Here is a 72089-nt window from a genome sequence, read left to right as displayed (position 1 = left end):
GATTGCTTTGAGAAATTGGAGCAGATTGGTGAAGGCACATACGGGTAAGTCTTAGAAGCTTCAAAGGCTGCCCCTTTCCTTCTTTATTCCTGACAAATTGATGTGTTATCAGAGAACAAATTGTCCTAAATTTTGGTTGAGAGGTGCTTCTTTTTGTTAGTTCATTGTTATAATCTTAAGGTCTTTTCTGTAAAGAAGCTTGAAGTTTGCTGACTTATTGGTTAATTACTAGCAATAATTATGATGTGAAACTAATATTTTGATATTATTTTGGTGTGTCATAAAGAAAATTAATTGTTTGATTTATGGAGTGCAGGCAAGTGTACATGGCTAGAGAAACAAGAACTGGAGAAATAGTGGCTTTAAAGAAGATTAGGATGGACAATGAAAGAGAAGGGGTTTGTCCTTGTGCTTTTCCCATACTGGTATGCCATTTTGAAATTCCTGAAAGTGAAGCTTTAAGTGTTCACTTATTTGCAGTTCCCAATAACAGCAATACGTGAGATCAAAATTCTGAAGAAGCTGCATCATCAGAATGTTATTCAACTAAAGGAGATAGTCACTTCACCAGGTATCGTAATTTGTAGTTCCTTTTTTTTACTGTTTTTCTATTAAGCGAGCTGATTGTTTGAATAATTGCAGGTCCAGAAAAGGATGAGCAAGGAAAGACAGGTTTCTTCAGATTGGACTTTCTCTACTTCATTGTGAATTAGCATATGATGTCTTACCAATTTCAAATGTTACAAATGTTATTTTCCAACAAAGTTCCTTGTTTTTATTAAAAAAATGTGATATATGGAATTTTTAAAGCAGCTGATGGCAACAAGTACAAGGGAAGCATATACATGGTTTTTGAATACATGGATCATGATTTGACTGGGTTATCAGATAGGCCTGGAATGCGGTTCGAAGTACCTCAGATTAAGGTCACCTAGACATCCTTAATCAATTTTTCTTTCATCACTCATTGCATCTCTGTCAGCTGTTTCTTCCGCTGCACAGTGCTACATGAGGCAACTGCTAACAGGACTGCACTATTGCCATGTCAACCAAGTGCTGCATCGGGATATTAAAGGTATTACGCTCCATTGTTAGAAGGTCTATCCTATCCTTCCCTTTTAGTTGGAGTGGTGGGACAGTCAAGCTTATTTTCTCTAGTTGCTAATTTGATTTTGAAAGTCCTTTTTTCAGGGTCTAATCTTTTGATCGATAATGAGGGAAATCTGAAACTTGCTGATTTTGGCCTTGCACGCTCATTCTCTAGTGATCACAATGGGAACCTTACAAACCGGGTGATTACCTTGTGGTATAGGTAAATCCTTCATTTCTTTGCCGGATAAAGATGATATGGGTTTCTCTATTTAGATGATTTTATTTAGTTCTCAGGTTTAGGTGTGTAAATGAGCTGAATTTGAGTGAGCCGTCTTCTACTTAGGCTTGACTCAAAATGAATTCCGAGCCTAAAATGTAGTTTAGGATGAGCCAATCCTATTTGAAGCTCAGGTCTATTTCAAGCTTGAGCTGTAAATCAGCTCATTGATAAGGTTTGAAAACATGGTATCAAGATTTGGATTGGCCATCCAAAAAAATAACATGTATCAGTTGATACGATTTGGACTTCACCGATGTCGTCTCGAGCATGGATACACCCTACATTTTCTTATTGTGTTAGTGTTTTATTCAGAGAAAAATAAGATTTCTGTAGGTTGCGTTCGAATACGGGTGGATGCGTTCGAACACGCTTGCGAACGCATGCAGGCGTTTACAAATATAGAGAACGGGAATTGTGCGTTCGAACGCGCTCGATCTCGTTCGAACGCTTGCATACGTTCGCATCGACAGAGAACGCAATTTGTGTGTTCGAATACATTCGATCACATTTGAATGTAGTCGGTGAAAATTTATTATTTCTAGGGTTAATAATTATTATTTTTGACTTGTTTGGTTAGCGTCTTAAGATGTGGATGGCAACCAAAAAGGGGATGATCAATGAATTGAGTTTTTACCATAATCTTCTTCCTCTCCTCTCTCGTTTCCTCATCCCATGGCTCCGTCGCCTCTAGTCTTCCTCGACCGGCCACTCACCCTAGTCCTTTAGGGGCGGTCCACTCCTCCTCCTTCAAATCTCTCTATCTTTGCTCTAACCCTTTCCACTATCCATAATCCTTGCCCATCACCTTCCTTACTGGTGCCACCCATTACCATCGGCCTACCACCTCTATAATCCACCTAGGATCCCATGCCCTCATCCACGAATCCAAAGAATAGATGCTCTGACGTTCGTCCACTTATTCGAAGATATCTTCGAATCTCGCCGTCCGATTCACCTGAAATTAGTTTCATTGGAAAGCTCTTTTCTAGGGCTACTACTATCAAAATTTCACGTTGATCCGACGGTTATATTTCTAGGAATCCTCTTCTAAAGTTTCGTGCAAAATCCTGCCTAGATTTGAAAACAGAATAGATCAAACCTAATCCAGAGAAGATCGTATCATCAGTCATATCAGATTGGACTATTTTTAATTACGTAAATTATAAATATCTTTTAAAAATGCAAGAAATAATTTAGAAATTTAGAAAAATGATAAAAAAATATGATGCGAACATCACTGATAGGACTCGATGGCGTGTGTACTAGCGCAAGAGTTGCCGACAGTGGATGATTCTTCCTATAAAGATTTGGTTATGATTTTTATTTATTTGGGGTGCTTTTCTTATTTTCTATGTAGGGTGTCTTTTACTTAATTCCATTATAGGTTTATATATAGACCCGTTATATTTTCTTTGGAGGTTAATAAAAATTTATATAATTTTGCTCTCTAGAGAATTATGGTGTGAAACCATTTTTTTTTAGGATGGAGGTGTGAAACTCCATTTCTTTCTTTCTTACTTTCCTCATCCATCTCTCTCTCCACCACGTTTTGCATCAAAATAATAATTACTCACATATGTTTGCTCGTAAGGCAAATTCTTTTTTTGATTTTTTTTATTTCTTTTCTCCCTTCTCTTTCCCACTTTCTCTTCTCATTCTTTCTCTCTCTATCGCAATGCACTTTTTTTCTGATTTTTTTTATATCTTCTCTCCTATCTCTTTCCCTTTCTCTCTCCCTCCCTCTTTGTGTTACTCCCTCTCTCACTTTGCACTCTCTCTCGTCTCTCTATCTCACTCTCTATTACTGTAGCTGACTTTTTATCATAGTAACAGAAATAGAAACGACAAATGGTAAAAGAGAGCAAGAGAGAGGGAGGAAGATAGCGGAGAAAAAAAAAGAGAGAGAGGGGGCTCAGCAGAGTCAAAGGGAGATAGAGGGAGAGAAAGAGATGGGGCATCAAGGAGAGAGACAAAAGGAAAAAAAAGTAACTTGAAGTCGTCGGAGGTCGAGCTCATCGAATCTAATCGAAGGATGTTGTTGGACATCGAGGTCATCGGGATTTGTGTCGGGTGCTACTAGTTGGAAGGAAGAGAGAGAAGTGGAGAACCCGTATCAATATGAAAAGACACGTATTGGGCGGACTAGGTATTGATTGGGCCTAATTAGTTTCGGTTGATCCGACCTGGGATCAACCGAAACTTAGATCCATGCAATTTGAGCTTTAAATAAGCTCATTCAGGCCTTAAACAAGCTAGACTTAATTCAAGCTGAGCTTAGTTCGAGCCTTAAACAAGCTGTGAGCCTATTGTGGGGATATATGAGCTATTGGATCAAAATCTATTAGTTATGAATTATAAACAATATATACATTAATAAATAATAAACTTGAGCTTATTGAATCGAGCCTGAGTGAGTCACTTTTGTGTCCAAGCTTGATTCAAAATTCATTTCGAGCTTGAAATTTGGCCCAAGCTTGGCTCATTATTTTCAAGCCAAGCTTGAGCCAAGCCCTAGCTCAAGTTGCTCATTTATTTTGATAGCCTTGCTTGGGTTTAACCGAACAAATAACTTCTTGTGTTTACCCTTTATGATTCAATTGTTTGATTGGCAGACCTCCAGAGCTACTGCTAGGAAGCACAAAATATGGTCCAGCAGTTGACATGTGGTCTGTTGGATGTATCTTTGCGGAACTTTTGCATGGGAAACCAATCTTGCCAGGAAAAAATGAGGTATTGCTTTCTGCATCTAACTTTTGTTTTCCTATTGTACTTGATTATATTTTTATTTAGTTTTTTGTTCCTTTTCCAAGATCATGATGTTTTTTCTGAAACTATCTTATAAATAGTGGAAATCTTAATATTTGCTATATTTCAAAGTAGTTTGTTTAGATTTTGCCCTTGCAATCACTGTGGGACCCTGTTGATCTCAAGTAACACAAATGGGAATAATTGTAATTTTGGAGAAGTAGAAAAGGAAGAGCAGCAGATGAGATTGATAGTAGAGTGCAAATGATGGGGAGAATAAGAGAATTAGAAAAGGAATATATAGGGGAAACTACTAGGAATAGTTGAATACATTGAGGAGAATGCTGAAACTATGCATAAGTGTACTTTAACTCTACTAAATTTTTCATGTTCATATTTATTATTTGTCAGCAGAGAATCAGAACAGCCTACTGAAAATAAGAAGTCAGAATGTTTTTTTGTTGGGAAAGAGAAAGTAGGAGAATTAGAAGGGAAGGAAAATAAAATGAGTAAGAAGGAAATACATCTGAATTGCACCCTAGGAAACAGCTCTATGATGATTTATCTGTGAAATGAATATCTTTGTAGCTACTCCACCAAAGCACTTCATTACTTTGACAAAATAGGCAGTACCTTATACTGTGGATTAAAGAGGGACAGACAATTACCATTCTAATCCCTTTTCAAGCTGGAAGCTTTATTTTGTCAAGTAATATATCTGTACTATTAATATTGTTAGCACTGAAACCTTCTACTGCTCCAAACATTTTCAGGCAATCCAGTGGTTCATATTTTGCTGAACCATCAAGGAAATTTAAATGTTTTTCTTTTCTTCTCTTTTTCTATCTTTGCTTCAAATAGAGCTTGATATATTCCTTACTGATCTTCTGGTTGCAAGCATAATCAACTCACAGAATGCTGCTCCCATACCTTTTTGATTTACATTACAGCTTAATATTCAGATGAATCTATTGATATTGTAGAATTATATTCAGATGAATCTATTGATGTTCTAGAGCTTTTTGCACTCAAAATTCTAAGAGAGAAGGTTATTACCTATGTCTCTTCTTTTGTCCTGCAGCCAGAGCAATTGACTAAAATATTTGAGCTTTGTGGGACTCCGGATGAGGTGAACTGGCCAGGTGTGACTAAAATTCCCTGGTATAACAATTTCAAGCCTGCACGACCATTGAAAAGGCGTGTCAGAGAGGTTTTTAAGCAGTAAGTGATCTATCTGAATTGCACCTTATAGATTAATTACTGCTCTACTAGCACTGTTTCTGAATGAGTTACTATGGGTTCTGTGGATAATTAACTGAGTTCTTTTTTGCAAATTTCTTATTTCATCTGATGTAATTTTCTCTGTGATTTGACAGTTTTGATCGTCATGCGCTGGATCTTTTGGAAAGGATGTTAACATTAGACCCTTCACAGGTATTGTTATTAAAATTTGCCTGTAATATTTTACAGATTTGTCATCTACTCATTCACTATGCATGAACATATCCTCACCAGCTGGAAACTATTGACCATTAGTAGTGACAAAGGATTAGCTATCTAATGAATCATGCTTTAAGTGTTGCTTCTTTTTGTACTTGGGTTCTCAGGCTCTACTAGTATTTTCTCCTTATAAAAATTAAAAATTCCATTGAGTTGGAATGTTTGTCCTTGTTTTTTATACAATATGGACAGAGTATCAGCTTCCTGCCAAAGCAGCTTGATGTTAATTCATCACTTGAAAGGCCACACTTCTGATGAAACATCAAACAGTTCATACTGTCATGATAAATGAGCTTGTTAAAAGAGAAGCTGAATAGTAGTTTGCCAAATGGGAGGATAGATTGATGAGAGGAACTTGTAGTGATGATATAAAATTGGGTTCAATTTGAATCTTATATGCAACCTCATTTTCTTGTACTTGTATCATTTATGTGTATGTTAACTGTTTGTGTCATTTTGAAAATGTCAGAGGATCTTTGCAAAAGATGCACTTGATGCAGAGTATTTATGGACTGATCCTTTACCTTGTGAACCTAAAAGGTATTGGTTGAAGGCTTTACTACTACCCTCTTGAGAGCTTGAAATTCCATATTGTGTGTCAGTCCAATCGACGTTCTAAAGTTGTCTAGTTTTCTCACCTTAAATTCATTTGACTTATGTTTCACCATTCTGATGCAGCCTACCGAAGTATGAGTCGTCACATGAATTCCAGACAAAGAAGAAGCGTCAGCAGCAACGGCAGCAAGAAGAAGCAGCAAAACGTCAAAAATTGCAGCATCCACAACCACATGCTCGGTTGCCTCCCATCCAGCAGACTGGCCAACAGCACCCTCAGATCAGACCTGGTCCAAGCCAGCCAGTTCACAATGCGCATCCTCCCATGGCTGCTGGCTCAGGCCATCACTATGGGACGCCTCATGGGCCCTCTGGAGGGCCTAGCAGGTACCCACAGGGTGCGAATCCAGGTGGTGGATATAACCCTAATCATGGCGGACCAGGTGGTGGTTACGGTACTGGTCCATATCCTCCTCAAGGCCGTGGCGTACCTCCTTATGTTGGTGGCAATGGCATGCCTGGGACTGGTGGGCCTAGAGGTGGGAGTGGAAGTGGCTATGGAGCTGGGGCACCAAATTACCCCCAAGGAGGCCCATATGGACCTTCAGGTCCAGGCCGAGGTCCCAACGTGATGGGTGGGAACCGCAACCAACAGCAGTATGGTAGCTGGCAGTAGTGGAGTTTTAGGTTCTTAATGCAAGTTGCTCAGATGATACTCACTCATCAAATTAATGCAGTATGAGTGCTATAATATCTAGCAAGCTTGGATTAGGACCTAACTATATTGTTCTCACTTCTGCTTCTTTTTATGGAGAAGAGATCTATTCAAAGTCAGAACTTGGTAATGTGCTTTATACCATTTTCACATTGATTTAAACTACTGTTTTTGTGCGTCCAAACTTTATATCTCACAATTGCAGTACTATTGTGGTAAACTTAAAACTTTCAGGATCTGAAATATGTAGTTCTACATTTATTTAGACCACAGGCAGGTAATTTCGGTATGGTGTAACTTGTCACCATACCGTCCAGGGCTGTCTCGTGAAGGCAAACAATGATAAAGAGCAACTACTGCACAACCTCAATAACAAAAAATTGATTCTATCAAAGGCATTTTGGAAGTTCCCAAGTTTTTATGGGGTGATTTTCTAACAAACTATTCTTTTCTATATAAGAAAGTGATTAATAATCCTCTTCCATAAAGAGACTGCACAACAGTGGTTTTCTATAGGAAAAGCAATTTATAATTTCTTATGTAGAAATTTGAAATTGAAATTTTGAGTAGCTATAGTCCGTTTTCTTTTTGGTGATTCAGAGCCAACCTTTTTGTTGGGAATGGTTTTGTAATTCAATCTATGTTTTTTGTAAAGCCCTAGCTCGGGCACGGCATGTGCTTGCTCATGCGCACACACAACACGCATGGCACACATGATAGAACAAGTGAGGTTGTCACAAAAATATGTCGTACTTACATAATCCATCACAAGATAAATCATACTAGTATCTGTTACGAACCGGCCTGATATGATCCGTAATGGTTTTGGACTCGTTGAAACTCGTAATTTTCGAAAGGATTTGCGATCAATCTAACCGACGAATCCTCCTGAATTTTGGATATGTTTTCACTCTTGGAGAGAGATTTTCAACGAATCTAAGATAACAAGATTTGGACGGTTAGATATCAAGATATTGACCAAAGTGGCTGGAGGTCAATCAAATCATAGCTTGATAGCACTCCAATGGCTAGATAGATGCTAGGTTTAGTTCTTGGTGTGAAAGGGGAGAAGTTGTTGTAGAAGAGGGGGTTTAGAAGCTGGAAGAGGGCGAGCAAAGACTTGGGCGGTGGAAGAAGGGAGGTGAGAGAGGGTGCCAATGGCTAGAGACAAGGAGAGAAGGAGATAAAAGCCAAAGCTAATTTCAAATATCAGATTTTTTTTCCTTTTTTCCAATTAGGGTTTCTTCCACATATTTATAGATGCTAGGGACCCAAACAACTAAGTTAAAAACACTAACAAATCAACTAAACTAGTCTTCCTTATCTTCTCGGATTAACCCTTCGTTTCGCTGCAGATATATTCTGAATCTGGAGAAGTCGTGAATACCAAAGTTATAGATCTAGAGATTAACGATCTTATCCAATTAGTTTGATATTATTCGAATATCTATAGAATATTCTAAGAGTATTTTCCTGAAACTGCGCAGAGCTAGTCTTACAACACCGCCCACCAAAGCAGTATTGGCATGACTCTGTTCGAGGTGGTGTATGGGCGCACGGCTCCGACATTGCACGCCTATGACCTTGTGGCATTTGCGGATCGGATGGAGATGGACTTGGTGTTAATGGATAGAGATGTCACATTGATGAGTTCGACATTCGCAGTTGAGTGTTCATGAGGGTGCAATCGTACCGACAAGTGATCCTACGTCCGATACGAAACAAGAAGTTAGCACATCGTTACTTTGGTCCATTTCGGGTGTTAGAGCATATCAGTCCGGTTGCATATTGCTTGGAACTGCCCGAGGAGTCAAGAGTACACCCGGTCTTCATGTTTCATCGCTAAGGGAGTAGATTGGAGATCACCAGGTCGTAGGATCGGTTCTACTCGAGCCATTGGAGGAGACAGCGGTTGTGGAGCCGCTTGATGTACTTGCGAGGCGCCGACGACGTCATGGTACCAACTTGGAGATGAAGATCCTAGTCGAGTGGCTTGGCAAGCCATCCGACGAGGTGACATGGTAGTTGGAGACGGACATCTTGGAGCATTTCCTCGACTTTGCATCTTGAGGACAAGGTAGGGGAAGCGAGGTGGGCTGATACACCTTACGTGAGTGTTTTCTTATTGTGCTAGTTATTTAATTCAGAAAAAAATTCTGTATGTTGCATTCGAATGCGGGAGGGGGTGCGTTTGAACGCTTGCAGGCATTCACATCGACAAAGAACGCAATTTGTGCATTCGAATGTGCTCGACCCCATTCGAACGCCCATGTGTGAATACCTACATACATTCACATCGATAGAGAACACAATCTGTGCGTTCGAACGCGCTCTACCCCATTCAAACACGATCGCGGGAATTCACTGTTTCTAGGATTAATAATTGTCATTTTTGTCTTGTTTGGTTAGCCTCTTAAGGTGTGGATGGCAACTAAAAACATTATGATGAATGAATATTGAGTTCTATTTCTTTTCGATCCTCTCTACCCTAATCTCCCTTCCCCTTCCTTCAAGCCCTAGCCGTGCGTCATCTCGACGTCAGTGATCTTCTAACCTCCCTCGTCTATCGAGTCCTCCCTCCTTCTTGGGATTTCTCCCCCTTCATCCTTATCCCCTAAACTCCACAACCCATCCACCCTCATCTCCATTATCATCTCTAACCTTATCATCACCATCACCCATCACCACCACCATTACCCCCGTATTTGCGCATTTTCATCTCAATTTCAGTCTGAAAAAGATGAAGAAAACTTTGTAGCTTTTACCTCTTCTCTACTTAATACTGGCTCTGTTGTTGATACTGATAGTACAGATGATTTTGATATGTTACTAGCTGAGGAAGATGAATTTGAAATTCAAAAGGCATATAATGACTTGTACCTGGAGTCGTTTAAACTCAAGAAAAGCAATCTTAGACTACTTCAACGACTCAAGATAATCGAATCAGAAAGAAAATCAATTTGAGGAGAAGTACAAATTGGAACTTGAACGTGTTAAAGATCTTTCTGAACAACTTGACAATGCGAAAAATAAGATGAAGGCTGATGAAATTGAACTAGAGCGATTGCAAAAGGAAGTGACATTTCTTAAAGGGGAGAACAAACTTGACGAGATATTAAAAGCTCAGATTTTTGGAAAAGACAGGTATGGTATTGGATACACTAGTAATTCAAATAATAATAAAACTGTCTTTGTTTCTGCAGGTATACAAAAGGAAAAAAACATGAGGTTATCAACCGCATTTATAAAGCAATCCTGGATGAATGCTTCTAAACTGAAGTTGAATCTACAAACTGGTGAATCTTCAACGGTACCAAAGGTAAACTCTAGTCACACTCCTCGACAAAAGGTGAGTAGAAAAAGGTTTGTTCCGACATGCTATCATTGCGGCATTCTAGGGCATATTCGACCTCATTGCAAACTTTTGCAAAAACGTAGAAGTGCTTTCATTTATGGGATGAAAACAAAGGCCATATGGAACAAGAAATCTGATTTGAAATGTTATGTTGTGCATATTGCCTTGAAAGCCTTAAATTCTAATTTGTAGTATTTAGATAGTGGCTGTTCAAGACATATGTCGGGTGACCAGTCTTTTATTTTCTAATCTCGAAAAACATGAAGGGGGAGTTGTGACATTCGGAGATGGTAATTCATCCAAAGTAATAAGTAAAGGAAAGGTAAGTACTTCAGGGATTCCTAGTCTCGAAAATGTTCTTTATGTTAATGGCTTGAAAGCAAATTTATTAAGCATCATTCAATTTTGTGATGAACGTTACGAGGTAAAATTCTCTAAAAATGATTGTACTATTCTAGATCATGATGGTAATGTTATATGTTTTGGATCTAGAATATCTGGTAATTGCTATGTTGTTAGAACTTCACATAATCTGAAATGTAACAAGACAAAACAATAGCACTAGAACATGTTGAGACAGAGAAATAGTTGGGTGATTTGTTTACAAAATCGTTGGATTTACAGAGATTTCAGTATCTTCGTACTTCTTTAAGAATTTGTGATTTGGATTGATTTTTTTTTGTTTTGGTTTGCGTGTTTTGGTTTGCATGTTTAATTTTTATTATTTCTTTTCGTTTCTTTTTAGGTTTTCTGTACTCTAAAATTTTCTTTGGTTTTAGTTTCAGATTTGTCGAGAGTTTTTGTCATATAAAAAAAAAATTTGATGCACTCCTAGATTCAATAATATACTCTTGACATATAAATATGATTTTTCTCTTGATTATGAGTTATTATAGTCAATTTTGTCATCTTGTAGTATATTGTATCATTTCTGATTTATTCACTCTCTCGACTTCTATGATAATTATACTGAAATTAATGCACTCATAACGTGTGTATATTCTTGAGTGAGCATGACATCATAATTTTTTTTTAAATAGCTCACTATTGACGTTGATTTGCACAGTTTGACCTCATGCTTAGTCATCATAAATGTGTTCATAAAAGATCAATGAAAAGGGCTACAATGAGTTTGTGTGAAAGCCATCTTGTTTAGAGTCCAGTTTGACTCAGTACATTGCTTGCAAATTAAATAAATTTTTTTGATGTTTGTGAATATCTTCTTGCACATTGTTTGATATGTACTACAAGAAAAAGGCTACCTACTCATGTGTGAAAGCCATCATTGCACCTATATAGTTTATATATAAAAAAAATAATATAGGAAAAATTCCTGTTCGGTTATGGAGAATAAGTCAAAAAGTGCAAATTTAAATACTAAGTCGGTTTGACTACTGTGTTGCATCATTGTTTATATAAGAAAGTTTGTTTAAGAAAATTAGTTCATGTTATCTATGGTCATCTTGCATATGTGTATCGTTATGATCAATCAAGATTAATTTAATCTTGAGTGATGCATTAGAATTGATTATAATATTCTATTAATGATTTGATTGATCTGTGTATGACTTATTTCATTTGATAGTCATATTCTGTCTTGAATCTATTTTGAATTTTTTAGAAGTGCATCTCCAAAAAGAATTTTTTGTGTTTTTTAGTGATTTAAATAAAAAGGGGGAGTCATTTCTGATGACAATTCATGATCAGTCGTCTCCTCTCAAGCCGTCCTCTTCCGCCGCTGGACGTTCATCACACCTCGACATTTCTGATGACAGTTCGGACGATGACTCATCTCACACTGAGGGGGAGTTACCACAGTTCTCTGATCGTTTCGATCAGCTTAGCACTCAGGTGCAGGACCTCCATTCGGTCGTGAATGATTTATGAGCTGAGCAAGCTCGTCAAGGGACCGTACTCGACTCCGTGTTGTTGATTCTTCATCGTCAGTTTCCTCCGAGTTCCTAGTATTTGGCATTTGTGTCAAAAAGGGGGAGAGTGAGTGTGAGTCTAGACGTGTGTTTAGAGTTAGGAGTTTACTGGTGTAGCGGGAGTACTAGCGTAGGGGGAGTTTACTAGTTTATGTTTATTGCATAATAACTTTGCGTGAATACTTGTGAAATGCTTGCTTGATAACTTGTGTTTGGATTGTTATTCATTTCAAGTTATTTTCACTTGATCTTGGATTGGTATATTTTTATTATTTGCAGGGATTGAAGTACGAAATCTTCTAGACTTGTTGAATGCTCATTTTGAAATCTGTGTAATATCTTGTAATCTAGTTGTTTTGTCACAAATTGCCAAAGGGAGAGATTGTTAGGTTTTTAATTGTTGGCAATTGTGTACAAAATATTCTAAGTGTATTTTTTACATGTATATGAGCTTTACACAAGTCTAGAAAATATCTGGTTTGAAGAATTGCAAAATTATTGGAGCAAAGTTGATGAGATCAAGTCATGCCGAACGCACCCGGGCCGCGTTCGAATGCACCAACAAAGTTTGACAATCTTGGGCTTTCGTGAGTACGGATAAGATTAGGATTTGGCTCTATCTTGTACTTTCGTGAGTAAGGATAAGATTTGGATTTGGCACTATCTTGTACTTTCGTGAGTATGGATAAGACTTAGATTTGACTCTATCTTGGAGATCATATATAAGGATTGTGATGCCCTATCTCTAGGGTGGTTGAAGAAGTATCATTGAAGGAGATTTCTTGAGGCTACATCGGCTCTTCAACGAACAAGGTTCCACTCATCTACAAGAATTTAATCTTTCGTCTTAAGGGCGATCTAGACGAAAGATAAATCTCGAGGGCTATTGACTTCAATCACAAGAAGCAGTGAATCATGGGTTCTAGCGATCAAGACTGAGAGGAACAAAGTCATTTGGATCGACAGGTTGTTTTATGAGTCAGTCTTGTAACTGCTACTATCATAGTGATTTGTTTTGATCCGAGTTTGGATCTGTGGTTTTTTCCCATTTTGGGTTTTTCCACGTTAAAATCTTGGCGTTCATCTCTGCTTTCGTTTTTAATATTTCTTCTGACTTTTACTTAAACGAACGAGCGAGATCATTGCCTAGTGTTTAGATACATACGTATGTCTAGGGGTTTTTTTCACCACCAATGGCTAGGATTTGGCCTAAGCCACGATGGCAGACTATAGCTTGAACAAGCGGGCCCTAGATTAGAACCCATCTTGGGGCCCTTTTCCACGTGGCAAACAAGACCCACACGAAGATTGAGGACATGCAGTTTAAGAGTTATGAAAATTATGGAAACCACCATTGACACTTTGAGGACAAGGTGATTATATCATGAGGACATTGGGCTCGATGAATTGAGTCTATTTATCTTTTAATTAAATCATGATGTGAACCCTTAAAGCAAATCTAGTTAAGTTATATGAGCTCTTAAGGTAAGTCTAATTAAGTCAAGTCCAATTAAATCATGTATACTTTTAAGGTAAATTCTAATTCGAGTTGTATAAGCCTTTAGGGTTAGTTCTGGTAAACTCATTGTACTCGATATCTATATATATGTGGAGTTGGACTCTATTATTTAATCATCTATTTAAGAATTGAGAATTATATTTTAGGCTTAGTCCATCTTAAGAGTAAGAGTACGATAGCACAGGACTAGCCATAAAGTAAACTAGGAGTTGAAGTAAATTAATCTTCTATCATCACGTCCATTACTGCTTATCTTCTCTTTCCAAATCCTAGTCACCATTTTCCTCCACAAGCCACCCCACTTCATGGTCATTGCCTATCACCCTTGCCATCTACCACCCTCCAATATCCGCCGCAACATCAGATATATACAATTCAGTTTTAACCTTCCTTCACTTTTTTATTTTTATCTTTTTACCTCGAACTCAAAATCACATGAAACCAAATTCGAAAGAACCCTAACTAGCATGAACAGATCTATTTAGATCTAGTATGTAACACAAGATTTGAACTTCATATAATCAATTGTCGTATGACCTTTCCTCTTGCAAAAGAACCCGTGATTTCTTTTCAAATGGCAGCATTAGGACCTCCCACATTTTGAGTCTGTTCGGTACCATACTTCTGGAAGCCTCTAGTATTTAGGCTATGACACTAAAAGAGCAATCTCCTTTCTTTTTTCTTCCCCTGAAATACATTTGGATATAAGTTCATTCGCACTCCATGATTCATTTTGGGTATTGTAGGTTGTCTTAATTTGGCTAAATTCGTAAGGCAAACAATTAAAAAGTTATGATGTAATATGAAGTTATCATGTATGTCAACAACAAAGTTTTATGTTTGGTTTGAACATGAACCATCTTAAGAATATACTCCCTGACCCCATTAGCATCTACATATTTCATACTCGTCAAATTATTCATGTAGTTCCCAGCTTCAGCTTTACCAGATTTAAGGTATCTATTTCCTATAGTAGTAAATAATTCTTTAGCTCTATTAGTCACAAGCAAACCATTCATAAGATGTTCAGAGATGAATCTTTTCTTTGCAATCATGCTTAACCTATTTGGTTTATTTCATTTTGCATAAGGTTCAATTTATTTAGAACTATCAGCAGTAGGCGTATCGGTAACTAAACCCACGATCTCGTGACGAATTCTTCCCTACCAGACGCCGAGCAGAAGGAAAAAAAACTTGTTTAGAAGGTTCCCTTTCACGAAAAGCCAAATTAATGTCTGCGATTCCCAAAGCAAACTCAATATCCTATTTCCATCTTTTATAATTGGAACTAGTTAGAATCTCAGTAGTAGTAGTGTTGCTATTAACAGCGAAAGAAACTGTATGAAAATTAACAAAAGATGCATCATATTAGCATACTTGGCAAAAAATATGTTTTAGACAAAATAATACATTTATTTAGAGAGCCCAATACATCACTGTAAATTCTCCTTTGCGTAGAAAATGCAACATTGAGTACGTTCTCTCTTCATGAGATTGGTTTATGAGAATATAATTAATTTTGAAGAGTCTTTCTCCTTTGGGCAGATAGACTCTTCTAGAGTAGCACATCTCTAAACCCAATTTTCATAATCACTCATAATAATAAATAACAATAATCCCCTTTGAGTAGGTGACTGTATGCAATAACCTGGAGATCCCATAACAAAAGCATTAGAAATACCTTTAAAATTTAATGAGTGGGCCATTTTGGTGGCAACCGTTTATCTCAATTCATAGGATTTCAAGTTTTTTGCCCGCAAACAAGTACACATATAAAAATAATATATATGTACACGACCAATCAAAATAAGGTACTAAGCAATATGCACCTTTTCGATCACTTATACGTGATATTTATAATTTAACAACAACCAAATATTTTCAATAATGACATAATCCAGATATTGTATGAAAAAACAATCATTTATAATAACCAACAAAAGTCAGTCATTAGTATTGATTAATAACCAACAGAAAATTTAACCAATTGTTCAAGATCATATATGATGTGACGTGTGGAAAAACTGTGTAAGATCACGCTATGATGTTGCCGCCAAAATAATAAATAAAAAAATTATGGTTTGAAGGCTTGAAGCCAACAATATAAATTTACGGTTACGATCACGTTAAAAGGTCACGTTTGTATAATTCATCAACAAACAGTAAAATAACAAAAACAAAAACATAAAATAAATCATAGCAGAGATTAGATCGAGTACGGCTCCCATCGTCCTTATCAAATATCGAGTCGTACCAATTTTGTTTTAAAATCAAGTCATAAGCCAAACAATCATATGGTTCATGAACAAATAATAATAATAATAGTAATAAAATGAATTATAAAATTAATGGATGTCAAATCAGCGAAATTCATATTTATATTTTATGGTCTGAACAATTTGTTTAGATTTAATCAAAAACAAAATATAAGAACAAAAACTGATCTAGATCTATACACATCCAAGCTCTCAAACTACATCTCTGTTATTTCTTAGATCTTCAAATAAGATAGATGACTAGGTAGGTCTTCATTTCCTCCTTAAGTTAAACTGGAGGCTTCAATAGACCAAGTAAATTAGTGTTATGGAGTGGAGAGAAGACCAAGGATTTATATATATAATAAACAATTGGGCTCACCCACTCATTATAGATTTGCCCCGGATCCAATAAAGCCTATACTAGGCTGCCCAACTATATTAGAGAAGAATAAGTGCTCATAAATCCAATTAGAGATCACTTAACAATATGGCATAATTGTATGTCTCAAATCAATTAATAAAAAAGCCAAATTTAAGAAATCTAACATTTAAAGCATCATGAACAAATGATGCACATAGGGGTGAAAACTAATCGGATACGGATTGGATAGTGCTCAATTCACATCTGAATCTATATTTTTAGTCCCGATACGAATTCGGATATGATATTGGATCAATAGCAAAATTTAAAACCATATCCTAACAAATGGATACGGATAATTTTCGAATAGAGGATCGTGATGTGATCTTGATGTCAAAAATATTTAGGTATACAGGAGAGGAGAAGAAGTGGAAGAAGGGGGCCTTTCCTATGGATCTAGGGGGGTAGGCTAGACGAGGAGATTTAGAGACGGCGTAGCTGTGGTGGGAGAGAACGAGAGAGAAGGGGAGGAGAAGATTTGGGGGAAGGAACTCAGTTCATTCAATAATCATCATAACATTGCCTTCCACATATTTAGAGGCTAGCCTAACAAGCAAAACAATCAAAAGAAAGCCCTAGAAAGAGTGCAAGTTCGCCGATCGCATTCGAACGTGGTCGAGCGCGTTCGAACGCGCTATATGGATTCACTGTGTTTGTGAACATATGTAGGCGTTCAAATACTATTCTTTGTGTTCGAACGCGACCTACAAAAATAATTTATTTTAGAAAGAAACAAAAGAAACTCAGCCCGAGATAACTAGGTCCCATCCCAGTCATATCAATCCACCATGCTTCTGCGACCTTGTCCTCAAGGTGTGAAATGAGGGAATCGATCAATGATGTCTAATTCCAGCACCTAGGTAGACTCGTCAGATGGCTTGCCAAGCCACTCCACTAGGATCTCCATCTCTAGCTGTCCTGCTCGACGTCTCCTACGTTTAGCCAGTACACAAACTGGCTATAGAGTTCTCATCTCTTCAATCAGCTCTAATATATCGACCCCACCATCTAGTCGATGCCTACTCGAGCTCACAACAATCATATGCTACTAGGCCAACTTGTTCCAATACAAAAAAGGGCCCAAAGTAGCGGTGCACCAGCTTTTGATTGCGCGTTGGTCTCTCAACGCCACTTGCCAATAATGTTCAACGCACACAAACACAGGATCTCCGACCGTGAACTCCAACTCACTATGATAGTGATAAACTTAGTTAGGATCTTTTCATATTGCATTAGGTGTTTATTTTCATTAAAATAAAATTTATGTAGGTCGCGTTCGAATGCATGAAGGGTCGCGTTTGAACGCCTTTGCGAATGTCTGCATTAGGTTCGCAAATACAAAGAACGCATATTGTGGGTTCGAACGCGGTTGGGTGAGTCTGAACGCCCGTGTTCGAACGCTTGCATCGCGTTCGCACATACAAAGAACGTGTTTTGGTGCTTTCGAACGCGATCGGGTGAGTTTGAACGCGATCGACGGGAAAGTTCTAGAATTAGAGTTTCATATTGTTGTATGACTTATTGCCAGCCTCTATATATATGTGGATGGCAGCCAAATTTATTATACTATTAGAATATTAATTTTTTGCCTCTCTATCATCTATTTACCCTAATCTCCCTCCTCTCTCTTCACCATCCTTCCACCTCTCCCGTTAGCAAGGTTTCTCCTAACTTCTAATCTCCCTCGACTATCGAGCCCCCCTATTCTTTGGGATCTCAACCACTTCGTTCCCTTCGTCTATATCCCTAAATCACATCTACAACCCACCTTCATCTCCATATCCATCCATAACCCAAACATCCACTCCACTCGTCACCTCCACCATTATGCACGTTCTTTCCTGTTTTCATCCCAGTGTTATTTCGAATATGCAAAAGGCGTAAATACAAAAGTTGTAGATTAGAAAGTTACGAATCTAACCCAGTTAGTTTCATAAATTTCTAACTATAGACGAATATTTTATCATGGTTGCGCGGACTGATTCCTATAATACATTCAGATCTTGAAGGAATAGTTGCATAGTTTATTTTTGGTTCCAGATCTTATCAAATTGGTATTAGAGTAGGTGAATCTCAGACCTCCATTAATGATTGAAATAAGGAAGATGACATCAATAAGGAGACCTATGGAGAGCACCCCGACAAGGGAGGACTCAATCCACGATGACCCTAACCGTGAGGCCGATTGCTTTGGAGAGACCACGGCAAGACGGAGTCAACCAACATCCATGAGTGCGAACATCGATGAGCTTAGGAGCATGTTCCATACATTGATGCATAGAGTTGACTCAGTTTTTAAAAGGATCATAATGATTTTAAGGAATATGTTAAGAACCGATTTGATTCGTTATCTCCTCGACGACGATCAGTGTTTCAAGAAGGACCAGCAGTGGGACTATATCAAACTGATACCCCACAGGTCCAGGTACGTCATACAAGTTCTAATGATTCCCTCTTACCTATGGCCACACATTATTCCCCCCCTCCGTTGCAAAATCCAAGACCGGCGGTGGTGGAACTAGAGAGGCGTGCGACACCAGTGCGCTTCATCGATGAGGAGGATTGGCACTTTGAGGATGAGGTTGATCACTTTGGAGATGGTGATGGACATGCTCGAGGATTTAGAGAAAGTGATCAACTTGCACAAATGTTTAGACATGAACCAAGGATCTTTCGTGAACCTGACAATGCTATTCAGGGGAGAACCGCATGCTTGGATTTCTCAAAATTCCAAGTCGGTGATACAACGAATTGGGTGTTTCAAGTTGAACAATATTTTGATTATCAAGGTACAGTGGAAGATGCAAAGGTCTAGATGGCAAGCTTTCATCTCCAAAGAACGACATTGCATTGGTATAGATCGATTCTTCGTGGTGGTGGATTTACCGGATGGGCTAATTTTTGTAGGAGGATTATACGCAAATTTGAGATTGCGGCATATAAAGATTTTGCTACCACATTAAGCAATGGTTCACAGGACGACCGTAGTGGAGGACAAAGTTGAGTTTAAAAGAGTTAGTAGTTGTTGTGAGCAACCTTGGCCCGAACCGACATTAATGAGCACATTTATTTCAGGGCTGCGAGATGAGATTCAAGTAGATGTTCGTGCTCTTTGTCCTACTATTCTTGAGGAGGCCTTTGAGAAGGCCGTGAGGATGGAGCAAAAATATAAGGCTCTAAAGATGACAGCGAAAACCAATTGGGGCAACCAAGATAGGTGGTTTTCACCTAGAATGCCGGCTAGAAATTCTGCAGTTTCAAAAATAACAACTGCGAGTACTAGACCACAACCACCTTTGAGACCTTCTTCTGATGTTAGAGGAGGCACAAGACCCCTTGCTCGAACTCTCACACCTGCCCAGGTGGAGGAGCGCAAAGCGAAGGGCCTTTGCTTTCGATGTGATGAGCGTTTCACCCTCGGTCATCGGTGTTCTAAACTGATTGGGAGTGTGATGCTTATTGATGGTCTTGAAGAAGATGATGAGGTTGTTGATGATGGAGAGTGTCTAGAGGACGTTCATGAGGAGGCCGTTGAGGTGGGTGCGGAAGAAGATATCCAAGTTGAAATATCGATACATGTATATTTGGGTACTTCCGCCCGAGAACATTACGAGTAGATGGACTCATTAGAAAGTATTATGTGTACATCCTCCTTGATTAGGGGAGTGCACACAACTTTTTAGACAAGAGATTAGTGAAGAGATTGGGTTTCGATGTCGAACCGACCACGGGATTTGACGTTGCCATTGGAGACGGCACGAAGCTTAAGACAGAGAGCTTGTGTCGCTGGGTCGGTATATGGGTGCAAGGACACGACATCATTATGGACTTGTATTTGTTGGCGCTACGAGGAGCGGATATTGTCCTTGGTATTCAGTGGTTACAAAGTTTGGGACCCATCACATTTGGTTTCCAGAGCATGTGGATGAAATTTAAACAAGGAAATAAAGATATGCGGCTGGATTATGTTCGGTCTTCGCCGATTCCTGCGATGTAGCCTATGATGGGGCTGCCTTGTGCATATGATTTGGCCTATCTTCTTTAGTTAGGATCAGCAGGAGACGAGCCTCAAACGAGTTCAGGTACTACCATTGAATTGTCTAATTTATTAGATAACTTTTCTGGACTGTTTGAGGAACCACAGGAGTTGCCACCGAGGAGAGCGGTGGACCATTGCATAGAGATTGTACCTGAGGTTGCACTGGCGAACGTGAGGCCATATCGACATCCACATGTGCAAAAAGAAGTTATCTCAAAGATGGTAGCCGAGATGTTGGAGCAAGGCCTCATTCAACCAAGTCATAGCTCATACTCATCCCCCGTGCTATTGGTGCGAAAAAAAGATGGGACATAGTGTTTTTGTGTTGAGTATCGAGCACTAAACGCTATTCCGTCAAGGACCGGTATCTTATTCCAATGATTGAGAAGTTGCTGGATGAGTTTGCTGGGCGACTATATTTAGTAAGCTTGACTTGAGGGCTGAGTATCATCAAATTAGAGTTCACCCGGTGGATGTAGACAAAACTGCATTTCGTACTCCGGTTGAGCTTTACAAGTTCTAGGTGATGCCTTTTGGTCTCACCAATACTCCACTACCTTTCAAGGCCTCATGAATGATATATTTCAACCTCTCTTGTGAAGGTATCTTTTGGTATTTTTTTACGACATTTTGGTGTATAGCAAGACTGAATTGGAGCATTGGCGACATTTGGAGTATGTGCTGAATTTGTTGAAGCAAAACTAATTGAAGATCAAGAAGTCCAAGTGCCTATGGGGAGTATCACAAGTGGAGTATTTAGGCCATATCATTTCAGCGGATGGTGTAACGGCGGATCCTCAAAGGTTGCATGCATGACCGCTTGGCCTATTCCTACTACTACCACCGGATTGAGAGGATTTTTGGGGCTGACTGGATACTATCGCCATTTCATCGCCGGATATGGCAAGATCGCTGCTCCTCTGACTTCTTTGTTGAAAAGGACTCTTTTAGATGGACGGATGAAGCCACTTTAGCTTTTGAAAAACTGCAAACTGTAATGATGACAGCGCTCGTTCTAGCGTTACCGAACTTCACCAAAGAGTTCATTGTGGAATGTGATGCGTCAGGTGTTGGCATAGGAGCTATACTAATACAAGGAGGATGTAATAACCCAATGTTAAAAAAAAAAAATTCTACACTGCATGGCACGACAGCTGGTGCCATGCAGTTGCAGCGGAAATGGGCACCACGCGCCCCAAGCGCTAGCCCAGCCAACCTGGCCGAGCCAGCTGATGCGGTGGGCCCCTGCCGCTGCCGCAGCCCCCTCCCCACCCTCTCTCTCTCTCTCTCAGATTCATTCTCATCTTCCTCTCTTTCTCTCTCTCTCAAACACCCCTTCTCTCTCTCTACCCGCTGCCGCCGCCAACTCCACTAGCGCCGGTGAGCTTCCCTCCTTCTCTTTCTCTCTCTCTCTTTATCTCTCTCTCTCTCTTTCTCTCTCCCTCTCTTTCTACCTCTCTCTCTCTCTATCTCTCTTTCTCTCTTTGTCGGCTTTCTCTCGGAGAGCCAGAGGATTGAGCCGTCGGCGAGAGGGGCTGCTGAGTGGCCCCCATGAGCCCAGCACTATATGCAATTATATATTATTATATATATATAATTATATATATATATATATATATATATATATATGCACAATTAGCTTAGCTTAGTTAATTTAATGTATTTAGGTTATACAAATTAAATATAATTATATCATAGTTAGTATATAGTTCCAGTTATATCATGTTTAGCAAAATACCTGCAATATAAATTACTATTTTAATCCTAAGTAGGTAATAGAAATTATTAGGGTTATGTACGTATATTCTTACGCAATTAATTGCAGTAACTTAATTCTTATTTTCTTAATTATTAAAGAGAATAATAGATAGATAAAATATATTTTAAATACACTATTAAATAATATAATTATGATTAATAAATAACAAAAAAAAATATAGAAATGAAGAGTACATAATTACAACAAGAAACTATCCTTTTGTCGGGTTAATTTTAATTAATAGAAAGACTGACATATTTGTTATAAATAATTTCAGATTCCGACCCCCCTATTTAAGACCCTGTGGACCTAGCTATCGAGGCTTGATCGTTATCGTAGCAGCGTGAACGAGTGGTGGTTTGGTATTTGCAGTGGTGTGACTAGTCTTATCCCCTAGACGCCTTTCTCAAATTAGGATATATTATATTTTATGTACACGCATGTTTTGGCCTCCAGCATGATTATATGATTTTATCTAGAGATGATTTAGTCAAGCATATTTTATCATACATTTGATTAGGCTGATCTAAGATATAAGTACATTGGTGATATATATAGATGATTATACTGTTATAGTTTTTATGTCGAGATGAGTATGCATGTGATAGACTAGGAAAAGTATACATGGTTAGAGTCGGCATTGCATCATTTTTCTCTCGGCTTCTTTACTACCTAAATTCTTGAGTTGCATGATCTGTTGTCGTACTGGATATATGCATATGATTTATCATGTATAGGAAATTATAAAAGTACATGTGTATGTGATGTGATGTGATGGCTCGAACGGTATCTGGTCCGGACTGGTACTGGACATACTCTTAGCATATGGCAGAGTATGGTGATGGTTGATGGTTGTATTCTTAGCGTATGACAGGGTACAACTATCATTGATATACCCTTAGCCTATGATAGGGTATGATTATTTTCTTCTGAGATACCCTTAGCGTATGGCAGAGTATGATTCATCTACAGAGATACTCTTAGCGTATGACAGAGTATGCTCTGAGCTTGTGACATGATGTGTATCGAGTTTGGGGCCGGGTACCATAGTCCAGCATGGTGGATGATATTCAGAGTTGAGACGGTTGATTGTGATAGTGAGAGATATGTGGATTATATCTAGCTCTGACATATACGATTATCTAGTGGTTGACATGCATCATGCATTATCATTGATGTGACTAGTTTCATTATTGTTATACATGATATGTCGTTATATTCAGTGATGTTACATGGTAATTTCATCATGTGATATTTTATTTTAGTTGAGGATATAATATGCTCACTCATGAAAATTAATTTCATTCATATATATGTCATTGATGATACATATATACATGTTCATATATGACATCATGCTACTTTCTGATTCATATTATCCAGTACATGATTTACTCTCTGTTTGGCATCATTGATTCGGAGTAAGGTTTAATCACTGAGCCTTTAGCTCATGACTCTCTTTGTTTTCTCCTTTCTAAAAACCTAGGTGAGCGAGTGGAGCAGGATACTCCCTTAGAGACCTTGCGAGTGGGTAAAGAGTAGTGTGTGGTTAGTGTTTTGCGCTAGTTGAGTTCTCTTGTTTGATGTATTATTGGACATCCTCCAAGTATGTCTTTATCCTTGTCTTATATTCTAGCAGGTGACTTTATACTTGTATAATGATGTATATACCACCGTTGTGTATATGTAGTTGTGAAAAGCTTTTGATGATGTGTTGTGGCCTGTGTGGGGCCCATGTAGGGTTATTTGTATGCTGTTGACAGTTATACTTGAGTTATTCTCCGTTTAAATGTTGTGGATAAAATCATGATATTACTACAAGTTTATTTGACTGTCGGTATCTAACTGAATGGTCAGGTGCTATGCACGTGCCATGTGGGCTCGTGCCATACATGTGTTTAGAGTTTGGGTGTCACAGAGGATGTCCCATTGCCTATCTTAGCAAAGGTTTATTACAAAAATCTCAGCAATTATCGACTTATGAGAGGGAGATGTTGGCAATTCTTCATGCGGTGACAAAGTGGAGGCTTTATTTGATCGGTAGACGATTCATTATACAAACCGATCAAAAGAGTCTTCCCTAGAAATAGTGGATTTTCGTTGATTGCGTTTGAACGAACATTTTGCATTCTCTATATTTGCAAATGCCTTTGAATGCACCCCACCAGCGTTCGAACGCGACATATAGAAAACTTTTTTTTAATAAACACTAAAACAAGAATGAAAGACACCCTGAAAGTGTGTCCATGCTCGAGACGACATCGGTGAAGCCCGAATCGTATAAATCCACCATGCTTCCGCAATCTTGTCCTCAAGGTGTGAAATTGGGGAAGCGATCCATGATATTCGACTTGAGCTCCTAGGTAGACTCGTTAGTGGGCTTTCCTAGCCACTCGATCAACACTTCTATCTCCAACCTGGATCCATGGCGTCTTCTCCTACGACCTAAGACTCGGACCGGTTCAGTTGGAATATCTTCCTCCATTGGTTCGGGCAAGGCCGAACCCACCACATGGTTAGTCTCGATCTGGGCCTTCAATGCGACACATGGGAAAACCAGATGGATCCAGGTTCCCTCAAGTAGGTCCAACCAATAAGCTACTAGTCTGATTCATTATAGCACTCGATATGGCCCGTAGTACTTGTGACCCAACTTCTGGTTCAAAATCAGCCTCAATGAGAATGTGCACACAATGCTTTCTAATGAGTCCGTCTACCCGTAATGTCCTCAGTGCGGAAGTACATGAATATGCATGCATTAATATTTCAGCTTGGATATCTTCCTCCGCACCCTCCTCAACAGCCTCCTCATGGACCTCCTCTCGACACTCTCCATCATCAACAACCTCATCATCATCCTTGAGACCGTCGATGAGCATCACACTCCCGATCGGTTTGGAACACCGATGATTGGGGGTGAAATGTTCATCGCATCGAAAGCAAAGGCACTTAGCTCTTCGCTCCTCCATCTGGGCAGGTGTGAGAGTTCGAACGGGGGGATTTGTGCCTCCTCTAACATCGAAAAAAAGTCTTAAATGTGGTCATAGTCTAGTGCTTGTAGCCGCTATTTTTGAACAAGTAGAATTTCTAACCAACGTTCTAGGTGCAAACTGCCCATGTCAGTTGCCCCAACTTATTTTTGCTGCCATCTTGAGAGCCTTATGTTTTGTCTCCATCCTCACGGCCTTCTCAAAGGCCTCCTCAAGAGTGGTAATACAAAGAGCACGGACATCCGCTTGTATCTCCTCTCGCAGCCCAAAAATGAATGTGCTCATCAATGTCGGTTCGGGCCAAGGTGGCTCACAACGACTACTAACTCTTTCAAACTCTACTTGGTACTCCAATACGATCATTCTCTGAACCATCTTGCTTAATGTTGCAGCAAAATTTTCATATGCCGCTGTCCCAAATCTGTGTTAAATCCTCCTACAAAAGTCAGCCCAACCGGTAAATCCTCCACTATGAATAACCGATCTATACCAATGCAATGCCGTTCCTTGGAGGTGAAAGCTTGCCATCTGGACTTTTGTGTCCTCCGCTGTCCCTTGACAATCAAAGTATTGTTCAACTTGAAACACCCAATCCATTGGATCACCACCTTGGAATTTCAAAAATTCTAAGCGTGCGGTTCTCCCCCGAATAGCATTATCGGGTTCGCGATAGATTCTTTGTTCAGGTCTAAACCTTTGTGCATGCTGATCTCCTTCTCTAAATCCTCAAGCTCGACCGTCACAATCTCCGAAGGGATCGACATCATTCTCAAAGTGCCAATTCTTCTCATTGACACTATCATGTCACACCTGGACCTGTGGTGTATCGGATCGGTGTGGTTCAACTACTGGTCCTTCTTGATGTATCGATCTTTGTTGAGGAGATGACAAAATCGATCGGTTCATGACATATTCTTTTAAATCATTGTGATCATTTTGCATTGCGTCAGCCCTATAAAGAAAATGTTGGGAACATACCCCTAAGTTCATCCGCCAAGCCCATATTCACACTCATGGACGTTGGTTGACTCGGTCCTTCCGTGATCGCTCCAAAGTAATCGGCCTCACAGTTAAGGTTATCATGGGTTGAGTCTTCCCTTGTCGGTGTGCTCTCCATTGGTCTCCTTATTGATGTCATCTTCCTTGTTTGAACCATTAATGGAGGTCTAAGGTTTGCCTGGCTATGATACCAATGATAGGTTACAGAACAATTCCCTTAAAATCTGAATTTATTATAGGAAGCAGTCCGCGCAACCAAAGTAAAATATTAACCAAATATTCTTTCATAGTCATAAAATTATGAAATCATTTGGAATTGATCCGTAACTCTCTGATCTACGTTTTTTGTATTTTGTCCTTCACAGATTCAAAATGGAACTGGGACGAAAGTATGATTTAGTGCGGATGATGGTGGTGGTGATGGGTAGAGTGGAAGTTAGGGTTGTGGATGATAAGGGAGATGAGGGTGGATGGATGATGTAGTTTAAGGGATAAAGACAAAGGGGAAGAAGTGGTCAAGATCCCAAAGAAGAGGGAGGAATCAACAGACGAGGGAAATTAGAACTTAGGAGAGACCTTGCCAATGCTAGAGGTGGAAGAATGGTGAAGAGGGAGGAGGGAGATTAGGGTAGAGAGAATAGAGAGAAGATAGGAGGCAAGAATTTAATAATCCAATATCATAATGAATTTGGCTGCCATCCACATATTTATAGATGCTAGCCAACAAGTCCTAATAACAATAAGTAACCCTAATTCTAGAGGATTCCTATCGATCGCGTTCGAATGCGCCCAATCGCATTCGAACGCACAAAAGACATACTCTGTATGTATGAACGCGATGCAAGCGTTCGAACTCGCCTGATCGCGTTCGAACGCGCTTTATGCATTCTCTATATTTGCGAACCTGATACAGGCGTTCGCAAGGATGTTCGAACGCGAACCCTCTTGCATTCGAACGTGATCTACAAGAAATTTATTTTAATAAAAATAAATAACTAATGCAGTAAAAAAAGATCCTAACTAACTGTATCAGTTTCTCGGACAAGCGCTTCCTATGATGACAACCAGAGCCATGGCTGGACGGGGAAACAAGGAAGATGAGATTTTGATATAATTAGTTAGGATCTTTACTTACTGTATTAGTTCGAATCTGCGAAGGGCACAAATACAAAAGTTGTAGATCAGGAAGTTATCAATCTAATCCACTTAGTTTCGTAATGTTCTGACTACAAGAGAATATTTAACGAATATTTCCTACGGTTGTGCGGACTACTTTCTACAATAAATTCAGATCTTAAGGGAATTGTTCCGTAGCCGACCTTTTGGTACAAGAACCCATCAATTTGGTATCAGAGCCGGCAAACCTTAGACCTCTATTAATGATTGAAACAAGGAAGATGACATCAACAAAGAGACCAATCGAGAGCACACCGACAAGGGAAGACTTAATCCACGATGACCCTAACCGTGCGGCTGATTCCTTTGAAGCGACCACGGCAGGACCGAGTCAACCAACATCCATAGGTGTGAATATGGGCTTGGCAGATGAACTTAGGGGCATGTTCTAAACATTGCTGCATAGAGTTGACGCAATTCAAAAGGATCACAATAATTTAAAGGAATATGTCATGAACCGATTGGGTTCGTCATCTCCTCGACGACGATCGAAGCTTCATCAAGGATTAGCGATGGGATCTCATCTGGTAACGCCCCCGCCCGGCACGCACGTGCACGCCCACACGCCCACACGGCACGCGCGGCGCACGCAACATGTCGGGCGGGGCCTGTCACACACAGATACTCTCCTGTGCACATATAATCATGACATCATCAAATAAAACCTGTTAACCTATCCATGATCATATAATCCATCACCAAATACATCATACTATCAACCAAATAAACTTGTTAACATATGAATATCCAAGTTCATAATAATATACACTAGACCACTACATAATCTCGCAGGGCCCACACAGGCCACAACAAACCATCAAGATACAACTAAACAACTGATACATGAGTGCTATAAAATCTGATATATACTATACAAATCATCATTCGATACAATAAGACACAAATATAACAAACAACGATACAACTCAATGTCTGGTTAAACTATCTTCTATACTATCTCGCATCAATAGCTCACCTCATCATCACTCTAAAATATCTTCTCAAGATATCTCAGGTCGCTATCACGTACCACAAATCTGAGGGGTTAGAAAAGAAATAAAGAGAGTCATAAGCAAAATGCTCAGTGAATAGACCTTACCCCGAATCAGTGATGCCAAACCGAGAGTAAATCAAGTACTGGATAATATGAATCAGAAAGAGTATCATGTCATGAATGAGTAAATGAATGTGTCCTCAATACTACATAAATGAAATATAGATAACATGTCATGTCATAAATGATAAAAATACCTAATCCTCGACAATGAATATGTTAGGTTTTTATTTGTTGGCAATTGTGTACAAAATATTCTAAGTATATTTTTTCATGTATATGAGCTTTACACAAGTCTAGAATATCTCTGGTTTGAAGAATTGCAAGATTATTGGAGAAAAGCCATCGAGTTCACACCGCGTTCACAAACGCGTTCGAACGCGGGTACTGCGTTCACACAGACAGAGAGACGTGTTCACAAACGCGTTCGAACGTGGGTACTGCGTTCACATATACCGAGAGCTGCGTTCACAAACGCGTTCGAACGCAACCTGAAGAATTCAAACTGTCGCGTTCGAACACACCAACAAAGTTTAAGAATATTGGACTTTCATGAGTACGGATAAGATTTGGATTTGGCTCTATCTTGTACTTTCGTGAGTACGGATAATATTTGGATTTGGCTCTATCTTGTACTTTCGTGAGTACGGATAATATTTGGATTTGGCTCTATCTTGTACTTTCGTGAGTACGGATAATATTTGGATTTGGCTCTATCTTGGAGATCATATATAAGGATTGTGAAACCCTATCTCTAGGGAGGTTGAAGAAGCATTATTGAAGGAGACTTCTTGAGGCTACATCGGTTCTTCAACTAACAAGGTTCCACTCATCTACAAATCTTAATCTTTCGTCTTAAGGGCTATCTAGACGAAAGATCAATCTCGAGGGTTGCGAGATTGGACTTCAATCACGAAGCGGTGAATCGTGGGTTCTAGCGAGCAAGACTGAGAGGAACAAAGTCGTTTGGATCGACGGGTTGTTTTGAGAGTCAGTCTTGTAACTGCTACTATTCTAGTGATTGGTTTTGATCCGAGTTTGGATCCGTGGTTTTTTCTCGTTTGGGTTTTTCCACGTTAAAATCTTGGCGTTCATCTCTGCTTTCGTTCTTAATATTTCTACGGACTTTTACTTAAGCGAACGAGTGATATCATTGCCTAGTATTTAGATACATACTTGTGTCTAGGGGTTTTTCATCGCGTTCGAACGCAAGAGGGGTCGCATTTGAATGCCCTTGCGAACACCTACATTAGGATCGCAAATACAGAAAACACATATTATGCATTCAGGTATGTCAGATAATACATATTATGCTATGATATCAGATACAATTATATATGATGTATATTGACCACTCAATAATCAGGTATGTCAGATAATAATGAAATCATATGCATTTCTTAACATCACGATCATCACCGACATCTCGGTATAATATCATCATACCAGACCACTGTGCATAGTCAACGCCCGGTACCCGGTCTCAACATCATGCCCGAAGGCTCAGAGCATACTCTATCACCCGCAAGAGTAACTCTAATATAACCATACCCCGCCACCCGCTAGGGTATCAACATCCATCCAGAGCGGGCACCCACATAGTTGATAGAAACCTCGTGAGGATAACTCGCCACATATGCCCTGGCGGACGACATATGTCCGATTGTCTGTGCGCACAGACTCAACTGACCTCGGACATGGGCCACGAGATATCGCATATCAGCGACCATAATCATCACTCCAGGCACCCCTAACCCTGGCGCCTACTCGGGTATCCTCATGCTTTCTATCAGCTATCCAATCAATCACATTTCATGCTTTCCTACTAAATGTCAGATCGAATGCATATATCCAATACGATAACAAGTCAAAGCATAACAAGAATTTAGGTGGAATAGGAATCAACAGAAAATGATGCAATGTAATCTCTAACTATATCGTCAACACATGCATACTCATGCTACATATCAACTCGGTAAACAATCATAACAGTAGAATCATCTCTAATCATCTCTATATATATCACCAATGTACTCATATCCCAAATCAGCAAAATCGAATGCATGATAAAATATGCTCGACTGTAATCATCTCTAGATAAAATTATATAATCATGCTGGAGGTCAAAACATGCGTGTACATAAGATATAATATATCATAATTTGATAAAAGCATCTAGAGGATAAGACTACTCACCGTCTGATCAGAAGATACAAACCACACATCTCTCACGTCCGTCAGGTAACCAAGTGACACTCATCGCTAGCAAGGTCCACGGGGTCTCAAATAAGGGGGTTCGGGATCTGAAATATTTAAGTAGTATGATGTTAGCCGTTTATCTAATTAAAATTAATTTAGTTAAAATATAAAGGTTTATTAGATTTAGAATCACTTTTCTTTATTTTTGATTACATAACTAGGTCTATAATATAGATACGATTCAAATATTATAATTTTTTATTATTATAAAATGTTAGTTATAATATAAGGAGAAGAGGCCTGTTTCTTTTTATATAAGAGTATTTCTAAATATATAATTATAAAATAAAATAAAAGGCTAAATAAGTATAGAGGTGGTCTAATTTTAATTAATTTTATAATTCATACACTATCTTGATTAATTAGGGACAACGCAGTCTTTACTCAATAAAATAATAAATAAATAACTAAATAAACTTAGTATTTTATTTATTGCAGAATAATCATAAAATTAATAGAAATACTTAAAATATATATGATGAGGGTATTAGAATATAAATCTAATAATTATAATTTACAAATCTATCTATTAATCTAATAGATATGTAAATAAATAAATAAATATAAGTATTACCTATATTTATACCTAATTAATCATTAATTATAACAATTATCATTAATAAAATTATATTGAAGGATATATAATATTATTAAAATAGTTAATGTCTAAATAATCTATTTGCATTAATTAAGAAGAAAAATACCTAAATAAATAACATAAATAAACTAATTAATAAATAAATTACTTACATCGCCATCGGTCTTGGGCTCGACCAAAGCACTCTCTCTGATCTTTGGGCCGAGCCCAACAACGTGCGAAAGAAAGAGAAGGAGGGAGGGAAGAAGGAGAAAAAGAAAGAAAGAAAGAAAGAAAGAAAGAAAGAAGAAGAAGAAGAAGAGAAGAGGAAGAGAAGAAAGAGAGGAGGTGAGGGAGTAGGTTGCGGACCCGGGCCGACGAAGAGGGCACCGGCCGCTGCTGGCCAGCCAGTGGCCGGCCTCTCGCCGGCGGCTCGGCTCCAACGATCCCAACCTCGGGCAAGAGAGAGAGAGAAAGAGAGAGAGAGGGAGAGAGAGAAGGAAAGAGAGGGGGAGTGAGAGATCTCACCGGCGGCGGCGGTGGCTCCAGGGAAGGTGCCGGTATAGAGAGAGAGAGTAGAGTGAGAGGGTGAGAGAGAGAGAGAGAGAGAGAGAGAGAGAGAAGGCGGTGGAGGAGGAGTAGTGGCGGTGCCGGGGCCCACCGCGGCCAACTGGCCACGGCCAGGGGCCGCAGGCGTGTGGCGCCCCACCAAGCTACATGAGCAGCTGGCATGGCCATGAGGCCGGCCACAGTGTGGCCGGTCGTGTCGTGCCCATGAATTTTTTTTTTTTTTTTTGGGGATTGGGTTGTTACATCATCGAACCTATGCCTACACATCATCCCCCACCTCCGTTACAAAACCCAGGACCGGCGGTGATGGAACTCGTGAGGCGTCCGGCACTGGTGTGCTTCGTCGATGAGGAGGATTGGCACTTTGAGGATGAGATTGATCTATTTGGAGATGGTGATGGACATGCTTGAGGATTTAGAGAAGGTGATCAACATGCACAAACGTTCAGACATGAACCAAGGATCTTTTGCGAACCCGAAAATGCTATTCGGGAGAGAACCACACGCTTGGACTCTCCAAAATTCCAAGGCGGTGATCCAACATATTGGGTGTTTCAAGTTCAACAATACTTTGATTGTCAAGGGACAGCGGAGGACACAAAAGTCCAGATGGCAAGCTTTCACCTCCAAGGAATGGCATTGCATTGGTATAGATCGGTTATTCGTGAAGGAGGATTTATCAGTTGGGTAGAGTTTTGTAGAAGGATTATATGCAGATTTGCAACAACGGCATATGAAGATTTTGCTGCCATATTAAGCAAGATGGTTAAGAAGATGACCGTATTTGAGTATCAAGCTGAGTTTGAAAGAGTTAGTAGTCGTTGTGAGCCACCTTGGCCCGAACCGACATTGATGAGCACATTTATTTTAGGCCTGCAAGAGGAGATACAAGCAGATATTCGTGCTCTTTATCTTACTACTCTTGAGGAGGCCTTTGAGAATGCTCTCAAGATGGCAGCAAAAACAAGTTGGGGCAACTGACATGGGCAGTTTGCACCTAGAACGTTGGTTAGAAATTCTACTTGTTCAAAAATAGCGGCTACAAGCACTAGACTACGACCACATTTAAGACTTTTTTTCGATGTTAGAGGAGGCACAAATCCCCCCGTTCAAACTCTCACACCTGCCCAGGTGGAGGAGCGAAGAGCGAAGGGCCTTTCCTTTCGATGCGATGAATGTTTCACCCTCGATTATCGGTGTTCTAAACCGATTGGGAGTGTGATGCTTATCGACGGTCTAAACCGATTGAAGTATTTGAAAATCTTAAAAATAATTTTAACCTAGCTGGAAAATGGGTTTAGGAGATTTATGGAGAAAGAAAACCTTCTTGCAAATTTCTTTTAATTAAGTGTGAGAAATAAGGTTTTAGAATCCACTTATAGATAATACATTTCTATTAGATAATATAAATCTATTCTTTTTCTACGATTCACCAAGAAATCAATCACTAGTAAATCAGAAGATTATCTTTGAATGAACAATTCAATTTTCTTAAAAATTACATTCTTCCTTCATTTTTAGAATATATGGAGTAAGAATTTTAAATCATAAGATGCATCCTTTTTAAGAAAAACAACTAATATCTAAATTCTAAACAAGAAATTTAAAGTAGACGAAAGAAGAACCTATTTAGCAATTAAGAACACATAAGAGATTTAGAATAAAGGAAATATGTTCTCTCAACAAGCTTCATCCTCAACCTTAAGAGAATTAGAAATTCATTTTAGTAGTTAATAACACAACTTGAATAAAAATAAATATGAGATTTAGTACTAGAGAGTTGCAGAATACTTCTTTCAAAAACAAAATCTAAATTTAAAAACATGAGATTACGCTAAAAGAAAATCAGAATATGAACTTTGCTAACTTACAAAGATTGAAATTTCTTTGAATGTGCTCTATTGTTGTTAATTGAATTGAAACAATTGCAAGTTTGAATGTTGAATTGTAAACTGCAACTTCTCAAAAGAAAAACTTAACACAAAATACACAAGAAAAGATATTTTTCTCTAGCTCTCAAACCCTCTATTTATAGACTTCTTGGAGCATGAAAATTTGCTTCAAATCAGCTGGAAATCTGCTGTGATTGTGTTTGAAATCTATTAAATATGTGCATGAAATCTAGTGAAAATCTGCATGAAATATGTTAGAAATCTGCCACATTATGTAGGTGAATTGCTTGGCTAGAATTGCTGCTCAAATAGAAATTTAAAATTTGTTTACTACTGCAATTATTACTGAAATTTTGCCTAAATTAGAGATGAAAATTTGCTGCATTAGGTGAAAATTTCTTGCTAAAATTCTGCAACTTAATAGAGATTTGATTGCTGAAAATCTGTTGCTTGATAAAAAAAAAGGGACTTTTGACTCATTCTGATTTAGATAAGGAATAAAGTGATTACTAGATCATGGTTTGACTTAAGCATGACTTGAAAGATGAGAGGTAGATTTAGTTGGTTAGTAGTGACTAAGCCTAATTCTGGTTTAAGCCCAAATTTGACTATTTTTAGGGATTAAATGAGATTTCATTGATCAAAAGTCTACATATAACTAAAATATATTTATTAGTTAAAATAAAATATTAACATTTAATAATTTGGGCATAACAAATATTACAATTATGAATTTAACAAATACCCCCAAAACAAGATATTTGCTAGTCCTCGAACAAAATAGAAGAACGAAGAATTCAGAAAGAGAAAAAGAAAAAAATATATAAGTAAAATAAAATTCTAACTCACTTTCGCAGGCATCGCAATTGCATTTAGCATATGCAACAAGCCTTTAAACCCCTAGCTTCTACTAGTGGACGAGTTGTGTCTCGTGAGGGTTTGTAGTGAATTTACCCACAAAATTCATTAAGTCAATTAAACAAAATAAAAAAAAGAAAATACAAGACTCAAGTAATTAAAAAAATCTTGAAAAGAAAACAATAAAATCACCTAAAATTTTGCTCCTTATTGATTATGTAACAACATTTAGCAAAATCAATCGAGGAATACTAACAATTACATCCACTCAGATCATCAAATCTCAAACTTTGCAATTGCCCTCAAGACCTCATACTAAGAATATACACAGGTAAATACTAGTAAATTTTCACAAAGCGGACATAGCTAGAGTCAATCAATCTCAAAAATATAGGCAAGGTATCCAATTATCTTCTCATTTAGCATTAATATACATTATAACCTTAATAAAACTATTCATTCTCCCAAAATCATAATAGAAAAGAATGCTGCAATTAAACACAAGGAGATAGATCCAGATCTAAATCATACTGGAACACCAGGGTATATATATATAATATGCTTTATTACGATCTTAAATTTCTTATTAACATAACTTGAAATGTCATAGTTGAGCAATGCTAGTGTTATCTTGCTTTCTAGATAGTCCTTGTAGCGAGGATTTTGCTAGTGGATTTAGCCACTAGGTGATGAGGCACCCCTCGAGCATCACATCTCGAACCAAAAATGCGGTATACAACTAACAACCATGAATTAGAGATGGTTACGCGAAGGCCCGGTTTTTTAGTAGAGAGACTATTTCTCTAACATCAATTATACTCTTTTGCATTTCAATCAATTTGATATATTTATCAGTAGCATATTTTACATTCAACCTACATGTGATATGAAAATTTCTCCTGAATAATTAGCATGAAACTCTATGATGATAGATCGAGAATTACTAAGAATACCAGATATTTTATACTGATCCTCGTATTTATTTTAGAAATATAATGATAACAAGACTACATTCTGAGGATTGCATCACTAAAACACGTCCCATTAGTTTTTTTTTTTTTTTTTAAATATGTAACAACCCAAACCCAAAAAAAAAATTAAAATTAAAATTGGGCACAACGTGACCGGCCACACTATGATCGGCCTTGTGCCCATGCAAGCTGCGCATGCAGCTTGCGTGGTGGGGGCGCCACGCGCCCGCTACCGCTACCGCAACCAACGGGCTGTGGCCAACTGGTCGCGGCGGGCCCCGACGCCGCCACAGACCCCGTGGACCTTGCTAGTGATGAGTGTCACTCGGTTATCTGATGGACGTGAGAGATGCGTGGTTTGGGTCTTCTGATCAGATTGTGAGTAGTCTTATCCCCTAGATGCCTTTCTCAAATTAGGATATATTATATCTTATGTACACGCATGTTTTGGCCTCCAGCATGATTATATGATTTTATCTAAAGATGATTTCAGGCAAGCGTATTTTATCATACATTTGATTTGGCTGATCTGAGATATGAGTACATTGGTGATATATATAGATGATTATACTGTTATGGTTTTTATGTCGGGATGATCTCTATCATGAGTATGCATGTGATCGACTAGCAAAAGTATACATGTGTTAGATACATGGTTAGAGTTGGCACTGCATCATTTTTTTCTCGGCTTCTTTACCACCTAAATTCTTGAGTTGCATGATCTGTTGTCATATTGGATAAATGCATATGATTTATCATGTATAAGAAATCATAAAAGTACATGTGTATGTGATGTGATGTGACGTGATGTGATGTGATATAATGTGATGGCTGGAACGGTATCTGTTCCGGACTGGTACTGGACATACTCTTAGCGTATGGCAGAGTATGGTGATGGTTGATGGTTGTACTCTTAGTGTATGGCAGGGTACAACTTTCATTGATATACCCTTAGCGTATGGCAGGGTATGATTACTTTCTTCTGAGATACCCTTAGCGTATGGCAAGGTATGATTTATCCATAGAGATACCTTAGCGTATGGCAGGGTATGATTCATCTACAGAGATACTCTTAGTATATGACAGGGTATGCTCTGAGCTTGTGACATGTTGTGTATCGAGTTTGGGGCCGGGTACCGTAGTCCAGCATGGTGAATGATATTCAAAGTTGAGACGGTTGATTGTGATAGTGAGAGATATGTGGATTATATCTAGCTCTGACATATACGATTATCTAGTGGTTGACATGCATTATGCATCATCAATTGATGTGACCAGTTTCATTGGATCATAATTGTTATACATGATATGTCGTTATATTCGGTGATGTTATATGGTAATTTCATCATGTGATATACTTTTGGTTGAGGATATAATATGCTCATTCATGAGAATTGATTTCATTCATATATATGTCATTGAGGATACATATATACATGTTCATACATGGCATCATGCTACTTTCTGATTCAAATTATCTAGTACATGATTTACTCTTTATTTGGCATCACTGATTCAAGGTAAGGTCTATTTACCGGGCCTTTTGCTCATAACTCTCTTTATTTTTTTTCTAGCCCTCTCAGATATGTGGTACGTGATAGCGACTTGAGATATCTTGAGAAGATATTTTAGAACGATGATGAGGTGAGCTATAGATGCGAGACGGTATAGATGATAGTTTAACCAGATATTGAGTTGTACCAGTATTTGATATTTGTACTCTTTTGTATTAGACGATGATTTGGATATTACAGGTCGAATCATAGTGTACTCTTTTATTAGTTATTTTAATTATATCTTGATGGTTTGTTGTGGCCTGTGTGGGTCCTGCCAGATTATGTAGTGGTCTAATGTATATTATTTTGGACTGAGATATTCATATGTTAACTGGTTTATTTGGTTACTAGTATGATTTATTTGGTGATGGATTATGTGATCATGGATAGGTTAGCAGGTTTTATTTGATGATGTCATGATTATATGTGTACAGGAGAGTATTTGTGTGTGATGGGCCCCGCCCGACCTGTCACGTGTGCCGCGCGTACCGTGTGGGCGTGCACGTGCCCGTGCCGGGCGGGGGCATTACAAAATAAGTGTATAAAAATAGAATGAAGAAAATAGAATTTTTGCTTCGCTTAATCAAAACATCACTTTGTGTTTGATCCTCACTTTCTAACAAAATTAACTCTGCTAAATACCACTACATATTCTAAGGAGCAAAAACACATAGAAAAATATCGGAAAATAAAACATAACTACAAGTAACTGAAAAGAAAAAACCTAAAAAATATATGAAATTTCAGGATCAAGAGAAGACCACATTTACTTGCCCCTTTGGAACATTTGCCTATCGTCGCATGCCGTTTGGGTTATGCAATGCTCCTAGTACCTTTCAAAGGTGCATGATTAGTATTTTCTCAGATATGGTAGAATGGTTCTTGGAAGTTTTTATGGATGACTTTTCTATCTTTGGATCATCATTTGATAAATGCGTGTACCACTTGTCTCTAGTCTTAGAAAGGTGCAAAGAGAAAAGCCTAGTGCTTAATTGAAAAAATGTCACTTTATGGTGAAGAAAGGAATTGTTCTAGGACATATTATTTCTAAAGATGGGATCGAAGTCGATAAGGCTAAAGTTGACTTAATTTTTAACCTTCCATCAGACTGTGAAGGAAATCCGACCATTTTTAGTTCATGCGGGTTTTTACCGACAATTTATTAACGATTTCAGTAAGATATCACAACCTTTATGTAATTTACTGGCTAAGGATTCTCAATTTGTCTTTAATGAAGAATGTCTTAAGGCTTTTCAACGGTTAAAAACTGAATTAACTTCTGCTCCTATCATTCAACCACCAAATTGGGACGAGCCTTTTAAGATTATGTGCGATGCATCTGACTGTGCAATTGGAGCGGTTTTAGGACAATGGGTTAATACCCCCAATCTAAATTCTATATTGTCCTCAATGTAAGAAAAAAAAAGCACAAAAAAATGGTAGAATTTACCTGAGAAGGATAATTTATACTACAAGCTTCCTCCTGTCAAATGATAAAAACTCAAATAACAATGTACAAAAACAATCTCTAGTAGATATAGAGATCAGCCTTAATAATTAGGATCTTCTAGAAGTGCTTCTTCCACTTCTCGATTGCGTAATTCTAAAAATGGTTTAAGCCTTTGACCATTCAACTTAAATACCTCACCATTTTTAGGGTTTTCAATCTCGATAGCTCTATAAGGATAAGGATAGAAAGTGCGTATAGTAAAAGGGCCTGTCCACTTCTCAATTTCCCAGGAAAAAGATATAAACGTGAATTATAAAGCAAAACTTTCTGACCAAGACTAAATGATTTTCTCAAAATGTGTTTATCATTTTATCCTTATAGCTTTTAGCATAGTCATAAGCATCATTTCTAATTTCCTCTAGCACCTACCTTATCAAGATTAAAATTGAGTTGCTTAATCGCCCAATAAGCTCGATGTTCTAACTCTACAGGTTACCAAACACAATTCGATATGGGGACATCTCAATAGGAGTTTTAAATGCAGTCTGATAGGCCCACAATGCATCACTAAGCCTTAAGGACCAATCTTTCATAGTGGGGTTAACCGTCTTCTCCAAAATTCTTTTGATCTCTCTATTGGATATCTCGACCGGGCCACTAGTTTGGGGGTTAGGGAGTGGCAACCTTATGTATGACAGAATATTTAAGCATAAGTCTTTTAAAAACTTGATTGCAAAAATGTTTCCCCCCATCGCTTATAATGGCACGTGGCGTAACAAAACGAGCAAAAACATTATCTTTCAAAAACTTGATTACAATTTTGTGATCATTTGTTCTACAAGCTATAGCTTCAACCCATTTTAAAACATAATCGACAGCAACAAGAATGTACTCATAACCAAAAGAATTTGGAAATGGTCCCATGAAATCTATACCCCAGACATAAAAAATTTCAACAATTAAATTTGGATTGAGCCGCATCATGTTCTTCTTTGAAATACTCCCTAGTCTTTGACATCTCTCACAAACTTTGCAATACTCATGAACATCACGAAAAATGGAGGGCCAATAAAACCCACATTGCAAAATTTTTACAGCAGTCTTTTTAGAGCTAAAATGACCCCCCTAGGCTTGATCATGACAAAAAAAAATGATTTTATAAAAATCATCATCAGACACACATCTTCTAATGATTTGATCTGGGCAATACTTAAATAAGTATGGGTCATCCCAGAAAAAGAACTTGACCTCAGCTAAAAATTTAGACTTATCTTGCTTGGTCCAATGCGGAGGCATTTGACCAGTAGCAAGATAGTTGACAATATCAGCATACTATGGTAGCTGAGAAGTACTCATTAGCTGCTCATCAGGAAAAGATTCAGATATTGGTTTGGATTCATAAGATGATTCTAGGATAAGCCTAGATAAGTGATCTGCGACAACATTTTCAAAACCTTTCTTGTCCCTAATTTCAAGATCAAATTCTTGTAGCAACAGAATCCAACGAATTAAATGGGCTTTAGCATCCTTTTTAGAGATAAGGTACTTAAGTGCTGCATGATCAGAATAGATGATGACTTTATACCCTAAGAGGTAGGATCTAAATTTGTCTAAAGCAAACACAATTGCTAGCAACTCTTTCTCAGTAGTGGAATAATTTAGTTGTGCATCATTTAGGGTTTTACTAGCATAATAGATCACATGTGGTGCTATAGGGATTTGGTTATAGCCAGAATAACCATCTAAAAAACAATAATAAGCATGCCCGGCTAACCTTTCAAAGGAAAGGGAAAATGATCCTTCCTAGTTACAAGATTAAGTTTTCGGTAGTCAATGCAAACACGCCACCCTGTTTGAACACGAGTGGGTACTAACTCATTATTTTTATTCTGCACTAATGTAATGCTAGACTTCTTAGGCACAACATGAATTGGACTCACCCCATGCACTATCCGAAATTGGGTAGATAATACCCACATCTAATAATTTTAGCACTTCAGCTCTAACAATATCCTTCATCATAGGATTTAACCTCCGTTGATATTCATGATATTTTTTTGCATTTTCCTCTAAATGGATTCGATGCATAACCACATCAGGACTAATTCCCTTGATATCAGCAATGGTCCATCCTATATCTTCCTTGTATTCTTTTAAGACACCCACAAGTTTTTCCTCCTATATTTTACACAAATCAGATGCTATAATAAGAGGAAGGGTTTTAGAAGAGCCTAAAAACACATATTTAAGAGTATCAGGTAGTGGTTTAAGATCTAACAGATCGCGGGCTGGCCACCAGCGGCCGGTGCCCTTCCCGCCGGCGCCAAGTCCTCCTCCTGTCTTCATTTCTTCCTCTCTTCTTCTTCCTTCTTTCTTCTTTTCTCTTTCCTTTTTTTCTTTCTTCTTTCTTCTTCCATTCTTTTTCTCTCTTAGCTCCTCCCTCAGCTTTTGGATCGGCCCAGCACTGTAGCAAGCAGTGTTGGGCCAAGCCCAGCACTGGTGACATTATTTTATTATCTACTTTATTTTATTTTTGTTTATTTATTTAATTAGGTATTACTTCCTTAATTAATGTATATAAATTATTTAGACATTAATTATTTTAATAATAATGTATATTCTTCAACATGATGATTATTAATTATAATTAGTATAATTAATGATTAACTAGGTTATAAACTGGATTTATGTACTGATATTCATAATATATGCAATTTAAGTAATCTTAACAATTTATTATATACTATCATGTGTAGAATAAGATACTAGTCTTATTAATTAATTAATTATTTTGCATAATTAAGTAAATACTATATAACTTCTAATTAATCAAAATAGACTGAGAAATATAAATAAATAGATCTTATCTATACTTATATCTCATTTATAATTGTTTAGCTTTTACTTTATAATTATATATTTAGAATATTAAATAAAAAGAAACGAACCTTTCTCCGTATGTTATAACTAGTATTTTATAATAATAGTATATTCTACTTGAACTAATTCTAATTGAATAAACGACTAACTAATATTACTTGAATATTTTCAGAACTCGAACCCCTTTATGTGAGGCCCCGTGGACCTTGCTAGCGATGAGTGTCACTCGGTTGATTGGCGGATGTAAGGAATACGTGGTTTGCGCCTTCTGATCAGTGTGAGTAGTCTTATCCCCTAGACGCTTTTCTCAAATTAGGTTATATTATAAATTATTTACATGCATGTTTTGGCCTCTAGCATGATTATATGATTTTATCTAGAGATGATTACAATCGAGCATATTTTATCATGCATTTGATTATGCTGATGTGGAATATGAGTACATTGGTGATATATATAGAGATGATTGAAAAAGATTCTACTGTTATGATTGTATACCGAGTTGATCTGTAGCATGAGTATGCATGGGTTGACGAAACAGTTGGAGACTATATTGCATTATTTTCTCTTGATTCCTATTCCACCTAAATTCCTGTTATACATTAACTTATTATTGTACTGGTAATATGCATATGATCTGTTATTTAGAAGGAAAACATGAAATGTGATTGATAGGATAGTTGATAGAAAGAGTGAGGATACTAGAGTGGGCGCGAGGGTTAAAACGTGCCTGGAGATGATTGATCGATCGACATAGTCACGATCCCTTTGGCCTTACGTCTGAGGTCGTTAGTCTGTGTGCACAGCAGACATTCAGACACATGCCATTCGCTAGGGCATATGTGGCGAGTTATCCTCACGAGGTTTCTATCAACTACATGGGTGCCCGATTTGGATGGATGTTGATACCCTAGCGGATGGTGGGGTATGGTTATATTTTAGATACTCTTGCGGGTGGCGGAGTATGCTCTGAGCCTTCGAACATGATGTTGAGACCGAGTACTAGGCGTTGACTATGTACAGTGGTCTAGTATGATGATATTATACCGAGATGTCAGTGATGATCGTGATGTTGAGAAATGCATATGATTTCATTATCATTTGTTATACCTGATTATCGAATAGTCAATATGCATCATAGGTTGTTGCATTTGATATCATAGCATGATCATGATCGGCATGCATCATATGTGTTATATTTGAGAGAGAGTTATGATGATAGTATGACATGGAGATTTATTTATACATTGTCGAGGATTACATATTTTATCAGTTATGACATGACATGTTATCTATTTTTCATTTATGTATTATTGAGAAACATTTATATACTCATTCATGACATGATGCTCTTTCTGATTCATATTATCCAGTACATGATTTACTCTCTGTTTGGCATCATTGATTCGAGGAAAGGTCTATTCACTGAGCATTTTGCTCATGACTCTCTTTATTTTTTTTCTAACCCACTCAGATATGTGGTATGTGATAGCATATTGAGATATCTTGAGAAAAAATTTTAGAGCGATGATGAGGTGAGCTATAGATGCGAGACGGTATAGATGAAAGTTTATGTAGAAATTGAGTTGTACCAGTATTTGATATTTGTACTCTTTTGTATTAGACGATGAATTGTATAATACAGGTCGAATCATAGTGTACTCTTATATTAGTCTTTTTAGTTGTATCTTGATGATTTGTTGTGGCATGTGTAGGTCCTGCTAGATTATGTAGTGGTTTAATGTATATTATTATAGACTGGGATATTCATATGTTAACAGGTGTATTTGATTAATAGTATGATTTATCTAGTGATGGATTATGTGATCATGGATAGGTTAGCAGGTTTTATTTGATGATGTAATGATTATATGTGCACAAGAGAGTATCTGTGCGTGACGGGCCTCGCCTGACTTGTCGCGTGCGCCGCGCGTGCCCTGTGGGCGCGTAGGCATACACGTGCCCGTGCCGGGCGATGGCGTTTCAAGTTCAATCTTGGGCTGCCATTTATTAAAATCCATAAGAGGTGCAGATTCTAGCAATGCATTGACCTCCTCAAAAGAAGTTTCCCAATCAAAATCACTGTCAAAATGTAAAAGACACTTTTCTAAAGGATCCTCAACATTTGGCTGCTCATTTATGCTCTCTAATAGGCCTTCAATCATGTCAACCTCAAAAACATCATCAGTTTCAAGAGGTTGATGGCTAACATCAAAAACATTTAATTCAACAGTCATATTGCTAAAAGACAGTTTCATAATCTCATTTTGACAGTGAATGACTGCATTCGCAATGGCTAGGAATGGCCTTCCTAAGATCACAGGGATATGATTGCTCAGGTTTTGGACAGGTTCAGTATCAAGGATTATGAAATCCATAGGAAAAATGAACTTGTCTACCTTAATCAGAACATCCTCTATGATGCCTTGAGGATACTTGACATAATGATCTGCCAAAGACAGTCTAATTTGAGTTGGCTTCAACTCTCCAAGACCTAATTGCTTGTAAACTGAATACGGCAAAAGATTAACACTTGTACCTAAATCCAAAAGGGCTTCATCAATGACATGATTGCCAATGACACACGAAATAGTAGGACAACCTAGATCTTTAAACTTAGGTGGAATGTTGTTTTGGATGATTGAGCTTACCTGCTTAGCTAGGAATGCCTTCTTTTGCACTTTTGATTTTCTTTTCTAAGTGCCAAGATCCTTCAAAATTTTATCATAAGCAGGAACTTGCTTGATGGCATCAAGTAATGGAATGTTAATTTCAACTTGCTTAAACAATTTCATCATTTCACTAAAATTTGTTCCTACTTTAGCCTGAGTTAGTCTTTGGGGAAATGGTGCTTTGGGAATAAAAGTCTGCTCAGATGAATTTCTAGACTTAGGTAGTGTAACACCCACAACCCTAAACATGTGCATGGCACGAGCCCACATGGCACGTGCGTGGCACTTGACCATTTGCTTAGTTACTAATAATCAAATAAACATGTATCAACATCATAAATTTATTCACAACATCTAAACTAAGAATAAAACAAGTTTAACTGTCAACAACACACGGATAACCCTACTTGGTCCCCACACAAGCCACAACACATCATCAAGAGCTTTTCACTACAACATATACACGACGATGGTATATACGTAATTATACAAGTATAAAGTCACTTGCTAGAATATAAGACAAGGATAAAGACACACTTTGGAGGATGTCTACTAATACATCAAATAAGATAACTCATCTAGCGCAAAACACTAGATCAATACCATCTAGTGATAATGATACTAATAATGATCCAATGATACTAGTAACATCAATGATGATGCATGATGCATACAAACTACTAGATTATCGTATATGTCAAAGGCAGATATAATCCACATATTTCTCAATATCACAATCATCCGTCTCAACTCTGAATATCATCCACCATGCTGGACTACGGTACCCAACTCCAAACTCGATACGCATTATGTCACAAACTTAGAGCATACCCTATCATACACTAAGAGTATCTCTATAGATAAATTATACCCTGTCATACGCTAAGGGTATCTCAGGAGAAAGTAATCATACCCTGTCATACGCTAAGGGTATATCAATAATGATAGTTGTAACCTGTCATACACTAAGAGTACAACCATTAGCCATCACTATACTTTGCCATACGCTAAGAGTATCTCTCCAACTAGTGTGGCAATCAATAGACTATCCTCTAAAGGTTCCATTTGTATATCGGCATGGCAAGCAAAAGAACTTGAAATAAAGGAATGTGTGGCACCCAGATCAAATAAAACTCTTGTTGTATGAGAAAATAAATTCAGAGTACTTGTGGCCACATCATTAGATGCCAAAGCGTTGTGCTCCGTCATTGCGAAGATTTGGCCACCTCTAGACTTTTGCCCAGGCTAAAAGGAACCTGCCCCACTAACTCCTCTGCCTCGACCAATCATAGTAGATACCCCAATCTACTAGAGCCATTGGAGGAGATAGAGATCATAGAGCGAGTTCGTGTACTTACTAGGCGTCGACGACGTCATGGTACTAGATTAGAGATGGAGATTCTAGTTCAGTGGTTTGACAAACCATCCGATGAGGCGACATGGGAGTTGGAGATGGATATCTTGGAGTGTTTCCCTAACTTTACACCTTGAGGGCAAGATGGAGAAGCGTGGTGGGTTGATACACCTTGTTAGAGTCTTTTCTTATTGCATTAGATAATTATTTTCATTAAAATAAATTTCCTGTAGGTCGCGTTCGAACGCGAAAGGGGTCGCGTTCAAATGCCTTTGTGAATACCAACATCAGGTCAAAATCAGAGAATGCAAAATGCATGTTTGAACGCGGTTAGGCGCGTTCGAATGTCTGCATCAGGTTCGCATCGACAGAGAACGCCTTTTGTGCGTTCGAACGCGATCGGGTGTGTTCAAATGCGATCGACGGGAATCCACTAAAATTAGGGTTAATAATTATTATTTTCGCTTGTGGCTAGCCTCTATAAAGGTGTGGATGTGATAAGCTCTGATACCAATTTTATGAGTTCTCGAATCAAAGATAGGCTACACAACGATTCCTTCACGATCTGGATGTATTATAGGAATCAGTCCGTACAATCGTGGGAAACTATTTGTCAAATATTTTATGATAGTCAAAAAATTACGAAACTAAGTGGATTAGATCTGTAACGTTCTGATCTACAACAATCGTACTTATATCCTTCGTAGATTAGAACTAAAACTGGGACGAAAATATGGAATAACGTGGGTGATGGTGGTGGTGACGGGTGGAGTGGATGTTAGGGTTATGGATGGGTCTGAAGGTGAAGGTGGATTGTGGATGTGAGTTAGGGATATAGACGAAGGGAATGAAGTGGTCAAGATCCCAAAGAAGAGGGGTGGCTTGACAATCGAGGGAGATTAGAAGTTAGAAGAAACCTTGCCAACGATAGAGGTGGAAGGATGGTGAAGAGAGAGGACGGAGATTAGGGTAGATAGATGATAGAGGCAAAAGATTAATATTCTAATAGCATAATGAATTTAGCTGCCATCCACATATATATAGAGGCTATCCAACAAGTCCTAAAATAATAAGTAACCCTAATTCTAGAAGATTCCCGCCAATCACGTTCGAATGCGCCCGATCGCGTTCGAACGCACAAAAGACGTTCTCTGTATGTTATAACACGATGCAAGCATTCGAACGCGGGCGTTCAAACTCGCTCAACCGCGTTCGAACACACAATATGCATTCTCTGTATTTGCAAACCTGATGCAAGCTTTCGCAAGGGCGTTCGAATACGACCCCACCTATATTCGAACGCGACTTATAAGAATTTTATTTTAATAAAAATAAACAACTAATGCAATAAGAAAAGATCCTAACTAAATGTATCTGCCCACCACGCTTCTCCCACCTTGCCCTCAAGGTGAAAAGTTAGGGAAACGCTCCAAGATATCAGTCTCCAACTCCCAAGTCACCTCATCGGATGACTTGCCAAGCCACTCAACTAGAATCCCCATCTCCAATCTGGTATCATGTCATCATCGACATCTAGCAAGTACTCAAATTGGCTCTACGATCTCTATCTCCTCTAATGGCTCTGGTAGATCCGATCCAACAATCTCATGATCTCCAATGCGCTCCCTCAATAATGAAACATGAAAGACAGGATACACTCTCGACCCCTCCGGCAGCTCTAAACGATATGCAACTGGACCAATACGCTCCAACACCTGAAACGGACCAAAGTAGCGATGTGCTAACTTTTGGAAAGTCCAAGCGTGCAATTCTCCCTCAAATAGCATTGTTGGGTTCGTAAAAGATCTCTAGTTCAAGTCTAAACCTTTGTGCAAGTTAATCCCCTTCTCTAAATCCTCGAGCATGTTCATCATCATCTCCAAAGGGATCAACCTCATCCTCAAAGTGTCAATCCTCCTCATCGACGAAGCGCACCAGTGCCGCACGCCTCTCGGGTTCCACCACCGCCGGTCATGGGTTTTCCAACGGAGGTAGGGAATGATGTGTACGCATAGGTAAGAGGGGATCATTGACACTCACATGACGCACCTGGACCTGTGGGGTATCAGTTCGATGAGGTCCCACCGATGGTCCTTTTTGAAATCATTATGATCCTTTTGAATTGAGTCAACTCTATGCATCAATGTATGGAACATGCCCCTAAGTTCATCCATATTCGCACCCATGGACGTGGGTTGACTCAGTCTTGCCGTGGTCGCTCCAAAGGAATCGGCCTCACGGTTAGGATCAACGTGGATTGAGTCTTCCCTTGTTCCTGTGCTCTCCATAGGTCTCCTTGTTGATGTCATCTTCCTTATTTCAACCATTAATGGAGGTCTTAGGTTCGCCTGCTCTTATACCACTTGATAAGATCTGATACCAATTTGATGAGTTCTCGAACTAAAGATAGGCTACACAACGATTCCTTCAAGATCTGGTTGTATTACAAGAATCAGTCCGTGCAACCATTGGAAAATATTCATCAAATATTCTCCGATAGTCAGAAAATTATGAAACTAGGTGGATCTGGATCCATAACGTCCTAATCTACAACTTTCATATTTACATCCTTTGCAGATTCGAATTGCAACTGGGACAAAAATATGGAATAACGTGGGTGATGGTGGTGGTGACGGGTGGAGTGGATTTTAGGGTTATAGATGGGTATGGAGGTGAAGGTGGATTGTGGATGTGATTTAGGGATATAGATGAAGGGAACGAAGTGATTGAGATCCCAAAGAAGAGGGGTGGCTTGAAAATCGAGGAAGATTAGAAGTTAGGAGAAACCTTGACAACGGTAGAGGTGGAAGGATGGTGAAGAGGGAGGAGAGAGAAGTCTAGAGAGAAGATAGGAGGTAAGAAATTAATAATCCAATTGCATAATGAATTTGGCTGGCATCCACATATATATAGAGGCTAGCCAACAAGTCCTAAAACAATAAGTAACCCTAATTCTAGAAGATTCCTGCCGATCATATTCGAACGCGTCGAATCGCGTTCGAACGCACAAAAGACGTTCTCTATATGTATTAATGTGATGCAGGCATTCAAACTTGCTCGACTACATTCAAATGCACAATATGCATTCTCTATATTTGCGAACCTAATGCAAGCGTTCGCAAGGGCGTTCGAACACGACCCCACCTGCGTTCGAACGCGACTTACAGGTATTTTATTTTAATGAAAATAAATAACTAATGCAGTAAGAAAAGATCCTAACTAAATGTATTAGGATGGCAGCCAAAACTATTATGCTATTAGAATATTGGTTTCTTGCCTTTCTATTTTCTGTCTACCCCAGTCTCCCTTCTCCCTCTTCACCAACCTACCACCACTACCGTTAGCAAGGTCTCTCCTAACTTCTAATCTCCCTCGTCTTTCGAGTCCTCCATCTTCTTTGAGATTTCGACCACTTCTTTCCCTTCGTCTTTATCCCTTAGACAATATCATCTATCCACCTTCATCTCCATTATCATCCATAACGCTAACATCCACTCCACCCATCACCACCACCATCATCAGCAATGTATTGTATTTTCATCTCAGTTTGAGTTCAAATTTGTGAAGGACATAATATACGAAAAATGTAGATCAGGGAGTTACAGATCGATTCCATATGGTTTCGTAATTTTATGACTACGGGAGAATATTTGGTAAATATTTTCTCTCGGTTGCGCGGACTACTTCCTACAATAAATTCAGATCTTGAAGGGATCATTTTGTAGCCTATCTGGTGGTATCGAGCCTATCAGTTTGATACCGTATCAGAACCTATCAGTTTGGTACCGTAGACCCTATCAAAGTCCTTAAGAATTTTTGCATATGCAGGTACTTGCTTGATTATATTCAAAAGTGGAAGATTAATTTTGATTTGCCTAAGGTTCTCTAGGATCTCATTGCTAGGATCTAGTACTCTTGATTTGGATTTCAAAGCCTCTGGAAAGGGTATTCTAATGGGGCTCTTTGTTATTTTAGGTTCTATCAACGTTTGTGTAACTTCATCATTAGGACCTTCTACAATGTCCTCAAGTGTGTTTGATACCTTAGGAACTTATAAAGTTTTACCACTTCGAGTAAGTGCTACATTTACTTCCTTTAGGTTTTTCAAGTCTGGCTTGGAAGTGTGGGCCGGGCCATATTTTGACCCTGAGATTGTTTTGAGCTTGGGATGGAAATTTACCCCTCTCATGAACATTCAAAGAGTTTGTCAATGTAGATAAGTGACTCTCGAAGTCTTTTTGTTTATCAGCAACCTATGTGATTAATGATTCAAGTTGCTGAATCATTTTGTTTCGTTCCTGTATGAATGAATGCATAGTTTCTTCTAAGGGATTCCTTGAAGAGGTTTGAGGCTAGTAGGGCGCAAAATAAGGACGATATTATTGTGGCGGCTGAGATATAGGTTGCTATTGAGTTTGTTGCTCATTTCTCAAACTAAAGTTGGAATGGTTCTTCCAACCTGGGTTCTAAGTGTCTGAATAAGGAGAGTAAAGGTTTTTTGTAAACCCCCAATGTATTACATTGCTCTTCATATGTATTCCTCATTTCAGAAAATGTTGGACAATCCTTAGCTGGGTGGTTTACCTCCTGACAAATAATACAAGGTGGATGCACCTCTGTGTGGGAGTAGCACAAGTGACCATTACTTCTTTTATTTTGAGGGCTTATATCTTTTTTGTTAGACTCTCAATTTTTGCTTGAAGGTTATCTTCTTCTCCAAGATGATAAAGTCCTCCACCTGAAGGAGTGGGGATGAGTCTAGTCCTACTAGTGCTTTCAATAGCACTTGGGCTAGTCTAGTCCTCAGGATCCTTTTGTAGACACTCGCATTACACATCATTTCGATGAATTGGCGCTCCCAAGATATAAGACCCTCATAAAAGTAGCTTATAAGTTGCCAACTTTCATACCCGTGGTGGGGGCATAAGCGAAGCAACTCCTTAAACCTTTCCCAGGTTTGGTACAATATCTCAATTTCCTTCTAAGCATAGGTAGAGATTTGGCGTTTAAGGGCATTGGTTTTGTGATAGGGGAAGTATTTATGAAAGAAGACTGTAGTCATTTCTTCCCAAGTGCTAATAGAACGTGAACGGAGAGAATAGAGCCAACTCTTTACTCTATCTTTTAAGGAGAAAAGAAAAAACCTAAGTCTTATAGCATCAGCCAGCCCATGCTGACTATAAAAAGTGGCTACTACTTCTTCAAACTCTCTAACATGCAAATATGGATTTTCATTTTCTAATCCACGAAAATTAGGAAGAAGTTGGATCATCCTTGACTTGAGATCAGTTCGGGTGAAGATACTCTTGAAGAAACTTCACCAGTATTTCATCATGTTCACTCATGATAGGGGATTGGTCAGAATGTTTACTCATAATAGAGATAGATTGTGCTTCTAACAATGTTATTATAGGCCTTTTAGCAAATCTACCTTACTCGTTCCTATACCTTTGCATAAACCAGAAGATATCCCTTTATATTTTTACTTTTTTTATTTTTTTTAAATTTTGGAAAATGAAGCGTAAGAAAAATAAGACAGAAAGTATAGATAGAAAAGAAAAGACAGAATGTAAACTAAAAGCCTAGGAAAAGACTGGTATGTAAAAAGAAAACAGGCACTGATATGTCCCAGTGATGGAACCAATATAAAGTAAATGATAAAAAAAAAGGTACTGATATGTCCCAGTAATGGAACTAGTTTAAAATAAATGACTAAAAATAGACACTAATATGTCCTAGTAATTGAACCAGTAGAAAATAACTAACTAAAAATAAACAATGATATGTCCTAGTAATGGAACCAGTATAAAAAACTAACTGAAAAACAAGCATTGAAATGTCCCAGTAATGGAACCAGTATAAAATAACTAACTGAAAACAAGCACTGATATGTCCCAACAATGGAACCCGTATAAAATAAATGACTTTTTAATATAGTAATTTTGTAAGCTTGTCCCTTTTGGCATTCCATTTGAACTGTCTCCTCGGCAACGGCACCAAAATTTTGATTCATGCTCAAAAATATCTTATGCTTACAAGGGTCATTTATAGTACAGAATAGGGTTGTCGAATCCACAGGGAGATGGTTGTAAAGATTACACTAAAAGGATACAAGCAGATACCATGTAGATTACTACTATAAAGATTACAGCGCCTGTGGTGTTTGCTGGCTTTGCTGGATAAGGATCGGATGCGCTGCTTGGATAGGATTTGATGTAGGGTCGGCTGGAAGGTTTGGGTGCATCCAAAATTTGGTTTTGATGTTTTTATACTCTAAAAATCAAATCTAACACATGTAGGCTTGGCACAACTTCTCTAAACTTCATTCTAGTAATAAAATATATTTTTTAATCAATAATTTAGCATTTTATAAAGTGAAAACATGAATTTAGAGAAATCTATTTGAACAGCTAGAAAGATGCTTATATTTTAATAATTAAGCTAGTATTTTTAATATTATAAGGGCATTTTTATGTACTTATCAGTTGACAAGCGTAAGGCTCTGTTAGTGTTGAAAGGGTATGCTCAACAATATGGCATAGACTATATTGAGGTGTTTGCACCTGTGGCTAGGTGGGATACGATTCGAATGGTAATTGCTTTAGCAATTTTAAATGGTTGGAAAATGTATCAACTTTGTTATAATCGAACCAGATGGGTTAAGTCGAGTCAAGTTAGTTAGTTATGTAATGCCCACTAGCACGGGCACGTGCTCGCCCACACACCCACACAGCACGCGCGGTGCACGCGACAGGACGGGCGGGGCTTGTCACCCATAGATACATCTGTGCTCTCATAATCCATCATACTATAAATCATGACATCATTAAGTTAAACCTGTTAACACATCCATAACAACCATACTAGACAGCTACATAATCTAGCAGAACCCACATAAGCCACGACAAACTATGAAGATACAACTAAAACTATTGATACATGAGTACATTATAATTCGACCTGTATTATACAAATCATTATCTATACAATGGAATACAAATATCTAATAATAGTACAATTCAATACCTAGATAAACTATTTTCTGTACCATCTCACGTCTATAGCTCACCTCATTTTTGCTTTAAAATATCTTCTCAGGATATCTCAAATTGCTATCACATATCATAATATCTAGGGGAGTTAGAAAAGAAATAAAGAGAGTCATGAGCTAAAGGCTCAGTGATTTATCCTGAATCAATAATGCCAAACAGAGAGTAAATTATGTACTGAATAATATGAATCACATAGGAGCGCCATGTCATGAATGAGTATATGAATGTATCCTCAATAATATATAAATAAAATGTACATATCATGTCATAACCGATCAAAGTATATAATTCTCGATAATGTATGAACAATCTCCATGTCATACCATCATTATAACTCTCTCTCAAATATGACACTTATGATGCATATTGACCATGACCATGCTAGATATCAAATGCAACCACATATGATGTATATTGACCACTCGATGATCAAATATATCAGTTGATAATGAAATCATATGCATTTCTCAACATCTCAGTCATTAATGTCATCTCGGACTATCATCATCATACTAAACCATTGTGCACAAAGGCTCAGAGCATACACTGCCATCCGCAAAAGGTATCTTAAATATAATCATACAATGCCATTCGTTAAGGGTATCAACATCCATTCTGACCGGGCACCCTTCTAGCTGATAGAAACTGCGGAAAGATAACTCGCCATATATGCCCTAGCGAATGGCATGTGTTTGAATATCTACTGCACACACAAACTAACGACCTTGGATGTAAGGTCACAAGATCGCGACTATGTCGAGCGATTAATCATCCACTAAGTGCATGATATTGACACTCGCGCCCACTCGGGTATTCTCATGCTCTCTATCAACTATCCTATTAATCAGATTTTATGCTTTCCTTCAAAATGACAGATCATATGCATTTTACTAGTACTACAACAAATCATCAAACTTAGGAATTTAGGTGGTAGAGAGGCCAAGAGAAAAATGATGTAATGTAGTCTCCAACTATGTATCTAACATATGCATCCCCATACCAATCTATTACATGCATACTCATGCTAGAGATCATCTCCAATCATCTCTATATATCACTAGTATACTCATGTCGTAGATCAGTCTAATCAAATGATGATAAAATATGCTCAACTGAAATCATCTCTAGATAAGGTCATATAATCATGCTGGAGGCCAAAACATGCATATACATAATTATATAATAGATCTTAATTTGAGAAAGATGTTTAGGGGATAAGACTACTCATAGGCTAATCAGAAGATACAAAACACGTAGCCCTCATGTCCGCCAACCGAGGGTCAACTCATTGCTAGAAGGATCCACGGGTCACACATAAGGGGTTCGGGATTTGAAAATATTAAGGTAACTTGAAATTAGTCATTTATCAAATTAAAATCTGTTCGTGTAAAATATGAAGTGAGATTTACATTATAAATAAACTTTTAATGTTAAGAATATATATTATTATAATAAAAATCAGATATGAAATAAGAATAAAATGGTTTCCCCTTTTCAGATAAAAAAATAGTATAAGTATAACATTATAAATAAAATAAAATACAAGGCTAAATATATAAATATATATAATTATAATTATAAATAAACATATAAATATAGATAAAAATTAAATTATAACTAAGTTGTGGTTCTCACTATATCTTGATTAATTAGGAACTATGTAGTCTTTACTTTATAAAATAATAAATAAATAAAGAAATAAGCCTAATATTTCAGATGTTACAAAATAATATATAATAAATTATTAGAATTGCTTAATTGTATATCATATGAATATTAGTATACATCTATAAATCTAATGATTATAATTTATGAATCTATCTATTAATCTAATAGAAATATAAATAAATAAATAAATAAATAAATAAAATAAATATATGTATTACCTATATTTATGTGTGATAGCTTGTAACCTAATTAATCATTAATTATATTAATTATAATTAATAATAATCATATTGATGAATATATATATTATTAAAATAATTAATGTCTAAATAATCTATTACATTAAGTAAGAAAAGAAATACCTAAATAAATAAAATAAAATAAAAAAATATAAAGAAGACCACTACGGCCCAGCACTAACAGCTATAGTGCTGGGCCAAGTCCCGCACTGTAGCTATTAAGAAGAATTCAGGAAGAAGGTGAAGCAAAGAAGAAGGGGAAGAGAGGAAGAGAAGAAGAGAAGAGAAGAGAAAAGAAAGAGGAATGGAGGAAAGGAGGAACCGTACCGATTGGGAGGGGTCGGCTGCTGCTGGCCTCTCGCTGGCAGCTTAGTTCCGGCGAACCTGAGAGAGAGAGAGAGAGAGAGAGAGAGAAGAGCTCACCTTGCTGGCGGCAGCCCGACGATAAGAAGGGAAGAGAGAGGGAGTGCTCGGGAAAAAGGAGAGTGAGAGAGAGATACCAAAGAGAGAGAGAAATTGAGAGAGATATATATAAAGGGAGAGAGAGAGAGAGAGAAATTAAGAGAGAGATATATAAAGAGGCAGTGGGGAGGGAGGCTGCGGGGCCAAACGCGGCCAGCTAGCCGAGCTTGCTCTACGTGGCGCCCCCCCTAGCCTGCCACGGCAGGTCAGAAAATTTTCTCACCTCTTGGGCTTTGGCTTGTGAATCCGATCTACTAGGACTTTTACTCTGATAAATAGGAGTGGGCATGTGTTGATAATTATCATTGAATGAATCTAAGTTTAACCAAATTATTCTTTTCATTTTTATCTTTTTCCATAGCCATTAGATCATCTTTATCTTTCTAGGAGTAAATTATAACTATAGAAGTATTTCAGTCTTCTAAACCCTACCCACCTTCCTCCACTAGTAGCAACCCTACTATACAGCCATTCACCACCACCCTTGCCATCTACAACCCTCCGACGACCGCCGCAATGTGGAATATTTATCATTCTGCTCCATTCTGACCTTGCTTCACTATTTTATTAATATCTTTTCATTTAGACCTCTAATTTAGGTGAAACTAGAGCCATTAGAATCCTATCTCGTGAGGCTACCACTAAATCATTCTATATCTGGTGCAAACATTAGTATTAGAGCTAACATTCCTTGGATGATGGTTAACACACAATCCAAGACGAATGAGGAGAGATCAAACATGCAGAAATAGGAACTCATCTATGAACCTGTGGGGGTTTTCTTGACACCACCACCACCACCAGCAACTGCCGGTGACGAGCCACCCACGTGGGTGAAGGCATTGATAGAGTCTGTTGACTCATTAAGAGAATCATTGAAGGAGATCAAAACCGCTATCAAGGACTTGACCCAGGACTTGATGACAGTTCTCCTAGCCCAGCACAGCCAACCCACACCGCCACCATGCCAATCATGGTTGAAATGTGTCCCTATAGGGAGCAAGATCCAAACTAAGATGGTGGAGGTGTCAGCCCAAACCACAGCCTCAACCCCTCCTCTGGCCATGGTGAAGGCCCCCCTACCACTGTAGATCATCCCAACAGCTACTGCAACGTCGGAGTAGCTGCTAGTAGTGGTCGTAGGGTCATTTTCCCCCCCTGCGATGGGAGAAAGGGCCAAAAAACCCTAATTTCACCACCGACGATGATCTAGTCCCCATCAGCGCTAAACTCCATGTCCAACACCTTCCCCGGACCACCTCACACCCAAGACGTGATCTCTGTTCACGCCAACAACCAGCGAAAGATGACCGACAACTATTAGTTAGCTTTATCTGATAGTTTTAATTTCAAATAAATTGGATAATCCATATGTGGATCCAATCCGCTAGGATTTTTACTTGTATAAATAGGAGTGGACATATATTGATAATTATCATTGAATGAATATGAGTTTAACTAAATTATTCTTTTCGTCTTTATCATTTTGTCGTAGATATTAGATTGTTTTTATCTTTCTAGGAGTAGATCATAGTCGTAGAAGTATTTCGATCTTCCAAACTCTAGCCACCCTCTTCCACCAATAGCCACCCTGCTTTACAACCGTCCACCAACACCCTTGGCTATTCGCCACCCTCTAATGACTGCCGCAATGTCGAATACTTACCGTTCTGCTCCATTTTGATTTTGCTCCACTATTTTATTTATATCTTTTCATCTAGACCTTCAATTTAGGTTAAACTAGAGCCATTAGAATTCCTATCTCGTGAACCACCTAAATTTTCATAATTTTCTTGCATTCAGATTGGTCAAAATCTGATGCGTAACAAGCTTGATGTCAAAAATACTTTCCTACATGGAGAATTAAATGAAGTCGTGTTTCTCAAGCAAACCGCAAGGTTATGAGAATAAAGGTGAAGAGCATCAGATGTAAAAATTGAAGAAGGCATGGTATGGCCTTAAGCAAGCCCTCATGCTTGGTACAGCCGGATTGAAGCATATTTTGTCAATGAGGGATTTGAGAGGTGCAACTGTTAACACATCTTGTTCATCGAAAGAGGAGATGAAGGTAAAATTTTGATTATTAGCTTATATGTTGATGATCTAGTTTTTACTGGTAATGAATGATGAGAGCATGTTTGTTAAGTTCAAGTATTCTATGAAACTTGAATTTGATATTACTGATTTGGGAAAGATGAAGTATTTTCTTGGTGTGGAGGTTTTATAAACTTCTGAAGGTATTTATATTAGTTAAAGGAAGTATGCGAAAGAAGTTTTGGAGAATTTTTGTATGGAGAAGAGTAATAGTGTAAAGAATCCCATTGTTCCTAGTGTTAGACTAATGAAAGATGAAAATGAGCCAAGGTGAAATCTACCATGTACAAACAATTCGTAGATTCATGGCAAGTCCAACTAATTTGCATCTGCAAGCTGCAAAAAGGATGTTAAGATACTTGAAAGGTACTATGGATTTGGCATAAATCATTAGGTTAAGATCGATCTAAACGTGACCTCTCTCCACTCCCTAACGCACCAGGAGTCTTTTAAGAATAGTAATAGTGAGTTGATAGCATATACAGACAGTGATTATGTAGGAGATGTAGATGATAGGAAAAGTAGTACTTCTAGTTATGTGTTTCAACTTAGTGAAGGAGCTATCTCTTGGTCCTCTAAAAAGCAGCTTGTGGTTACTTTGTCTACTACCAAAGAAAAATTTGTGGCAGCTGCACGCTTCCTGTGTCTTTCAAGGAGTGTAATGAGGAGAGTATTGGAGAAGCTTGGTCATTCTCAAGGCAAGTGCACCGCGGTGTAATGTGACAACAGTTCTACCATTATGTTGTACCTAAAGAACCCAATCCTGTACAGACAGCAACAAGCACATTGACGTAAGGTTTCATTTCTTGCGTGATTTAACCAGAGATGGAGTGGTTGAACTAAAGCATTGTGGCACACAACAACTAGTTGCAGACATTATGACAAAACCACTTAAGTTCCATGTGTTCTTGAAGTTGTGTAAGTTATTGGGTGTGCATGGTACCAGGTGTAAACTGAATGCGTTACTGCAATCAGTCTAGGGGATTTCTTAGGATTGGTAAAGCATGGGTTATTTGTTTTCTATTTTATCTCTTTGTGTGGCTTATATTTTGAGAGGTTTGAATTGTGCTCAAGGATTTTAACAAGAAATGGGAACTTGTGCTTGACTATTTGCTGGTTGAGTGGGCGATAGTTGACGCATAGCCTTCACAACCTGATACGATCATGCCTCTGGGCTATGGAGCTCGATACCAGCTTGATACGATCTCGCCTTTTTGGTGAAGGGTCGATCTTTTCCAATTCTTGATCTAGCACGGAAATTTGAAATAAGATCCCGAAATATGCCGCCGTCAGATCGACTTGAAACTTTGATATGTTGTAGCCCAGAAAAGAACTTTCCAACAAATTTAGTTGCAGGCGAATCGGATGTGGGGATCTCGAGATATCATCCGATTTGTGGACAAAGGTCAGATGGTCTGTTTTGGATCTGTGGATGGAGGCACGTGATCCTAGGTAATGGTGGTTGAAGGTGGACCGGCGTTAATGTGGTCGTACCGGTGAAAAGTGATGGTGGAAGGGTTGTAGTTGATGGAAGGATTAGGGCAAGTGTTGGATAGATTGGACGAAGGGGGAGAAGAGAGCCACCCCTAAGGGACTAGGGTGATTAGCCGGACGAGGGAGGTTAGAAGCGGCGTCGCTGGGGATTGAGGGAATGGGAGCGAAGAAGATGAAGGAGGCAAGGCAAACTCAATTCTCAATAATCAATAATAATTTTGGTTGCCATACACACCCTTTTATAGGCTAACCAACAACTCAAATTAACCCTAAAACACAATTTTCGCCGACCGCGTTCGAACTCACCCGACCGCGTTCGAACGCACCGAATTAGCTCTTCTGGATTTGCGAACGCGATGCAGGCATTCGAACGCGGGAGCGAACGCGCCTGTCGATATTTGCGAACGCGATGCAGGCGTTCGAACACTATCTTCACCCACGTTCACAACCCTGTTCACAAACCGCATTCGAACTCACTCCACCCGCGTTCGAACGCGACTTATAGAAAACTTATTTTAATGGAAATTAAACACTAAAACATGAAACAAAAACACTCCTAAAGTGAATCCATGCTTGAGACGACGTCGGTGAAGTCCGAATCGTATCAATCCACTACGCTTCCGCAACCTTGTCCTTAAGGTTTGAAGTTTGGAAAGCGATCCATGATATCTGACTCTAGCTCCCAAGTAGACTCGTCAGTAGATTTGCCCAGCCACTCAATTAGCACTTCAGTCTCTAATCTGGTCCCATGGCGTCTTCTCCTGCGGCCTAATACTCGAACCGGTTTAGTGGGGCCATCCTCCTCCATTAGTTCGGGTAAGGCCGAACCCACCACACGGTTAGGCCCGATCTGGGCCTTCAATGCTGATACATGGAAGACCGGATGTATCCTGGTTCCTTCAGGTAGGTCCAACCGGTAAGCTACTGGACCAATTCGTTGTAGCACTCGGTACGGACCGTAGTACTTGTAACCCAACTTTTGGTTCAAAATTGGTCTCAATGTGGATTGCCGATACGGTTGAGCTCGAACAAACACCAATTGATCCACCTCAAATTCTCGGTCACGTCGGCCTTTGTCATGAGTTTGCTTCATGCGGTTTTGGGCTGTGGCTAGGTGAGTCTTGAGCAGTCTCAATGTTTCATCTCGATCAGCAAGCTCCAAGTCATGCTCGGTCCTATCCGCCGCCGCGAGTCTATTATAGGCACGCAAGACAGGGGGAGTGCGCCCATAAACCGCTTCAAAGGGGGTCATGCCGATGCTAGAGTGATGAGCAGTATTGTATGACCACTCAGCCCATGGAAGGAATTTGACCCAATCCTTTGGTTGATCCGCCATAAAGCATCGCAAGTATTGCTCCAGTCCGCGATTCACCACCTCGGTTTGGCCATCCGTCTCGAGGTGATAAGCTGAACTCAGGTTGATTTGAGTCCCTTGCAATTTGAAGAACTCGGACCAAAACTCACTGATGAAGATGCGATCCCGGTCTGACACGATCGTCCTAGGCATCCCATGCAAGCGTGCCACTTCCCGAACAAAAATTTCAGCAACCCTTTTTAATGAAAACGGGTGAGACAATGTTATGAAATGAGCATATTTGCTCAGTCTATCCACCACAATAAACACCACCGATTGTCCTCGAACCTCCGGCAGCCCCTCGATGAAGTCCATGGAGATATCCTCCCAAATACGCTCTAGTATAGGTAGTGGTTGTAGCAGCCCGCTAGGCTTGAGTGCCTCCGATTTGACTTGTTGGCAGATTTGACATTCACGCACATACTTCTTCATGTCCGTCTTCATCGCTGTCCATGTACAGTTTTGGGCCAGCAGCTTGTAGGTACGTAATACCCCTTCATGCCCTGCTATAGGAGTATCATGGAAGTGTGCCATCAATAGTCTCTGTAGCTCTTCGTTTCGGGGTACCTTGATTCGCCCGCACTCTAGTACTAACCCATCACGCTCCTCGTGCTCGGGGTGGCTTGAGGGGTTCTCTCTCAACTCCATGAGTTGGACCAGCTCACTATCCTCTGCACTAGCTCTCCGCAGATCTGAGAAGAAAGGAAAGGTGGGCGCCGAGAAAGAAGCGAGCTCCCTTGCGACCCCTTCATTTGGAAGTTCAAGCAGCGGTTGGCTTCCATCTAGCAGCACTCTCTTGTCATTTCTCCAAAACGTCAATGTGAGGCTTGTAAAATCAAATGTCATGGGCCCCAAGCTTCGAAGCCATTGGGTCCCCAAAACAATATCGGCACCTTGCAAGGCCAACGGATAAAGATCCAATGTGAAAGTTTGGCCTTGCACCTTCAATCGTCACATCGAACCCTTCCGTGGGTTCCGACTCGAGCCCAATCTTCCTAAGGAGCCTCTTGTCAATGAAGTTGTGGGTGGACCCGGTGTCAATCAAGATTCTCATTGTGGTTTTCTTGACTACCCCGTTCACCCGCAAGGTCTTTGGCGCAGCTTTCCCCGAATAGGCGTGGAGGGAGATTTCGGCTATCATGTCCTCCACGGGTTGCTCCTCAGCTTCTTCTCCTTGATGTCCAGCCACATCTGCACCTTCAGCTGCAAACTCGTCCTCCGCTTCCTCCAATCCATTGATTAGCATCACCGATCCCATCGGTTTAGCGCAACGATGCCCGGGTACAAACTTCTCATCACAATGGAAGCATAGGCCCTTGGCTCTTCTTTCTTCTACTTGGGCTGGTGTGAGTGCTTGTCCCGGACCTCTAGGTGCATACTTCACATCTTGGGATGGTTTCAAGGGTGCTCGAGGAGGTACCACTGTAGCAGCAACCCTTGGTACTACGATAGTATTTCCCTCTGCTATGTTTGGTTGAGCTTGATTGCGGCTTCCTTGGCTCATCCAACTCTGTTTCAAGTGTATCTTCATGGCCCTATGTTTGTCTTCCATAAGCACCGCATCTTCGAAGGCCTCGTTTAAGGTTCTAGGCCTTAAAGCCCTCACATCGGCTTGTATGTCACCTCGCAGCCCGGAGATGAAGGTGTTGCGAAGTTGCTGATCCGTCCATGGTGGATGATATCGGCTACTAATCCTCTCAAATTCTTCTTGGTATGACACAACCGTGGTCTTCTGTACCGTCTTTGAGAGGAGAGCATCAAAGTCTTCATAGCCCGATGCTCCAAATCGCCGTGTGATATCGGCGCAAAATTCAGCCTAAGTTTCGATAGCCTCAGTGGCATTGGCTACTCGAAACCAATGAAGCGCCGCATCCTCAAGGTGGAAGCTCGCAAGCGTCACCTTGTACTCTTCCGCCGTTCCTTGGTATGGAAAGAATTGCTCCGCCCTATACAACCAATCGATTGGGTCGCCACCTTTGAACTTGGGGAATTCGAGACGCACGACTTGTCCACGGATGCCATTGTCTCGTTCCGGATCATGTCCTTGTCTAACCGGGGGAGGATGCACCATGAAGGGTTGATGATCCCTCCTTCGGTTTTGATTAACTTGCCATGGTTCCGGATCGTATTGACCCGCCCACGGATCTTGATCTCCAAGGCGGTCTCCATAGTGGTTCACCCGTCGGATGGGTTCACCTACAACTGGACCTGGTGTAACCATCCTTGCTTGCCTCTGCCCATAGGGTGGTGGTAGCAGCGGCTCTTGTGGTTGCAAAGACTGAACCGGTGGCGGTAGGTTCAAGGAGGTGGACTCGCGTCGTGGGGTCGATGGTGCTTTCCCGTTCGCCATTGCTTCCCTTGTCACCCGTAGTTCCCGCATCATCTCCATCATCATCTGGTTGTTGATGGCCATTTGCTCTGAAAGAGACCCCAACACGGCTTGAACGCTAGGTTCTTCCATATTCTGATTAGATCGGGCGGTTCCACGGGTGGAAATCCCTGCAATCGTTTCTCCCTCCTCTATTGGGAGAATCTCTTCTTCATCATCTCGCCGTGCAGCCATGGATCTGGTTGTCGTCATTGGAAGCGCTTGTCCGAGGAACGGTGGCTCTGATACCAGCTTGATACGATCACGCCTCTGATTATGGAGCTCTGATACCAAGCTTGATGCGATCTCTCCTTTAGGGCTAAAGATCAATCTTTTCTAATTCTCAGATCTGGACTAGATCTTGCACAGAACTTTGAAATAAGATCCCAAAATGTTCCGCCGTCGGATCGATGTGACATTTTTATATGTTCTAAGCCCAGAAAAGAGCTTTCCAATAAATCTATTTTTAGGCGAATCGGAGTTGGGGATCTCGAGATATCGTTCGTTTAGTGGACGAACATCAGGATGCTCTGTTTTGGATCCGTGGATGGAGGCACGAGATCCTAGGTAATGGTGGATGGTGGAGGACCGGCGTTAATGGGGTGGCACCGGTGAAAAAGTGGTGGTGGAAGGGTTATGGTTGATGGAAGAGTTAGGTCAAGTGTTGGATAGATTGGAAGAAGGGGGAGGAGAGGGCCACTCCTAAGGGACTAGGGTGATTGGCCGGTCGAGGGAGGTTAGAAGCGGCATCGCCTAGGATTGAGGGAACGGGAGCGAAGAAGACGAAGGAGGCAAGGCAAAACTCAATCTCAATAATCAATAATAATTTTGGTTGCCATACACACCCTTTTATAGGCTAACCAACAACTCAAATTAACCCTAAAATACAATTTTCGTCGACCGCATTCGAACGCACCGAATTAGCTCTTCTGGATTTGCAAACGCGATGCAGGCGTTCGAACGCGGGAGCGAACGCGCCTGTCAGTATTTGCAAACGTGATGCAGGCGTTCGAACACTATCTTCACCCACGTTCACAACCCTGTTCACAAACCGCGTTCGAACTCACTCCACCCGCGTTCGAACGCGACTTACAGAAAACTTATTTTAATGGAAATTAAACACTAAAACATGAAACAAAAACACTCCTAAAGTGAATCCATGCTCGAGACGTCGTCGGTGAAATCCGAATCGTATCATAATGTGGTGGCACCAGTGAAAAGTGATGGTGGAAGGGTTGTGGTTGATGGAAGGATTAGGGCAAGTGTTGGATAGATTGGACGAAGGGGGAGAAGAGGGCCACCCCTAAGGGACTAGGGTGATTAGCCGGACGAGGGAGGTTAGAAGCGGCGTCGCCGGGGATTGAGGGAACGGGAGCGAAGAAGACGAAGGAGGCAAGGCAAACTCAATTCTCAATAATCAATAATAATTTTGGTTGCCATACACACCCTTTTATAGGCTAACCAACAACTCAAATTAACCCTAAAACACAATTTTCGCCGACCACGTTCGAACTCGCCCGACCGCGTTCGAACGCACCGAATTAGCTCTTCTGGATTTGCGAACGTGATGCAGGCGTTCGAACACTATCTTCACCCACGTTCACAAACCGCATTCGAACTCACTCCACCCGCGTTCGAACGCGACTTACAGAAAACTTATTTTAATAGAAATTAAACACTAAAACATGAAACAAAAACACTCCTAAAGTGAATCCATGCTTGAGACGACGTCGGTGAAGTCTGAATTGTATCACAACCCATCTCCTTTGCGGACAAGAATTACCAGAGGAGCATATTGGCTTTGGCTTGGACAGATGACGCCAAAGCGCAAGAGCTCACCCACCTCTCTATTTATGCTTTCTTGAAGTGGAAGTGGGGGCCGGTACGTATCTATATGGCCGAAGGCTTACTGGTTTTGCACCCGGTAGGAGGGGAATCTAATGGTCATGCATCTTTATTGATATATGTGGGTGTATGGGTGGCTTCTGCGTGACATGGGTTAAAATGGATTTGCATGAAGTTTAATAGAGAGCTTCTTTGACGGAGCTGGTCCTCTCTTGAGTTTTCAAATAGTTAGTTAGGTTTTCTACTTGGCTACTGCCTTTACTTCTTAAATAAAAAGACACTCCATTCTTCATATCAAGAGGAGCTTTAGACTAAAGTGGAAATTGTAAACTCCTAAACTGATGCCACTACCTCATAATGAGGTGATTACACACATAAGCAAATGAAACATGAAATGCACTGTGAAAAAAAAACATGTATTTAGAGAAAGCATAATAGAATACTCCTGTAGAGACCCCACTACAAGATCACGGGGTTGCATGGGTGTTGCATGGCATGTGGAAGAGACTCCACTCCATCATGGGTTGTAAAAGTATTGGGATTTTTACAAATCGCACCCTATATTTTACATATTTTATGATTCGCACATCGTCTTTGGGGATTTTATAACACGACCCCTCCTTTTCCTATAATGTTCATTTAACACCCTAAGTTAACTTAACCTAACCATAATCAAACTGAATGACACCAGAAAGAGAATATTCTGTTATAATCCACTATATAATTTATAACATTCCTAAATTATAATCCACTATGTAATTTATAATATTCCTAAATTACTCTTGTACTTATCTTTAATTTTATTCATAACTTGAACATCCATACTTATTTTTTCTCAAATCATGGAGAACATCACTTAAATGCTCTTAGAGCTTCCAAACTTCAAGCCATGGAGATCTTAGAGCTCCCCAAACGCCAAGCCGACTTTGTTGCTTGCAACCTCAAAAATGGGGAGGGAGATAAGAAAATTTGTGGAAAGATGGAGAATAAAGGCGTTTGTGCTGAAGAGATGGAGAAAAATAAGTAAAGTTAGGGGAAGCTTCTAAGGTTTGTACGTGATAGAGATTTTGGGGGATTCTTGTGGGTTGTGGGTTTTGATATTATAATTTTGTGAGGTATGGTTTAGTTATAGATAAGAGGATTTAGATTTTATGGGGTCAGGGTTTAGTTTGGGAAAAAAGGATTTTGTGGGGATTTAGGTTAGGTCAGGACCTTTTAAGGGTATTTTAGTAATTTTTGAACTAGAGTCACATAAACTATATAATATGGTTAATGTCAGTTAGCTAAAGTAACGTTAGAGTGTTAAATAAACATTATAGAAAAAAAATGAAGGGTCGCATTATAAAATCTCCAAAGACGAGGTGTGAATCATAAAATAGGCAAAATGTAGGGTGTGATTTGTAAAAATTCAAAAAAAATATTTCATGGCACATGGAAAAGTCTCCACTATTCAATCATGGGCTGCATTGGTATTACATGACACTAAAAATCAAGTTAGAATTAGAGTTCGAGCGACGATTCTTGGAAAAGTTATGTTCCATTCTTGCATCAAGGTAAAGTGGGGTGTAGGCATTTCCGGTACTATTCCACAAGTAACGGCATCCGGACTCCACCAATCACTCCTTTTTGCATGCCTAGTTTCCCCAATGGTTGCCTACGAGACCTTCCCTATAAAAAAATGCAACGGTCTCCACCCTCGTCCTATTCAATAAATCCCCAACCCCTACCCTTCCCCCTCTCAATTCAAATCCCCGCTCCATCCAAGAAAGCAAGATTACCATTTCCAACCCTAAAGAGCCTCCTTTCCCTTCTCCAAGAAGTCGTGCTCTGAGATCTAGAAAGACAAGAGGTAGATGGTGGGTTACAATGAGAAGTGCCCTTGTTGCGGCAACAAGCGATGGCAGCCCTTCTTGGGCCGCTAGGATTCGTGCCCCATCCCTCTCCTAGCCCCGTACCTGCCAGCCAAGTTTGCACGGTCTGCCTCCGCCCCTACCCAATCTGCTGCAGTAGCCGCCATCCAAGAGGTGGAGGACGAGGAGATCTACGCCGTCATCGCCCCCACCTCCACCCAGCTTCCACCTCCAGAGGCTTCCATCTCTTTGGGTTGTCCCATCCCCGATTTGACGGTGGAGACAACCACCAGCACTGTGAATCCTTCTTCGACTCTAATCCTACCGTTGGTCTCTCCGATGGAGGAGGTAATCACGGGTGCTATGTATCCTTCCTCGGGTCAGATTTCTCCGTCGATGATACAATCACGGATCGCGGCGTTCGTAGAATGTATTGAATCCAACCGTCAGTTCTTGGATATGGTGGATGATTGGTTAGTTGGAGGATGATTATGGAGGATTAAGGATGAATGGTGGAGATGGAATGGCTATGAATGGTAGATGAAATATGATGGAAGGGAATAGGGAAGATATGTAAGGATATTTAAGGAAATATAGGAAAAAATTTGAAATAGATGATGATTGAGGTCTAATTTGGATCTAAATATAGCTGTATCTTCCAAGCTGATTTACCGATGATCCGACCGTTGGATAGTTTTCAAATTTTGATGGACGATAGATCTCTAAGTCAGCTTTCCGGAATGGGGTCGTGGGATCAAATTATGGATATTGGAAATCTAGGATGAGAGCTTACTTGAAGTCTATAGATGAATGAGTATGGTTTGCCGTTGTGAACAGTTGGAGTCCACCAATGTGCATGGAGGATGATAAACTTGCTGAAAAACCGATAGAGTCATGGGATAGGTCAGATTATAAAAAAGTTGGATGGAATAGCAAGGCAATAAATGCAATTTTTAGTTGTGTTTCCTCGGAAAAATTTAGAAGAATTTATACTTGTGAAATAGCAAAAGAAGCTTGGACGATCTTAGAAACTACTCACGAAGGAACTATGGTGTAAAACTTTCTAAACTTTCAGAGGTTGACTACTAGTTTTGAAACTCTACATATGGAGGAGAATGAGAGCTGCGTTCACAAATGCGTTCGAATGCAACCTGAAGAATTCAAGCTGTCGCATTCGAACGCACTTGAGATCATGTCATGCCGTTCATGACATGCGTTCACACAGACCGAGAGCTGCGTTCACAAACGCATTCGAACGCAACCTAAAGAATTCAAGCTGTCGCGTTCGAACGCACTCGGGCCCATTCGAACGCACCTGAGATCATGTCATGCCGTTCCAACTCACTCGGGCCGCGTTCGAACGCACCAACAAAGTTTGAAAATATTGGATTCTCATGAGTTCGGATAAGACTTGGATTTGGCTCCATCTTTGAGAACTGTCGAGGTGCGAGGAGCGACCAGCGGCGGAAGAGGACGGCTTGAGAGGAGACGACTGGTCGTGAGCTTGACTCCGCTTAAGAGTAATTCGATCCAACGGTTTGTGCGAAGTAAGAGAAGGTTCCAAAGCATCCACACGCACCCCACTCTGAGTGCACAAATTTGTAATAAAGATGCCAAACGGTAACCCCTCACGAGGTGCTTCTTTCTATGCTGCTGTGAGTATTGAATCATAGATCACCCCAGCCAAATCAACCGAGACGCCAGATAACATTGCATGAAGAAGAAATGCACGATCTAGACTAATGCTTGAATGTCGAGTCTTAGGGGTGACATTGTACAGACAAAACCGCTGAAGCATGCGAGCCACTGGTGTCAGCTTCGCATGCGGCATCATGTTCCCCTTCCAATGTTCCCCTTTGATCAGTACAGTGCCAGCATAGTCATCGACATCAGGAAGTAGAGCAGACGTGGGGTACTGGAACTCACCATCAAGAAGACGAAGTTCAGCGCGAATGACATCTGAGTCCAAGTACACAGACACCCCATGAATAGTAGAACGAATACAACGTTCTAAAACCGTGGCATTACAAAAAAATTCCTGAACAACTTCCACATAAGCAGTTCCGCTCATCCGACACACCGATAACCATCCTCGCTCAGTAAATATCTGTTCTATCCCCAAGGTAGAAAAATCGGATATGACCACGGGTCGTTCACAGATAACAGGACGGGTCCCAAAATTATGTTTGTATCGCCCGGCAGCCGTTGAAGTAGAAAACTTTGGAGCCGAAGTAGGTGAGGAAGGTGACCTAGGTTTCTTGGAAACTGCAGCTTTTCTGGGCATTCATGAGAAAGAAACAAGATGCAAGATTCAATATATGCCCAAAGCAAACAAAAAGATAGCAAGAAATAAAAAAATCCAAGAAATCATGAAGGCCCTAAATGAAATCCATCATCCACTTGAAAATGCTAAGATATCACGTTCAATCACACAAGAAACATCAAGATCCTTACCTAGTTTGGTAGTTGTACTCATAGGAGTTCTAGCATGTTTTGCATTTTCTAAACCGAATTTGGTCACAAGATCCTTAGCATTTTCTAAACTTTTCTATATAAACAATGTTTTGCATTTTCTAAATACCAAACATCATTTCTAGAAAATTGCTCTAATTCCTCATGCATAGCATTAACCCAAGAATCGTCTAACAATGCTTCCTTCACATTTTTAGGTTCAAAAGAAGATATATAGCAAGTAAGTGATACCTCACTTTGGATTTGTCGTCTTGTCTTAATTAGTTCATTTACGTCTCCAATCACTTGTGACAGTGGATGATCTGATTTCACTCTGGCAGATAGTTTCAGTACGTTGCAGTCATCTTTGTTCATTTCAACTTTGTCCTTGTCCTGATTCTCAATTTCCAGATCAAGCTCCTTTCCTATTTCTTCGTCATATGTATCTGCAAAAACAGAAATAGGAGTAGCTTCAGTTAAATCAGTCGTGGATTCATCTATCATAACATTAGCAGATTCCATAACAGTAGAAGTGTCAAGATTAAATATTCTGTAGGCTCTACTATTATTCGAATACCCCAAGAAGATGCCTTCGCTACTTCTAGTGTCAAATTTAGTCAAATATTCTCGATCACGCAAGATATAATATTTACTACCAAAAACTCGAAAATATTTAACACTAGGTTTCTTACCCTTCCAGATTTCATATGCAGTCATTTTTGTACCCTGGTCTTAGATAAACACGATTTATCACATGTACCGCTGTATTGATTGCCTCTGCCCAAAACCTTTGAGGAACCATTTTAGCGTGAAGCATAACCCTAGCCATTTCCTGCACAACTCGGTTCTTTCTTTCCACAATCCCGTTCTATTGTGAAGTTATAGGAGCTGAAAATTCATGTTGAATACCAAGAGAATCGCAAAATATGGAAAAATTTTCATTTAAAATTCTCTACCATGATCAGAACGAATCTTAACTAGGGTAATAGATTTTTCATTCTGCAATTTTAAGCATAGTGATTTAAAAACTTCAAAGGTTTTAGACTTCTCACGTAGAAAGGCAGCCCAGGTATATCTGGAGTAATCATCGACCATTAAGAATATATAGCGTTTACCTCCAAGACTTTTCATTTTTGTTGGACCCATCAAGTCCATGTGTACTAATTGGAGCACATGGTCGGTGGTAGCTGCATTTACCTTCTTGTGTGAAATCCTAGTTTGTTTTCCAATTTGACACGAACCGCACACTCTTTTTGACATTTCTTTCATCTTAGGTATTCCTCTTACCACTTCTTGTTTGGACAGAGTAAATAATTCCTTGTGATTCACATGTCCAAGATGTTGATGCCAAAGATCTGCAATGTCAAAAGAGACACTGTTACAATTTAGTTTATATGACGTTCCAACAACATAGCAATTATCAGATGTTCTAGATCCATAACATATAACATTACCACCATGATCTAGAATAGTACAATCATTTTTGGAGAATTTTATCTGATAATCTTCATCACAAAATTGACTGATACTCAAAAGATTTGCTTTCAAGCCCTTAACATAAAGAACATTTTCAAGAATAGGAACCCCCGGAGAACTTACCTTTCTTTTACCTATTACCTTGGATGAATTACCATCTCCGAATGTCACAACTCCCCCTTCATGTTTTTCAAGATTAGAAAATAATGACTTGTTACCCGACATATGTCTTGAACAATCACTATCTAAATACCATAAATCAGAATTTAAAGCTTTCAAAGCTGTATGCACAACATAACATTTCAAATCACTTTTCTTGACCCATATGGCCTTTGTTTTTATCCCATAAATAAAAGCAGTTCTAGGTTTGTGCAAAATTTTGCAATAAGGTCGAATATGTCCTAGAATGCTGCAATGATAGCATGTCGGAACAAACCATTTTCTACTCACCTTTTGTCGAGGAGTGTGACTAAAGTTTACCTTTGGTGCCGTTGACGATTCACCAGTTTGTAGATTCACCTTCAGTTTAGAAGCATTCATCCAGGATTGTTTTATAACTGCGGTTGGTGACTTCAGATATTCTTCCTTTTGTATTCTGCAGAAATGAAGACAGTTTTATTATTATTTGAATTACTAGTGTATCCAACACCATACCTGTCTTTTCCAGAGATTTGAGACTTTAGGATCTCGTCAAGATTGTTCTTCCCTTTTAGAAATGTCACTTCCTTATTCAGCCGCTCTAGTTCAATTTCATCTGCCTTTATTTTATTTTTTGCATTTTCAAGTTGTTCAGAAAGGTCTTTGACATGTTCAAGTTCCAATTTGTACTTCTCCTCAAATTGAATTCTTTCAAGTTCGATTACCTTGAGTCGTTGATGTAGTCTAAGATTGCTTTTCTTGAGTTTAAACGACTCCAGGTACAGGTCATTATATGCCTTTTGAATTTCAGATTCATCTTCTTCAGCTGGTAACATATCCTGATCATCTGTACTATCAGTATCAACAATGGAATCAATATTGAGTAGAGAAGAGGCAAAAGCAACAAAGTTTTCTTCGTCTTTTCTAGAATCATCATCAGATTCATCTGAGTCATTCCAAGTAACTTTCATAGCTTTACCCTTCTTCTTAAGGCGATTAGGGCATTCTTGTGCTATGTGTCCAAAACCAGAACATTCAAAACATCGAACTTTATTCTCAGAATACTTATTTTTCTGTTTGACACCATTGTTGCTCACACCTGTGTTCGAACTCGCAGTATTCTTCTTTTTCACAAATGCTTTGCTTTTCTCAAGTTTTTCAGCATTCAACTTGTTTGGCTTCCGAAATAATTTATTAAACTTTTTGACGAACATGGCCAACATCTCAACATCTAAATCACCTTCATCATTAGACTCCTCTATACTTTGTTCAACTGTGGATAGGGCAATCCCTTTAGACTTCCTTGGTTTTGAAAGACTGGACTCAAATGTTTGTAGATTTCCTACCAACTGTTTAACTTTCATAGAATCGATGTCCTTACTCTCCTCAATAGCTGTAACTTTCACTTGAAATCTTTCTAGAAGAGACCTAAGGATCCTACGGACAATTCTATTTTCAGGAATTTTCTCTCCTAGGTTGAAACTAGAGTTGACTATATCACTCAGCTTTGCATAAAACTCATCAAATGTCTCATTCTCCTCCATACGTAGAGTTTAAAAACTAGTAGTCAACCTCTGAAGTTTAGAAAGTTTTACAGCCATAGTTCCTTCGTGAGTAGTTTCTAAGATCGTCCAAGCTTCTTTTGCTATCTCACAAGTAGAGATTTTTCTAAATTCTTCCGAGGAAATACAACTAAAAATTGTATTTATTGCCTTGGTATTCCATCCAATTTTTTCATAATCTGTCTTATCCCATGACTCAATCGGTTTCTCAACAAACTTATCATTTACCATGTACATTGGTGGACTCCAACCGTTCATAATGGCCATCCATACTCGCTCATCTATAGACTTCAAATAAGCTCTCATCCTAGCTTTCCAATATCCATAATTTGATCCATCTAGAATAGGAGGTCTAATAGATGAGGATCCATCTCTATGAAAATCCATGCCTATCTGATCTCTCTCAAAGGGTGAGAGAACCTGCTCTGATACCAATTGATAAAATCCCTAGACACAAGTATGTATCTAAATACTAGGCAATGATATCACTCATTCGCTTAAGTAAAAGTCTGTAGAAATATTAAGAACAAAAGCAGAGATGAACGCCAAGATTTTAACGTGAAAAAACCCAAACGGGAAAAAACCACGGATCCAAACTCGGATCAAAACCAA

At 39.2% G+C, this 72089-nt stretch overlaps 1 protein-coding gene, 1 long non-coding RNA gene and 1 pseudogene across 5 annotated transcripts in view; 1 reads left to right on the top strand and 2 right to left on the bottom strand.

Moving 5' to 3' along the window:
* The window catches only part of LOC140788675 (cyclin-dependent kinase C-2-like), an 8023-nt gene extending 952 nt beyond the window's left edge, over window positions 1-7071 (top strand). For 2 of the 4 annotated variants that reach the window (XM_073138049.1, XM_073138050.1), the window contains exons 2-13: window positions 1-44; window positions 317-398; window positions 481-571; window positions 643-672; window positions 814-926; window positions 1003-1075; window positions 1192-1312; window positions 3985-4102; window positions 5199-5338; window positions 5494-5551; window positions 6087-6157; window positions 6296-7071. The exon at window positions 1-44 is cut by the window's left edge. In XM_073138049.1, coding sequence (XP_072994150.1) covers window positions 1-44; window positions 317-398; window positions 481-571; window positions 643-672; window positions 814-926; window positions 1003-1075; window positions 1192-1312; window positions 3985-4102; window positions 5199-5338; window positions 5494-5551; window positions 6087-6157; window positions 6296-6848 — 1494 coding nt within the window. In that variant the 3' untranslated portion in view covers window positions 6849-7071. Of the gene's footprint in view, window positions 45-316; window positions 399-480; window positions 572-642; window positions 673-810; window positions 927-1002; window positions 1076-1191; window positions 1313-3984; window positions 4103-5198; window positions 5339-5493; window positions 5552-6086; window positions 6158-6295 lie in introns of all 4 variants that reach the window. The other 2 variants (XM_073138047.1, XM_073138048.1) reach the window with 1 other exon arrangement.
* An 8238-nt stretch (window positions 7072-15309) lies between these two features.
* Window positions 15310-38545, bottom strand: LOC140789653 (uncharacterized). Its single transcript, XR_012109229.1, has 3 exons — window positions 38519-38545; window positions 30582-30688; window positions 15310-15337 (listed from the first exon to the last, which is right to left on the bottom strand). It is a non-coding gene; the product is annotated as an uncharacterized lncRNA (long non-coding RNA).
* A 73-nt stretch (window positions 38546-38618) lies between these two features.
* LOC140788495 (uncharacterized) lies at window positions 38619-44325 on the bottom strand (annotated as a pseudogene).
* Between the last annotated feature and the right edge of the window lie 27764 nt (window positions 44326-72089).

Source organism: Typha latifolia, chromosome 5, assembly GCF_019914945.1.
Source record: "Typha latifolia isolate L0001 chromosome 5, TyphaL0001v2, whole genome shotgun sequence".
NCBI classification, from domain to species: Eukaryota; Viridiplantae; Streptophyta; class Magnoliopsida; order Poales; family Typhaceae; genus Typha; species Typha latifolia.
This window is presented reverse-complemented; position numbering and strand designations above follow the sequence as displayed.